Source organism: Acanthopagrus latus, chromosome 11 (genome assembly GCF_904848185.1).
Source record: "Acanthopagrus latus isolate v.2019 chromosome 11, fAcaLat1.1, whole genome shotgun sequence".
Lineage (NCBI taxonomy): Eukaryota > Metazoa > Chordata > Actinopteri > Spariformes > Sparidae > Acanthopagrus > Acanthopagrus latus.
In genome coordinates this window covers 17428200-17496504 of record NC_051049.1, presented here as the reverse complement: position 1 = coordinate 17496504, position 68305 = coordinate 17428200, and the positions used below count along the sequence as shown (strand labels likewise).

Below are 68305 nucleotides of genomic sequence, written 5' to 3'. Positions count from 1 at the left end.
CGACAGTTCCTATGTCGGTCCTCACCACCCACAGTGACGCAGAGGTTTGCCTCGAGCAAAAGTGCATATACTGTCTTTGTTTGGCGAGATTTCAGAATGAGATAACCAGTAAAGGTATTTAACTCCTGCCATGCTGCAGGGTTTATGTGCTACATTTAGTAAAATATTCACCTCGTACATTAAAGGTGAAATACAGTATAGCTGTGACCTCTGAGTGACTGTGAATGATGATTCTATGTAGTCCCTGAATGGCAGAGACAGGTTTATGATGCAGCACACAGGCCTAAAACAACACCTCCCCTCCTCTTGGTGTTACGAGCTTAACTCCTTCCGATAACCTTTGACCTGACCACCCATATTATCCCCCACTGTTTATAATAGCAGGTGTGCTGCCATCTTTTAATCTTCTCATTGTATTCCAAATCCTGAGCGACTTATTTTCTTAATTGCCAGGCTTGAAGGGGATTATGGTGTCTTGATGGAGTCTGAGAGGCCAGCAGGGCCATCGGGAGGCTTAGTGTGGGGTTAGAGGTGGGTGCAGGTGTCAAAGTTGTCTGGCCAACAGTGAACATGAACTGAAGCTGCAGGTCCATATGGTCAGTGGAGGGATGCTCTGTGCTGCAAGCTGGGTTTGGTCCGAGAGACGTTCATGTAACTCATGTGACCTGCAGCAGTTTTTCTTCTGTTGCCAGGAGCAAAGACCACTGACGGCAGTTTAGGCCTCTAGTGTCTTGGTCACCACGGAAACAACTGTGGGTGAAACTTCCTGCGCTCATCAGAACTTGCAGAAGTGACTAAGGTATCATGATAACTGATGCACCAGTGGCACTTCTAGGGCTTTAAAAGTGTACGCTAAGTGGGCTACACAATATATAACCAATATTGAATTGCTGAACCACATATGAGAACTAAATGTTCATCTTTCACTGGTGATATTTTGTTTCTTCCTGACATGAAACACTATGCTGCTAATTTTACAGCTAAACTCGTCTATAGACCTGATCACAGGGTTTCATTACTATAACCTCCAGGTAGAAAACCCCTGCATCACGCACCGGCTCAATTTATGTTTTTTTTTTTTTTTCAGAGGTGCTTTTACTAAACACTTCAAAAGCGATCCTCAGCCATTTTTTTGGACCTTTTGGGGGATGTTTTTATCTCACTGCACAGCTGTGCCACAGCAAAAGATAGAATCTACTGTTCTACAGAATACAAATCAGCATATCTCAACCGCTGCTGCTTTCATTTACATTTTTTTCTTTTCCTGTTTCTTTGGAGTTCAGCCGCCGTGTGTGCCACAACAAATCAGTCAAGCGATGTTTTTAAGGAGAAATTTGCGTCTGTAATGTCCAATATCTAACCAAAACCGAATTAAAATCACACAGTCTAATTTACCTCCAACCACAAAACCTAAGTCTTGATTTTTTTATTCAGTCGGTCAAAATATTGCTCCTTCTGTGAGATGTGAGAGGATCAAGTGGGGCTTTTAAAAATCATGTGATCATTTCAGAGAATCTTGAGTTGTCAGCACATTTAATCTTTTTAGCTCTTTCTATAAACAGCCCTTCAAAAACAGCAGAAAGCTGCTTGTTGGAAGCGGAACAAAGCTGGGAGGTTAGGTGTCCTCTGCTTCAAATAAAAGAGATTTGCACAAACAGTTCGGCTTCTGAGGACAATCTGTAAATGCCCCTGCAAATGGAAACATTTGACTGATGTAAGCAGCACATCAAAATCATCTGTCTTACTGTGGGAGAAGCTAGAAACAGCTGAAAGAGAAGCACCGTCTTACCATTAGTTGGTGATATTATGCAACATTGATACACCTTTAAATATATGTTGTTGTTGTTGTTTTCATTCGGCTATTTCAGTATCATATTTCTGTTTATTCCTGAGAAATGAACAACTTCTAACTTGTTTTGGTAGCTTTAGTTTTCAGTTTATAAAGAAAAAAAAATTCCTAATCTCCCTTAATAGACTTTGGATGCCTGTATTGAAACCTGAGCAGTAATCTCATATGAAACAAAGGCTTCCAACATTGTGACAGCTGCCAGTGTTATTCCACTGTGCTCTTGGCCCTTAGCGCTGAGTGTCAAATGATGACGCTTATCAGTTTTAATGCAGTCAGAAGTCTTAAAAGGTCTGGAAAACTGGGTTTGTCTTGTTTATGGGAATTTGCCAGAGACAAGAGTTATTCTGGAGAATGTAACGTGATACTCTTAGTAAAAACTGCAGGCATGCACCAATTTAGCCAATAAAACCATTTTTTTCTCTTCTTCTTCTGAACAGTAAAGTGCACTTTAACTGAAAACTTGTAATGTCAGGCTTGGTGTTGATCATAAAGGCGAATTCCTCTACAGAGTTACAACACGCTGCATGTTCGTATGTGCAGATCAAGTCAATTCAATTGACTTTAGATGTACAGGTACCTAATAGGCAAGCGAGGGAGAATTGGTAGCGTGTGTGTGACTTGTTTTGTGACAAACCCAACAGTTCTCTGGAAATATTGACAGGGTTTTAAATCTACTACCCACTAACGTTTACACCCTGATTACCAATGATTATGATGCTAATTTTTTATTATGAGGATAATTTTTGGTTATGATGAGCATTTTGCACCAACCAGAATCTTGCGTTGAGGCTTCTTGCCTGAGGATTTCTTTTCTTTTTGTTTCAGGGATGGCCTGCCAACTCTTTCCTAACCAGTGGCTCTAATGCACCATCTGTGTCACACTGTGCTCGTGACTCCAGTCAGTTCATCTCCAACATTTAAATCAAAGCTGTAGTAAACAGCTGCTGCCACAAGGTGTTGTCACTGAGCAATGAAACAACACAGCAGGTGCTGTGCACTCAGAAACTGCCTGTCTTTGTCACAAATAGCTGAACAAAGTAATGATTTTATCCAATTGCTTTTTGTTCTCGTACTTGAATGTATGTCTACTATTGTGTGGAAATTTGTCTTTTGTCACTTTTATTTTATTGCTGTCTTTCACCATCCCGCCCACATTGCTTTCTTTCTTTCTAAATGCATTAATGTGCATCACATTTTATCATTGCTCGTGTGTACGTTAAAGGTGCTATTTGTAAGAAAAAAAATGATGTCTCATTCCTAACTCGTCAAAAACTGTTGCTTTGATGACAAAACTACAATCAGTAAAATGATACAGTATGTTAGTTGTGGTAGCAGAATTGACAGTTTACAGAGTTTACAGAGTTTTTAGAGCGTAAAATGAATGTAGAGTAAAGAGGTTTGGTTGGCAGTAATATGTGAATTAAGCTGTCATAGGCCAAATACTTAACTGACTGCATTGTGAAGACAGACATATTTTCCTTTTCCACCACCTGTAAAGTGCAGTGTGCCTTGTTTCCCAGGTAGTTTCAACTTAAATGAGAGCATGGTGACAAAAACCTTTGTTGTAATGACCCTCCCATGAGCTGTGCAGCCTGCCTGGGAACCCATTTGGATGAAATATGTAAATATTTTCCAAATACTGCCCGAAGACAAGGTATCATAAAAAGTCCCCTTTGTTAGCTTTTCACTGCCTGTAATGTGTAACATGAACACCTACAGGAAGATACAGACAATTTCAATAGAGAATGAAATAGTGACCATCACATAAATTGTACAGGATCAACTCAGGTTTATTACACTTAAAGTACCTGGCTGTGTTGTAGAAACTGGCCGTTGGATGTTGACGAGCTGACTCTCAAAATATGAGACGGCGCAACTTGGTATTATTTGCTAACAGCCTATCTAGTATCAACAGCCTATCTAGTATCATTCATGGTAATTCTAGTTATGTCTTAGGATTTTCTTCATATTACTATCAAATTATCAGCCCATAATTTTAGGAATGTTGGCAGAATTCAAAGGTCACTGTCACCAGATTGACCTGAAACTGCTGCTCTTTGCTACCTAGCTTTAGCTTTAATTAGCTTTAATTTAGCTTTAATTCAGAAGGTTTACAGGGGAAAATAGGAGTAAGAGTAGATTTATTTATTTATTTTTTTACATTTTGAGCATTTATTGTGTTAATTAACTATGCTAACAGCTGGCATATATCTGCTAGCTGCAACTACCGAGGCTAGAAAACTATTGTCTGTTGTCCCTACAAAACTGTTTTACAGATGGGTCGAGCTGCTGCTAGCGAGTTAGCATGCTGACTTCAGTAGACATCTACGCAACCGACTGCATATAGATGCCTTTGACATGACATCAGCACTGTTGTTTCCTCACTCCGTTGTGAGTTTTTCGTTCACCTTTTTGAATGTTTTATGCTAAGATTCTGGCCAGATCTTCCACAACCTAAAGAGCTACTGGGAGACAGAAAAGAGATGCACTGTCACATGATAACACATTACCCGGTTCATGTTGGCATCATTACACCATCTTGACGAAGTGCCATTAAAACTCAGCAGAAAATCTCTGTCAGACTTCAAACTGCTTGACCAATACAAACACACACACATACACAAAGTGCTGTACATTGCAGTGGCGCTTCCCTTTTTATTAATTATTTGACTTGCAAATGACTGCTGCTCTTTTCAGGAAACTTTTCTGGTGTGTGTGTGTGTGTGTGGTGATGGTTTTAGAATTGGGTGTGTATGTGTGCATGTTTAACTGTGGGTGTTTCATATAGAGTGTGACCTGCGAACACGTGTACATATCAGTAGGTGTGGTGGTCAAAGGACAAACCAGGTGCAAGACTGTTGGCTGCTGGAGGGAGTTCATCGTTGAGGCGTGGAAAAAATAACCGCAGTGTATCGCGCCGCTGGGCCCTCACAAGTGGTCGCCTTCAGAGTCACGAACACCTGACTGGAAGCATTCGGACGTATGTTTACTGCTGGCGTAATCAAATGAGCAGTAAAATAAACAAAGCAAACACACTGCAAAGGAGACTCTCAGTTTAGTTCCCAGGATTCCTTTTTCCCCATAAATGAACCTTTTCCAGAAAAAGCCACTCAAGAGCTGCTCTGAAGTTCACCAACTGAAATGAAAAGTTCACCTTTCATTGGACTTGATGAGTTTGACATTAAGTGCTTGAGTGGATATAATGGAGGCTTTAATCCAACTGCAACACCATGACAGCAGTTTCAGCTGCGCTCCTTTAAAGAAGTGTAACCTGTCAGTTTCAACGGCTGTGCATTCAAGGCACAGAAACAGCAGTGATAAAGGTTTGTCAAATAGCTGTTTAGCATCATTGGTAGCTTTAACAAATGTAACACAGCAAATGGGACAGACCTCTTAACTAGCAAACCGACACGTGACTCAAGTCATCTGATTCATGTCTTTAGCATGTCCCAAGTCGGAGTCACAAGTCAAGTCACAGGTTGTGTCAATTCAAGTCAGTCCTTACCACCCACCCACCGAAAGACACTGCAGTATTAACTGCAGGATCTCGTCTTAACAACATGAAAAATCATGTGCCATGATGCTTAGGAAACTTAGGAAAAGATGATGAATGTTGAAAATTTGATTATCAATAACACTGTTTTACCTCGAAAATTGGATGATGTCCCTCCAGATTTTTGCTGCACATTGTGTTTTCAGTTGCTGATCAATCAGGAAGTGGTGAAATGATAATTTCCCAGATTTCTTATGTCTGCAGGACTTACAACCGGGAGTAAAAATATTCCATATTTGAACTTACCACCCTGATGGAGATGTCAGAGGAAAATGGCTGCTGTAATATTAATTAATATAAATTGTATAATAATTGTAGATATTCAGAGACATGAATGTAAAATAACTGTAATCGTTTTTTATTTTAAGTTCCGACTTCACAGTGACCTCAGATGTGACCTGGGTGAAGTTTTTATGTGCAGTCGAACACTTAGTACTTTAGTACATATTTAAAAATTGTAGATGAAATAGAATCTAATAATAATAATGAAAAACAATAAAATGCTGACTGGTAATAAAAACTTTTTTTTCATGTGTACTTTTATTTAACAAATATCTACATCTACAAAATAACATTTATCTGACAAACAAAGGCTCATTTCACTTTTGTTGAGCACCGGGAACAGTAAATCTCTCCTGCAAACAGTCCTGTGGTCGACAGAAGTGATGTGGTCTGAATTCTGAATAAATGTTAGAGGACGCAGGCGGTGGGCATGAGAGTCATCGGAGCAGAAAATGTTCGCCGACAGATTTGAAATGACCGCATGCGTGTCACGGTGCATTACAAGGTTAAACAGTGTGTTTACATTACAGTAATTCTGCTGGCATGAGTCTGTACAAATCAGGGAAAGCCACGCTGGACGAAAGGATGAATGTGCTTTCGCTTTGCTTTGGTGTAACGATGTGGAAAACACAATCATCATCATAAGGTGGATTTAAAGGGGACCTCATTTCACACTTCAGGCCAGACCATCCGTCCTTAATTATTTAAAACCACTTATGGCTCACTTCCCTCTTTGTGACCTAAACTGGCTAAGACGACTAAAAGAGTTTTAATTTATCTCAGTTAATAAGAGTTGAAAGCGTGATAGCAAGAATCACAGAGCAGCAAAAAGTTTAGAGAGACTTTACATGGTCGGATCAGTGAAACTGATCCGACCATGAAGATGCCCGTCCAGAGTGAGACTCAGTTCATCCTCCTCTATGAATCATGACTATTCATCTGTGCAGAACAGTGGGGCTTTATATCCCGCCTGTACATTATCAGACCACACTACCAGGGTTAGGAGGACTGGATGTACACTGACTTGTTGCACTGCAAAACAGCAACTCTAACCTTCATAAAAGACTAAACATTTGATAGTGTGTTCCTGTTTAAACTATTAATAACATGCCTAATGTTAGGTGCTCCTTGAAGTGCTCTTGAGAATTCAAGGGCATAAACAGATGGAACTGGTGGGATTCTCTTGTCATTTTACTGTTACTGACCTTCTTTAAGAAAAACAAAATGTGGGCGTCCACATTCCTCAAGCATTTTTATGGAGCGAGCGAGAGAAAAGGAGGTTTACAAACCAAAAGGAGAAACAGGAAACGGTAAGGCCGGCAGGGTTTTCATACCAAAGCAGCTGAGCCATTCAGGAAGCATTTCTTATGCACATTTTGATGGATTTATTTCTGAGATTTATTAAAGGTGCAGTAACGCTTTATGTCAAGGACCTTGTAACAGGCGTTATTCAAGTTTCTTAAAATTGTTCAGAGGTTGCGAACGTACACAATTTCTTTACTCCAGTAAAAGCAGAGGTACTGATTCAACTTCTTGACTCCAGAAAAAAAAAAAAAAAAAAGCAAAGCTAGCTGAACCTCACGTCACATTGATGTCATGCAAAGACTGTTAGTCTTAAAGGTACAATCAGTAGGATTTGTCTGAGACACTCCAAAACATAGTTGATTGGGTAAGTCTCATTACCAGGATGTCAAATATTGACATTTTGGGCAGTCAAATCATCTCCAGCATAGAAAAAATACTTAGTGAATATGAAGCTCCAGGCAGAGAGCTGCAGGGTGTCTGCAGATATGAGACACAAACACGCCTTTTCTCCCCATTCGAGCCTCCCCCTCTGTTTGTTTCAGTCTTGCTGCGTCTGCTGCGCGTGATACGCACTGATGGGATGGAATCAGTCTTGTTAAGTTTGGAAGGCGGCATGCAGTGACGCAAAATAAAAGCAATCACTAATTCCACTCAAGTGCATTAAAAACAGGTCTTTCTTAAGGCTGTCTTCCTTCTAGGCGAGGCAGTCTGGCCGCATCATCGCTATTCAAATCCATACTAACCCACTGCCCTCAGCATGTTACAGGTTTACATAACCTCACATTGTTTGTTTGCGGTTGCTTAACACCGTGTGCAAACGCATATCCACATTTTACATGAGCACATGTGTGCATGTGCTTTTTTTTTTTTTTTAGTTAATTTGCATGAGTGTGTGACATCCACGCGTTGCAGTCATGATCAATGGTGGTGTTGATCCATTCCACAGATGGGGGGGTGGGGTGGGGGGGGGGACATTGCAGGCCTCTGAAAAGACTGCCTCATTGTATGTCCTGCTGAGTCTAACACATGCAGACTGACTCAGCTGGCCCTGCAGATGGACCACCTTTGACATCCCACGTTGACCTCTCTCAGGGGGGAAAGGTTACTGGACCAAGGCAGCTGAATGTCACATGTTTTATCCCAAGTTACATGAGATATGTTATTGAATAATAATGGTGTTTTTGCAGCTCTGCTCCAGACCCTGTTGAGCGAATGTCCTTTGTACACATTCTTGAAGGGACACTCATCACATGGAACCACTTCTGACAGCTCATCTGTCAAAGCTTATGTTTTCCACTGTATTTCTCAAATGGTCAGGACGTGTGCGATGCATCCTCTGTTGCCCCCTTCTCCTTGCCTACTATTGATTTCCTTTGTGTGTGACAGGCCCCGGACCTGGTGAGCAGAGAGGAGACATTTTCTAGGACCAGAGCAGCTCCAATGCTCCATCTTCCCTACCTGCAGCTGCTCAATATTTAATGCACTGCACCCGAGCCGCTCTTGGAAGGAAAGACAATGGAGGACTTGGTTACTTTTAAATCACGTTCGTTACGTTGAGATTTGTTACAGGACGCTCACGCTCATGCTGATGAAGCGCTGCCACCCTGTGAGGAAAATTACATGACAGATTAAGATAAAGATTAAGATCAAGATTAAGATTGGCTTTATTCATCCATCACAACGGGGAAATTCACTTGTTGCAACAGCTCGAGATGCAACAGTACAGGAAAAAGAATCAGAAAAATATGCATGAAGAACAAAAACAAAACATTTGACAGACGCATCACGGAGTGGAATCATTATTTATTTAATGATACGTCTTATTAGAAATACACCAAAGGATATCGACTTTGGGAGTGTTCATCTATGTGAGCTAAAAATAGTTTTTCTACTGCTACGCAAGACAAAAAGTGAACGAGGGTCATGAATAAATGATTTTGTCCAATTGAGGTGAAGAATGGCGGATCATGTTCAGACTATAGGAGACAAAGCTGAGCCTCCTGCAGAGTCGTAGTTACACTCAGGACTGATAACTTCAGGGTTTACTCCACACCGTGTCAGGCAGCTGTGGCACCGACCTTTGACCTCTCTCCTTCTGGTTGCTTGTAATATTGATCACCTAAGGAAAAAAAGCTTATTCTTGCTCTCATTTTAGTATTTACTTATTGATTAACATGTGTTAGGAGAGTTGATCAACACCTGTGTTGCAATCAGACCAAAGATGAGGGTTTTTTATGGCCGTACGGAAATGTGACACTCTGCCTCTAAGAAGGAAATAGATGAAAAATTCAAAATGTATGACAAAGACCTCAAAAACGTCCCTTAAGCAGACACTGCTGATAAGAAATCAATGAATTCCACAAACATCTTTTTTTTTCTTTTTTTTTTACTAAAATTGAGATATTTGTGTTTGTGTATTTTTAAGTGTCAGTGCCTCAATCAGACCAAATCAGACCAAATCAACAACAAAGGCATTATTTCCTCCTGGTTGTGGGACGTTTCCTACGAGCTACTTTCCCCAGTTGTTTCAAATAATCATTTGGCCTTTTGAGAGGAGAATATATTTGTGACCTGTTTTTAAAATAAGAGTTTATCATTAAATTAAATGCTAAATAACATTTTTTAAGTCTCCTAACTTGTGGCTTCCAATTTGGCTTATCGGTTAAACATGTCGGGGTCGTGTTTACGACTCTGCAGCAGCTTGTGACAGGGGATCACAAGTTTTATGGGGTCACAGGCAATAAAGGCACACAATACTGGCTGTCAGCAGCTAGCTAGGTATTTGGTGTTACTGCTGCTTTTTTTAAAAAAAAAAAAAAAAAAACTTCCTAGCAGTCTTTAGGCTGTCTTCTTCATTATGAATATCTGTTCTTAAAGCGAGGGCCAAAAAAAGAAGGATAATGTGTCTCAAGTCAACATGCACTTCAGGCTGTAAATCGGTTGCAGCCACATGGTTTATGCATCCATATGCCTAGCTGACAGGTGTTAAGAATGTGCACCACACTGACCTGTTCTCTTTAACATTGTTTGTATCTGCTCACAGCACCTTTAAATCATACTGTCAAACTTGGAACAAAAGCTGAGATAGCTGAGCAGGAAAACCAGGTGTCTGCCACTTGCTGCGTCAATCTCTGTGTCATCCAGCTGCTGCGACGATAAAACAATATGCTAATGTCCCCGTTTAAACCAAGCCTTTTTTTCTAAAGCAAACAAGTTGGCTCTTTTCTCTATCTCCATGACTCATGTGCAGCCTGAGTGGTTTGGCTGCGAGTGGTACTATTTTGACAGAGCAGAAGTGCAAAACAGAGGTGGCCATGGAAACTGACGGCATCCAATGAGAGCACGGGAGATGGGTGTGGCTGGCTGATGGACAAGTGTTTCTGACCCGCTAACTTCCTTGTGCCTGGTCAATTAATAACTTCTATTGCGCTTGTTCTTCCACAGGGAGGGACGAGTAGGAAGAGTTCACTGGAAGGTTCTAGATAAAGATGAAACGGTCACATGATTCAGACTCAGATGAAGGAAGCTGTGTATGTGGCACACAATCTGTGCAATATAAACCGAGCTCTGTGAAGTTAAGGAATTTCACTTGCATCTGTCGTCCGTTTTTTTTCTTTGAGCACTAGTCTCTGAGCGCAAAGGAGTCTCTTCCTGCTGGTGTTGTAGATTTTGTTTGTTCCCAAAATCTGCAGATTGATTGGAGTTCACTTTTCCAGCACCTAACCTGCCACAACATTGTCCATCTGGGACGCTTTGAATATGTCTGTTTTTCAGGCACGTCATCTCATCGAGTCATTTTAATCAGAGCGGGGGGAAAAGTCAGAGATGAATGCTCTCTGTGCATACTTCAGCTGCAGTTGATTATGTAGTGACAGAAGATATTGATGCGTTTGTACTCCTGCTGAACAGACAGGTTAATGTGGGAACTTTTGCAACAATATAAAGTACACTTCACTTGCTGAAAAAGACTTGAGTTGGATAACAAACTTCCCAATAACAGGATGGAAATCATGTAATGCAGCTTTTCAGACACTTGCGATGAACTGCTGAACATACTAGTGTTCTCTTTCGTTTGCCCAACTGCAGATTATACATTCTGCTTTGGGTTCTGCTCATTTTATAGTTAGTTCACACTGATGAGTGTGGAAGAGGGAGAAAGGATAGCGAGATCATAAAAAGTCATGCGGTGACCCTCTTAATGGTTTCCATGGAGAAAACACAAACACAGACACATAGAGCTCATGGTAGCCCGATATTTTGACGCAGCCCCGTACAAGAGAAGTCACAGGTTAGATCCACCAGCATTCATCAGCTGGTATGTATCTTTCTTGCTTTGTTCAAGCTTTATGTGAGCTAAAAAGAGGAACAGCAACAACAACAACAAAAGCAATAACAATAAAGTACTGCATTTGGAAAAACGTAAACTTCACATGAATCCCCCCTGGTAATGTATACACAAGGATTTTACATTATGATGTATCCTGGACTAAAATGGTAGCAAGGAGAGAGAGAGAAAAAAAGAACCAACCGGACCACATCAGTGCTCCTCAGTCATTCTGGAGTGTAAGCTATGCTGAAAATGTAAACATACGCACATATATGGAAGTGCAGCTTCTCTCTCGGACATAATGACAAGGAATGCAGCCTAATAGATGCTCACACATTAGACCTGTTTAGGAACATACTGATTTATCCCATCTTAAGTGTAAGCCGGGTATCTCCCGTCATCCAAAGATGTCTCAGCCACGTGCATTGGAGCTCCAGAGTGGCTCATTAGCATCGTGAGTGTGTAGCTGTCACTCTGTTTTTACCCTGTAGTGATTTAGTGGCCTTTAGAGGGTGTTTCCCTGTGTCTCAGTGCATGATGAGTGACTCTAATGAATCCTGGCATATTGAAAAGGAGAAGAAAAAAAAAGATTTAGCATTAATAATTTGCATGCATCCACTTCCCCAGTAAAGCAGGATAATGTCATATTAATCTGAAACCAAAGATGGGCTATAACTGTATTATGTCACCAACATTCAGTATTGTGAAACAACAGTGATTTAATGCTCAGCAAAAGAGGAAGTAGTAGCTAATGGGAATTCAGTGATTACTATTAGTAAACAATGTGAATTGTGTGTTAAAAAAACAATTTTACATCCCTTATAATGAATATTTGTAAAGCAAACTGGTGCAATATAAGTCTCAAACATTTACAGAAGTGATTAACATTCTGCTTTGCACATCTGAAGCTGTGCAAATGATTATGTTTTCCATTCTGCCTGGTTTAATCTTCCACAAAATAACAAGAATGGCATGTTGACACAAATCTCTGATGTAGCTGAGAAAATAGGCTGTCTTGCTTGTTGCCACGATGTATTCATCCGCTCCGCAGTATATTATGCAATGAGGTAGCCGGGCGAACAACGACCCAGGCGGAGTGATTTAGCGAGGACTACACCCAAGCGCCTGTCCGATTCCAGCGGCTTCTCTTCATTGCCTAGACCAGAAGAAAGCCGGGACGTGACGGAGCCGGGGGGTTCTGCTTGCTGGAGGCCCGTTAAACCACTGATAAAAACAGCTTCCTCGCAGTTTCTTCGTCGCTCGAGAGACGTTTGTGACTCAACTTGACCCTTCGTCTTTTTTCATCTTAGAACTAATTCCACAAACATGTCCTGGAACAGCTACGTGGACAACCTGATGGCTGATGGCAGCTGCCAGGACTCGGCCATTGTTGGTTACACGGACGCCAAATACGTCTGGGCATCCCATGCCGGCGGTACCTTCGCCGCCATAACGGTGAGTATGGAATTGCGTGTCAGCATCGAGGGTTACAAAGGAGGAAAATGCACATTTTGCTCACCGGTGCTTTTCACTGCATAGCCAGGCCTTGTTGAATGAGGGTAAGGCGAGCAGTGTGTGGTACACATGGTATCCGGTGGTCACACACAAGATGCATTGGCACGTATGCACCGTTGCTTTTTATTTAATATACCAGCAGTCCGTTAAGTTTTATCTATCTACAGTAGATTTAACTTAGCACATGGATTCAATTTCCACATAATTTTCCATGTGGAAGTATGTGCCAAAGCAGCCAGAGGGAACTGACGCCAATGACTTAACGGTGCCGCTAACTCGAGCTAAAAGAGCTAGCTTAGCAACGCTAGCAAGTAAGCTAGCTTCCACTAGCCGTGTTTGCTTGTTGAACCGGTCAGATAAAGATAAGCGAGTCTGACAAAAGCATAGCCAGTTTCTGGATTTTATTGTAAATCAGTTTGCAGTACAATAAATTCCCCCGAGATTTTGTCAGTTATGTTCACTAAAACATGCCGTTTCTTTTGGCGGACAGCATCGTCTACCAGCGGTGTAACGGTATCGATGATTTGGTAAACTATAGCTCAAGGCTAGCTCAAATAAGGCCGGTCATCCCCATTGGAAAATCATTACGAGCTAACGCTAATAGCGCAGAGTTGGCGGTGTTCACATGCGTTCTTGGCGTGCTCGCCCGGCGCTGGTCCCTCTCGTTTTTTCCTACTCGGCTTCTGTGAATCACACTGCGCTACCGCCCCTTATTTTCCAAGATGGCGGATACACTCCCAGTTTCTTATTCATTTTGTTCACGGGGGCTAATCGAGACGTTTGGTCTCGGTTTACGTTTGTAGCAGCGGTTAAATGTGTTCCCCGCGAATTTTTTACGTTTTCAAATATGCGCACGTAGACCTCAGCAGATTGCAGTATTCATGTGAATATAACCTGACTTAAACAATCGCTTCGGCTGCTGCCTTGAGCCTCCATTTTGTCTGTTAAATAAATTATTAGTCAGTCATTTAAATATTTGTGTGCAGGATAACGCACAGTGAGCTCTAGAGCGAAAGTAACGGGCGGATCGTCGTGTTGAAGAGCCTATTAGCCATGAAAGGATGAGCCATGCTCCAGACTAGTGAAGTATGAACGCCTGTGCCGCTGTGACTTGGGAGTGTCCGGCCGGGCCAGGTTAATGTTATCTGCGGAGGACACAAGTGGTCTGAAATTGAAACTCGTGTTTTCTTGTGCGTGTGCAAAGGCCGATGTGAAGCTAAAGGCTAATGGTTCACCGGTCCGTTTCTCCCCCCGCACCCGTGGATGTACATTTGCTATACAAACTCATCTGGACGAGTGCGGAGTAACTAAGCCAGAATGTGTGAAACAGTGGTGCAAGTTACATGCGGGAATCAGAAAGTCCCCTTGAGGAAAAAGACGTGGATGTTTAATTAAAAAAGCTAACCGGGCCCCAACATGTAGCTAGCCGCCATGCTAACGCTGTGTGCGCCAATGGAAATCCTTTGAGTTTCCCGTTTTTTTTTTTGTCCCCCCCCCCTTCCTTGAAGGGTTTCATGTGTGCCATGACTGTGCATTTCTGGAGTTCAGGGGCGACGCCTTTTGTTCTGCAACTGGTACCAAGACTAACCCAAGTTTAATGAACACGATTTATTTACGAAAGTGCGGTGAAATACACATTTTGTACATGTAAGCAGCAGTATTCACAAACTGGAATATTTGCACTAGGGTCAGGATTTTATAAAGCAGATCTCAGCGTAATGTTTCTGTCAGCTGTAGTGGGCCTCTGAGATTTCAGGACTTGCTGGTGATAGTATAATGGAGTCAGCTGTGTCTTTAAACAGACCGTGCACTTTTTTCCATCTGGACATCCTTTCTCAATACTTGAGTACCATCTTCTGTCCCGAGGAGTTTTGTAGAGTTTCAAAATTTGCAACAAATCCTTTGTCAAACACTACAAACAATGGCTTTTCTCTATTGGCAAGACTTGTAGTTAGATCATTATCATTGCAGGCTCATGTTTTTTAGATTTAGTGACAGATGGTCATCTTTAAGACGTTAAATAATGATGCATTTGAGAAGTCTGAATTAATGGAAATTATAATTCACACTACTAAGGAACTGAATTGGGTATTACCCAGTAATGTAAGATCATAAATGATAATCATAAACAGTGCAACCCACTTCTTTGCTGAATTATATCCGTACATAACATCTAGGCCAGTTACAGAAGAAGTCCTTTGCTGTGATTCACATGCAAATATTCTGTCCAACTAAAATGTGCTTATCCTTTGGTAATTTTTTTTGTGTGATAATGGAAGTGAGGTGTTGGTGTTTTTTTGTTGGTCATTTAGATTTGTTTCCAGGTCTGTAATGTAGCATATTTAAACTTTTCACATTCAACTCCTGCACTAATGTGAAGCGTTGTACACAGTTATGGCAAAATGCCACACCACTGACTTAGTGAAATTTTTAAGCAATCTTTAATGCAATGGGTGACAAACTAAAAGCTGCTAATTTTAATTGTCAGTGTTAAAAAACAGCAAAACCATATCCATATGTTTTAACTAAATATTTCACAATTTCAAACTCTGTCAAATTAAAGATGCATCCTAAATGAACAATATTAGAAATACTGTTATTGTTAATCCATTAATTCTTTATCCGTTTAAATAAGTCATTTAGTTTATAAATTGTCAGAATTCTGAAAATGTTGATTTGTGTTTCCCAAAGCCCAAGACAACATTCTCAAATGCCTTTAGTCGTCCACAACCCAAATATATTCAGTTTCCTGGCACAGAGGAGTAAAGAAACCAGAAAGTAGTCTCATGTAAGAAGCTGGAATCAGATAATCAAATATTCAAAACATTTGGATTAGATGAATAGTTTCTGCTCCAGTTTTCCGTACTTTAGGAGCACTGTAATGTATGGCTTGGAGAGGAAAAGGGAATATTAAGAGGAGGAGAGGCAGATAAATTAAATAGTTTGTGTGGCCCTTAATCAGTCTCAGAAGGCTTCACAGCGCCCACACTGTGGAGCAATAGATGAGAATTGTGTTCAATAAGAGCATTCAAAAACTCCCACAAATCTCAAAGGAAAACAGAACATACTCGAGAGTCTCTCCGCAGTGTTGGGCATTTAGCTTAAGACTGGCAGAGATGTACACATTTCTAACTTACTTATTTTGTCCCCTCTTTTAGCCTGAAGAAATCGATGTGTTAACAGGAAAGGACCGCGAAGGATTCTTCACGAATGGGCTGACCTTAGGCAGTAAAAAGTGCTCCGTAATCAGAGACAGCCTCCTTATTGACGGTGACTGGACAATGGACATCCGGACAAAAAGTCAAGGAGGAGAGCCAACATACAACATTACTGTAGGCAGAGCTGGCAAAGGTAAGCCCCATGTTCAGTGTTGATGGCATACCTTTTAGTAGTGCCGCAGTGATCCCGTAGCCTGCTTTAATAAAGTTAGTCATTAGTTAGTAACATTTATAACTTCTGTGTTGTCTGTGCATGTGGAGATTTATCTTGAATGCACCTTTCCTCAATATATGAAACAAACACAGATGTTACGTGTGTAAATTGTAGGATGTTACCATTGAATGTCATATGATAATGTTGGGGAACAAGTGCACCTAAGCTAAATGTAATCTATAGTTTGTTCATTGGGTTAGGGTAAAGAGGAATATCCTTAAATTGTGACTGTCCCCCATGCCCTGTGGTTTTGTTGGTAACAGGTATATTGAAGTTAAATTTGATATAGTCTAGTGTAGTTAGCATTGCTAAGAAATATTAGCCATCTTACAGCTAAAGAAGTCACAAGCCTAAAATGTATTAAATTTTGTGCACTTTCCAGTCTTTGCTATTGATCTTGTTTATCTGTTTTCTAGACAGATTTTATGGTTCCTTGTTCCTTCTGATAGAATTCTGTTCAAATTAAACTTGTCCTGTTTCCTGATTTATTCAAAATTCAGATTTGCACATTAACATAAAATGAGATATATGCTAAATCTTAAAGAATATAATTGCGTTATATTTTCTGAGAAAACAATATAGCATTAAAACCTAATAGTCTGCATTGATGTACATTCCAGTATACTTAATAAGTCTTATTGACGATATAGCAGTTGGCTGTAACTTCTTCAAGCTAGATGCTTTCTAACACAACCGCAACAAATCTGGCACTTGATTTGTCCTCTGCGTAGATTAAACACTTAACCAAAGAGGTCACAACTCACTCACAGATCTGTTTGAAGGCTGATGATTGTTAAATGACGTGCTTCATGCAAATGTGTAAATGGATAGCTATTCTGTATTTGTATGAAATGTAGATTTGACTCATTAATGTTGTGTAATCCTGAGAATTTAAACATCATATACTACAGATCCTTACAAGTAGCTCTAAATAACACTTTGCTGTCAGCTTTTAAATTAACAATGGTAGACATTTGTATCTCACAAATTGGTACCAGTTTAAGTCCTTTTAAGGGACTTGCCTGAGAGTTGTGCCAGCCTTCATGTTGCCTGTATGGGCCCCGATTTCCTGTCCTCCCCACTTGTCCCAGACGCCACAAAAACTTGCAGCTGAGACTGTACCTGGTTTGTATTCTGCACAGACTTGGCTCTCTCTTTGGGCCAGGATTTACTGAAAACTTCCTGAACTGCATGCATCTTCCTCCTTCCTGGTTAACACACCTCCTACCCTCAAAAGTATGAATTTGCCCCCCCTGCTCACATGCTTCCACTGTGTTCTAGTCGAAATACTTACTCAGGCACGTCAGGTCTTTCACATGTATTGAGGAGAGGTACCACAAGCATGTTCCTGTATCTGCATGTGTGCTGCATTAGTTATGGTTGTTAGTATTCAGTAGAAGTTTCACTTTTCTATTCTTTGCTGCTGGCATGGTGTGAATTGATAACAGATGAAATGATAAAGACTTGGCTCTCTAAGTGGAGTGCAGTAAACTCCAGTAGTCTAGAGCAGACTTGGAGATGAACACCACGCTATACTTCTTATGTAGCTCTGCACCAAATCCAAACAATGTCTGGTTGCTTGTTTACTCAAATGCACAAAGAAGCTGATCTGATTCAGAAGCTTAAGTTTATGGAACATTCATGGTGCAAAAAATGTACTTTTTTTTTTTTTAAACAGGCAAATAGTTGAACCTTAACAGCAACCTGTAGATCACACGTGCTTTCTTGGGCTGGTATTACATTTACCAGCAGTTGGCTGATGCCAGTTTTGTGCCCTGTTCCCATTCATGGTGCAAATGAGAGCTGGGGTTTATTGCAAAGATGCAGCAGACTAATACATCAGTATAGAAATATGGTGATTTTATTTAGGTCATTGCTTTTTGTGCTTTCAGAAGAGTTTTTCTCATGATCAATGTGGATTTGATCAATTATTTAGAGGCTTTCATTTTTCTTGTAAGCTGATATTAATGTTTTCACTTTTAACTAACCCATTTGATAAATTGCCCAGCTTTGGTGTTTTTGTTTTTTAATTTACTAAAGGGAAAGAGTGCATTCATTCAGCAGTGCTCCTCAGGTATGATTGCTTGTTGTCAGTTTCAGTCAATAGCAAGTCCGTATCAGGGATGTTTTTTAAAAGTCTTGGGGTGTGATCTTGTCAAACTTTAAATATTTGCTAATTTGACAGGGACACAGCTTCTTTGCTGCACCAAAGTTGGCTATAATCTAGTAGTCCCTGGGCGGACAGAAACAATATCTGTTAAGAACAATAACACTAAAATATTTTTAAAAAAGGAAACCCAGTCAGCAGTGACTTGGTTTAGCCCCAGTCCAGTAGTGATGCTTGCAATGAGAGCTCACTTATGTGGGAAATTGGCTTCTTTTATCAACAGTCATGGAGAATCAACCTAGATATTTAAATGGAGTAAACAGAAGCTACAGCTGTGAGCCTCTGCCAGGATGGTCCTCACAAGTATCCAGACAAACTGCTTTGCATGCGTCCTTTACATGTATTCACCTGCTCTTCTCGCACTCTGTCTTCCCAATTGTGACGTCTTGTTTCACCACCAGCAGCACTGATAAGAAAATGAATGGTTAGGCTCAGTAAAGCCTCCAGACCAAAGCGCCGCTGTGCTTTTTGTGCCATTGTCGTCCTCTGTAGCTGTCTCGTCTGCCTGCCGCTTTGGGCTCTGTACTCATCTCTTTTCACTTGTGTGATCTCTGCACCTTCTCTAAATGTTCCTTCTCTGTCTCTTTTTTTTCAGTCTTGGTCTTGGTAATGGGCAAAGAAGGGGTCCATGGAGGCGGATTGAATAAGAAGGCATACTCGATGGCAAAATACTTGAGGGATTCAGGGTTTTAGTTTAATTTTGACGTAGCTTATGTGGCGTAGTTGAGGGAGAGAAAAACAAACGAAAAGGAAAACAAAAAACACAAAACTTGAAAAAACAGACCAAAAAAATAAAACAAATTACCATCGAGCTCATGTTTCCCGCCCTAACAGTCCCATTTAAACAACGTTTCAGGAGCATTTCTAACAAATGCAGGGCCCAAGCTCTGTTCTCAATGATGTAGCCCCACATTTAGCAAGGTGGCAAAAAGTGTTTTATTTTCCAGCCCTGCTATCACCATGTCTGTTCATTTAATTTATTTTGTTGCTTTTTTCCTTTGTGTACTCCAGCATTGGTTTTTGTCATGGGGAAGGAAGGTGTCCATGGAGGGCAGCTCAACAAGAAAGCATTTCAGATGGCTGAATACCTGAGGAAGTCCGGATACTAAAGCAGCCTGTACCCAGCCACCTAGCAGCTCACCCTTGCCACCCTGTTGCATTTCACACTACTTCCAGTCCTAGTCTGTAGTTACTTTGTTTTTTTTCTTTTTCTCCCCTTTTCCTCCCCATTTGTTATCCCATATTTTGTTGTCATCTACCCCAACCCGTCCTCTTCCCTCAACACACTTGCGCTGTGTCCCCCCCCCCCCTTAAGCACTATAAGTTGATCCATAGCAAAGATGAGCATGTTGCTAAAAGGATGTCATGACAAATCTGTACTAAGACCAGCAAAAAATATATTCTGGCCAAACACCTGCACAGTGAAGGCTATAGCGTCAATTTGAAGTAGATATTTTTTCATTTCTTTCTGTCATGGTGCCCATTACCTAATCCCGATCATACACACTCCCTCCCTGAGCAGCCGATGCCTTTGGAGCACTTGAGCGGTAACAAAGCTCGTCATGTCTTCCTCTTCTATTTCCCAAATCATGTCCGGGAGGACAGACTGTTTGCATATCTTGGTCCACTGTCGTTTCCCCTTTTACACCCACCACTATCCCCCCACCACGCTCCCTCCTGCCAAAGTTTTCAGTTCCTCCCCTTTTCCCGTTTCCCCTTCCTGTTTGCTCAAAGCAGGTGACAACACAAACCTCACAGGAGACTCTCCTCTTCATCAAACACTGCACATCTCCCAACCAGTCCCCTAACCCCCTCTCTTTTCAGATTCACTGTTCTGTCCTGACTACATTTTATACACAAAGGGGGATAGCGTGTGTGTGTGGGCGTGGGATGCTCAGATCAGCTCAGTTAATGATCATGAGCTGGATTTGCAAGCGTTGGTGTTGTCCAGATGCTGGTAGCCTCTCCTCCCGTCATCACAACCTCCCTGACTACATGAAAAACCCATGGACATTCCACAGTAACAATGGCTCAGGCACTTAATACTGTTTTTTGTTTGCCAGCTCCTGTAATATATTTTTTTTTATTTTGTTTTTTCAAAGGCTGCCATTTTTGGACAGTAGAAATCCCAGCATATAACCACCTGGAATGTGTCCAGTTTGAAATTTTTTTTTCTTTTATAGGACCAAGTGTAGTCAAAGCTCGGGTGTTTATACAATTGCTCTAAATCATGTGATGGATGACTGCTAACTTTTTTTCTGATGAAGGAAACACTAACCAGACAGTAATACTTACTACAGTTAAAAAAAAAACAAAAAAATAAGCTTCGGGGGAGGTAAGGGTAGGAGTATCTGAAGGAAATTCTCATTAAATTTTTTTTGTGTGTGTAGAAAACGACTGCATTTGTACAAACCCATGCTGTGTTGACAACTACAAAACTGTGGAATAAATTGCCTTCTACTCTAAAGTCAGCTGAGCTCTGGGGTATCACACGGTCTGTCCGCGCTCAGTACTGCTAACTGTAACGTCCAACTGAGAAAAAAAAAACACTTTCAAAGTAGAAATGACACTCAATGGGAGATGGGATTGGTTGGAACAAAGACGCTTATGGTTGTCTTGTTGAAATGTAACTACAGAACCTGTGTATCCTGTGCCATAATATAGAGAGATCTGTTGCTGTTGTAAGATGGATTTTACCCACTGTCCACCAAGAAGTCATTTCATTGGCACTTTTTTTTTTTTTCTTTTAGCTTCAGCTCCACTGTTTAGGCCTTGTGGGATATGTGTACTCATGAAGGAAAAAAAAAACCTGTTTCAAGTCCTGTTTGCCGATTTATGTTAATTTCCTTTTTCCTCACCACTTTATTTTCTTACATCTGGGATACAGTCTCTTTGATGCATCTGATTTCATATGCATAAAAACCAAGAAATGCCATAAATTGATTTATCACCTTGTTTACAGACAGATCAAATAAATTTATTCCAACCAGATAAATGTTCCATGTCTTTTTTTTTTTTTTTTTCTTCACACTGAACACTGCCTCATGGTAAGGAGTATTTCACCATTATAGGGAATACACTTTCTTCAGTCAGAGTTTAGGTTGAGCCCATCTGACATAATTGTTGCTGGGCTATCAGTGTTATGGGCCCTTATTTTCCTGTGAGAACAGCTTGTTTATTCACTTATTGGGAAATAAAATACAATTCTGTAAATATCAAAATTGTGAGTTTTAGTTTCTTCTTCAAAAATTACATGGTGCACTTTTTGTCTGTTAAAGGTCCTATTTGTAAGGAAAGTTTTATATTTGAGTCTCATTCCCAACGTGATGAAAACTGACATTTTGGCATGGTGGGCCTGAGCCAGCCTGAACTACAAAGTTGGAGGCTCATTTTAGAGCAAGGAAAGCCCCATTTTTGTTTTTGAATTATTTCCTGGGGCATTTTATGCTTAATATATAAAGCAAACAAGAAACGGAGAGATGGGTGATAGCAATCGGACACTTACAAAAAGGTTCATGGTCGATGCTTCAAACTCTTAGGCCACCCCAGAAAACCCTCATCTTGTGAGCTAAAATTGCACTCTTTATCTTCGAAATTAGCGATATTTGACAAGAGAGTAGAGATCCTATAATTTCCACTAGCTAATGAGCCATGCCGGACTTAAACAGGCTGATTTGCATCAGTTAATCAGGTCATTACACTGAACAAGTTCACTGGAGTGATTCTTGTTTAAATGCCAGATAAACAGCTATACAACAAAAATCTGCAGAGCCCTCAAAATGTGCAAACGAACTTGGGCGGGATGGATGACCGTGAACAGTTTTCTTGTCGAGTGTCATTTTATTGAAGTGAATTCAGATTGAGTACATACATGGGCAGGAAAAAACACTAGCAAAGACAAAGTATATAAACTGAAGAAGGCAACAGGATTCATGAACAAAAATCAAGCAATGTTATGAAAAGAGAACAACTTATTCACTATAAAGTGTATTTAAATGAGAAAAGGTCAGTCAAATGTGTATTACAAGGCCTATCAACAAATAACTGCTTGTATTAAATGCAGTGATAGGGCTGGAGCAGCCAAAAGAAGTTTACCACAGGCAGTATGGACGTCTGTCCATACTTTCAACACAACATAATGTGACGTCACACAGAGAAGCACATTCTTCGCTTCGCATGAGTTTATCAAACCGGTTTGGCTTCAGTTTGTCTTACTGTGGATGATTGTAACAGATAAACTGGCACAAAACACAGACAGGAGCTCCTAGGCTCCTTCATACATCAGGCTAGAAATAAATTGGCAAAACCATATTCTGCTGTGGCTTTTAAATGTTTCTATACTTGCTGAATGTTAGTTGAATCTTACAAAAAAAGGATGCTGCATAGCAGTTGGAGGTGTGTCAGTGTAGCATGAACATGTATGTACAGTAATGAAACTCCCCCTGCGTCTGAAACATGTAGGACAGGAGAGAATCAAAAGGTAGAGATTATTGTGATCTATATGTTTTATATACACAGTACTTTTACTTACTTTGTGTCAAGTGTGAACTTGTGTGTTGGAGACTTTTCCACCCATCTCTTATCATCACCTCTTCATGAGTACAGTATTACAGTCTACTGTGCGTCAGTGTCACCAGCCCCTAAGATATGCTCGCCGGCTGACTTCCTGTCACACGCATCTGGAAATCAGCACTTCATTTCATAATCATGTTAAAGTAAAACTTAAGATTTTAACTCATAGGGAGGATACATTACAATGTCTTGTAAGCGGTGAAAGAGGAATTCGGATGATGAATCTGTTTCGTGACCCCCAACAATAGTCTGCAGCTGTGAGGTTGGGGAGGGCGACCGATCGGGCCCGCCGCCTTGACAGTCAAGCTCGGGGCAGATCGTGCTCGTGGGCTTCGGAGCAGGGCTGCTGCATCTGCACCACCACAGTCTCCACGGTGACCTCTTCCTCGCTGTCGCTGCTGTCCAGCTCGTCGTCCTCGTACTCGGAGGACTCCTGGTCTTGCTCGGAGCGCGACGCTCCCGACATGGTGCCGAAGGAGTGGGCGCTGGTGGAGGCCAGAGAGCGCAGCAGCGGGGTGCTCTCCGACACCTCCTCGTTCTCGTCAGGGCCGCTGTCCCCCTCCTCCGAGTCCGAGTCCGAGTCGCCCTGCGAGGGGACCACCTTCTGCTTACACACCGGACACGTCTTCTTAGTTTTGGTCAGCCAGGGGTCCACGCACTTACTGTGGTAGGCTGTGGATGACAAAGTACCCATCAGTGGAGAATCTGGGCTGATTAAGCAACTTGACTTGATTACGGTTCTGGTCTTGTCGTTTTTGTGGACGATAACAAAAAACTGAATACTGTCATTCTTTAAAGTGTCTTAAAATACATCATGTTAGCAGAAATTTAAGGGACAGTTCACCCTAACAGCAGAAATACATATCCATATTCTTTGTTTTGGTGTGAGTTGCCGGGGTTCAGAGCGATCAGCTGTAGAGATGTCTGCCTTCTCTCTCACATAATGGAATATGGAAGAGGATCCAAATTACACCCACTGACTGAATCATAGCATCAGTGCAATGTAAACACTAACGGCCTCCTTTTCTGAGCTTTAAAGTTAGCTAGCTTAATCTGCTTAGTCAGCTAGCCTGTCATCCATGAGTAGATGCTTACTTCTGCACCGCTCAGGGAAAGAAAACAGTCTCTATATGAAACTGCTCACAACGAGGTCTGTGGATTACCATTAGTCACCGAGCCATGATGTCTGGAGAGACAGACTGCTGTTGAGTATTTCCAAGCGCACCTTTTTTGGCACCATAAGCCGAGTTTGATCTAGCTCCATTATATTCGAGAGAAGGCCGACATCTCCAAAACCAAACCAAAACAGTCCTGATGGATAACAGCATGACAGGTTAGAGGAAACATATGTATTATGATACGGCATGCAGGGTGCAGCAGTGTCTCACCGTGAGAACATGGCAGGACTCTGAGTTTGTCACCTTCTTCGTATTCGTCCAGGCAGATGGCGCAGACGTCGTAGTTGTCCCCTGGGTCAAAAAAAACACAAGACGTCATCATCATCTTCTGACTGCTTTTCAACTGAACACATTCAGAAGAAAGTGCCGTACTGAGGTTTGGTCGATTCTTGACCAGTAGAAGTGTATCGTTGTCAGACATCTGCACAGCTCTGACATCACAGACCATTTACAGATATACATTTATACTTAGAACTGAATATCAGCTGTTAAAAGGCTTAATCGTTCCATTTTGGGTGATTTGTGTCAAGTGGCCATTGTCCAAGTGTGATAATCTACTTTGACCCATCCAATTATGAAATAATGCACAAAATAATGGCTAATAATGTGATTATGTCTCAATAACTGCATATCTCGTCTCGGAGTATATTATATTATCCTGTGTCGGTGGAAGTGAAAGAATCTCATGCAGCTGCCTTAAGTTTCTTTTAATTCTTTGTGTCACTTTTCCCAAAATATGTCCCATTCAAGCCTCAGTCGCTCAGGGGAGAATCACCGCCAAACCGTCAGCACTGCATTTTCTGACGTTACAGGAGGTGCAAAGCCTCTCGGTGCACTAAAAGCTCAGGAATTTATCGGCGCACTCCCTTTCAAATTCCACAGTGTTCTTCTGCTTTTCCTTCCCGCTCTCTTCCAGGACGGAGGGACGGAGCAGGGCTGCGGGTCGGTGTGTTTATGTAAGCTCTAAATGAGCATGTTTTCCCCCGACTGGGCTCTCTGTGTCCGTGCCAGGGCTGCATGTGACCGTATAAGGATGGGGAGTCACATCGACCACAGCCCCCCTCCTCCTTCTCCTCCTCCCCTTCCTCCTCCCCTGCTTCCTTTTCTCTCTCTCTCTCTCTCAACGTCAGCAACTTAAACTCACGGCGGTGTTTTTTTTAGTTCCTCTTCACACCGTTTTTCCTCTCCAAAACATCTCCCTCGTCGTCATCCACATCCTCTTTATTTTTACACTTGTCTTGCTTCTATTTGACATGAGTCCAGAGCAGCCTCCATCTTTTCCCCGTCTTTCTCACTCTACCAGGCCGGCGCTGGACGGCGGGGTGAGGGAGAGGGAACGTTTGTCCAGGCATGGATCCAGTACACACTCAGGAAATGCTGAACTGTGGCACTAACTGAGCTATTCTGAGTGAGGCAGAGCGAAAAGGTTCACTGGCTTTCTGAACTCAAAGACTGGCCCGTGGAGATAATGTGAACCGGGCTGGGTATCGTTTGAGATGTGTCAGAACAGATGCCACTGCAACAACTTACAACACGCTGTAGTTAGTGTTGGCGTCTGGGTTGTTATTCCATAAAGTAACAAGAACTTTATACTCAAATTAATTGGAGAGATCTAAAAGCGAAGCAACCTCACAAATAGAAATTAAAACGTAGAATTACCTTCATTCATCAGTAAAGTTGTCTGTCCAGACTTGTATATTTAATGAAAACTTTGAAGTTCTCCACAAAATGGAAGTCATCACTATATATTGACTTGTATGATTCAAGAGAAAACCATATTCTATTTTAGGGCGCACTCACACTTGGCTCAGTTTCTCTGTATCGTGCCAAAGCACGACTGTCCCTGTTCCCCAGTCCCCTGCTGCCCTGCAGCCACGTTGCTCCGGCCACAACCGGGCCTGAGCACGGTTACCTCTTGTCCATATGTCATCAAGTCATCATGCTGGAGAACAACACAGAGAACATGACTGACTTCACCGACTTTTTTGGGGCTTACATCGTGTCACAGACACGCATTCCTGGATCTCTCGATTATGCAAGGCGGCGTATTAATACGCATGATTATACTTCGCGGCCACGTTGTGCAGCCGTGCTTGGACTCATGCATGAGCGACCGTGCTGTGCCATAGCACACCTCTTCCAACATGCCGGGGGGGGGGGCAGGGAAGTGCAGCGTGCTTCAGCAACGGACGGTGCGCTCTGCCTCGTGTGAGCGCGCCCTCAGTGGATTAAACACAAGAGACCGGTTTGGCACACAGTATACTGGAGCAGGTGACTGAAAACAATGCCTCCTTTTTTTTATTTACTGAATGAGGAAACAAATTAAATCGAAATCGAAAACCTCACAACTGTGGTAGCCAATGCCTGGCAAGCAAAGGGAGCAAAATATAGCCTGGTTTTTAGTTAAAGTCTCAACTTTGGCAACGCACATCAACTACAGCCTTCAGGACACAGGCATGACGCAGGTTCATCTGACAACCAAGAAAACTGCTGGCTTGTTTACAACCTGGCTGACAGTCTGACAGCTTTTTTTTTTTGTATAAGTGGACTTTGTTGCAGTGATGGTACAATGCGTCCAGAGCTCTTCAGTTACCTCTGTGAGAACGACGTTATCATTAACTGATAACGAGTGTGTGATCACGGCAAAAGATACAAACAAGGATCACAGTTGTAGTCAGCCTTAGATATGTTAAAACTGTTTTCTAAAGTCCATTAAACAATAATCAAATAAACATGACACTGGTATTTCAGATGATCAGTACGTACGTACGTATTTATTTATTTTTTTTTAAACTAACAAATGTGTCCAGTTGACTGTAAAGCCCAAGAAGGACTTGAACAAGCACAAGGGTTTCTGTCCAGTGTCCAGTAAGTAACCTACAGCTCAGTGTTGAGCAGCAGAACATAATTCAGTCTGCTCCGGTTAGCCCTCGTCACGGAACAAATTACACCACTCCCTCTGATCAAAGAGCCCGCTGTGGACGTCAACCCCCACTCCTCATTTCTACAAGCCCCGACCAGGGAACAGCTTGAGCGGTGCCATTACTGTGACCTTTCAAGAGACTCACAGGTACAAGTGAGTGTGTGTGTGTGTGTCCATAGCAGCGTGTTAAAAATAAAAATTAAGATCATTTCCTACTGTCAGGTGGCTGATTACAATAATAAATAATAAAATACAGACAGAATTTATGAACTTGTATTAATGAGATTCAGGCAAAAAGCCTCGAGTGAAAAAAACAGCTCACTAAAATCTTTTCTGCCACAGTGTTGGCTGAAGAAGAAGAATATATGCCCGATAATGAATATCTGCTTTTTTGTTTTGAGTTGAGCAAGCTTTAAAATAAGTTGTTTTTCAAACAGCGAGTGCATGGTTTGGCACCGTGTCCACTCTGCAGATGCAGGGATTCCCTTACATTTACGTTTCGGGGCCAGTAGCACATCTTAAAAAAGGACTTGCGAGCAAATGCAGCTCTTCTCCTCCCCACTTTCCATTAATCAGCCGGGCCTGCCAGCATTCCTGGCTCTCCGAGGAACCACGCTGTCCCACTGAACTTCAGATGAGCAGTGAATGTGTGTAGCAGAGCGAGAGGGTGACGGAACAAAACTGAGGAAAAAGGGGAAAAAAATAAAAATAAATAAAGCTTCTGCACAGTTTGTCGCTGTTCGAGGGAACCAGACAGGGGGCAACTGGCACTGAGGCCAGTGAACTGAGAGACAGAGAGAGCTCCTCTGTACTGACATCAACATGCCTCACACACCGACGGCTGAGGCACTGCAGCTGCTCTGTTCAGTGTGCGTGTGTGCGCACGCCGCCTCCCAGCTACGGTTGGGGAAGCCGAGGGGAGTGACTCATCATAGCAGGGAGGGATCAGACTGGAGGTCAGGGGTGAGTCCAGACCTCTCTCGGGCAAAATGAAGGCTCGAAAACAATCCTCCCTCGCTTCCTTAGACGGTTCGTAGTTCACTTCGCCGTCTGCTAGCAGTAGTTGCTATCAAAACTCAATGTCAGGCGTCAGCCGTACAGCCTAAGAAGGGATGACGCAAGGCTCTGCAAGAAACCAGAGCGCAAGTCAAGTTAATGGCGGTGACGCCGCACGCTGACAGCCGCGGCAGCTGGTATTACATAATCCTGTACATTGACACAGATCTTATGTTGCCTGCTGCTGTTCAGGCTGGTATTGTACGTCAATTACACGGGTACCGAGGTTTTCATTCAGGCATTGTGCACCAACCATACAGACTCCCTTTGTGTTAGCTTGTATTCATTTCACCCTGTGCACTCCAATGTCCAAACATGCGACACGTCTGACACGATCCAAAGCCTAGCATCTCAAATCTACACCGGCACTGAGAGCAATTATTAAAAAGTATAAATAAGCACATGCTCAACAACAGCAACGGCTTGGAAACATGTGAAAAAAACATCTCATTAGGAGCAAGTCTAAGCAAGTGTTTGCAGAGTTTATAGATAGAGGTCTGATTCTGCCACTCTCAGCTCCTCTGCCAGAGAAGGTGGGCAGATCCACTCATCAGCAGAGAGGCATCCTGCAGGCACAGCAGCAGCCGAGGCTGTGACTGATCAGCTGGTTAACATCTCCCCGAAATGACTTCACGTACCAAGAAAAGACATCACACTATGTGGCATTTATAAACTCTTCTGGACTCACACGCGTGCTGTACAGAGGCATCACACCCACAGAATGTAGAACCATAACAACCATAAATCAATATTGTACATTATAATCAAGAACCTTACATTAATGAAAATTACACACATAGCATCTATAATAACACCGTCTTGACTGAGGATATTACAAACTTGTGATGCCTGAGTGGAAATGAGGAGGGATAATATTCTATGATATATGTACACATAAAAAATAAGCTATTCAGACAATTCCGTCACTGATATCCGTTATATTGACTTTGTATGTCAGGAGAGACGTTTTCCCGGGACTGATGCTAGCGTAAGATGACGGGGAGAGACACCCTACTAGGCACACACTGGGATTGGTTGTTACGTCCTCACTTGGTTAGCTTTAGGAATGAGTTCGCTTGTGAGTTAAAAGTTGATTCTAGATATAAAGGGTGTATTATACATAGCTTATATGTAGTTTTTCATGCCAGCAGATGTTCTAATACATAAGCTTGTGAGCTTTAATTTCCCCCAATAAACACACCGACTTCTTCGGCTGCCGCGGTCTCTCTCAAACGATCTGCTGACGCTCTTCTTGAGATATACTCCGCCGTAGAGAGCGAACAGGGCAGGTTTCCAAGAACAAAGTAACTGTAGTCTTGCATCCAAGTGTGGTGCCACAAAAGCACAGACACAGCCAGGAAGTATCTGATTCACATGAGGGCAGTCAAACCTCAATGCTGAAATCTCTGAGAAACTCCTGAACGCTGCTGATGAGGTAACAACCAATCACCAAACAGCGCACAAAAGAGTGTCCCTGCCCCGTCCCTCAGGCCCATCCATTCTAGCATCAATATTTCTCAGCCACTTCAGCACCTTGTCGGAGACAGGATCTGGTGGCCACTGTAGGAACTGCAGCTTCGGACATTTGCATAATGCTGCCAAGATGCTATAAGCTGCATCAACACGATAATCGAGGCCTAAACATCTGCAGCAGGCTACCTGCACTTTCAACTGCAAAAGGAACAAGAAAAACAAAGTATCACTAACACAGCACCAGTGTTCCCCCTCACTATGGCTGCATCTGCTCAAAGCTCCCAAAGTCCAAGATCAGCATTATCTGTTGCAGCAGAGGCCAAAGGCGCCATTAGGCATCCTTCCCACTTTATGCTGCATGCACACACACACACACACACACACACACACACACACACACACACACACACACACACACACACACACACACACACACACACACACACAAATGCCAATGCTCTGAGCCTTGGGCATGCTGCCCAAAAACCTCGGGATGGGAATTGGAACAGCAGCAGGTCATGAGCGTCACAGGAACTTCTGTGGAACTGAGCTGCCCCAACAAAACTCTGGAGCTGAAAATTCCTTGTGTGTCACAACACAAAAAAACACAATCAGCATGATGTAAACAATGACCGCCGGAGGTCTGATGAGCTACTGTAACAGCAGCTTTGTGATTCTAGCTCATCATTGTTTCTGCGTTAGAGATGCACAGTGAGCTTCTGGTATTTTTTTTGTTTTCCACAAGGCCACAAAGGTCATGTTTCATAGCGCGATTACACATTTCACTACCAGAACAATATCAAACAGGGAGAACTTACTCCATGCATTCTCCTCGTCAAAACCTGGCACCTCAATGACCCGCGGCACAACAGGAACACCAGCGGTTGGGGTGAGACCTGGATGTGTTTTGCTAGTAGTGAAGCCTCGAGCTGCTAGTCTTGTTCAGAGATGAGGAGCGGGCTTCAGAGCTCACTACACAAGCCCTGATTATCATTGTCAAACTTATAGTTGTTTCAGACCCAATAAATTTGTGCAGCTTCCCTGCGAGGCTATAAGGCTTTAAAACTCTGTTCACATATACACTGCTACTCCTCAAGAGACCTTAATGTGTAAAATCAAAGCACTTATCTTCTGTTGTAAACCCGAAAATAATTCAAGCTAAATTATTTTGCGCGTGGCTGATACCTCCTGGCGTTTGACTGTTCCACTGTTGTTCTGTGAAAACGTTATTGGTTAACCTATTTCCAGTTGCTGCTCTCATTTCAGTTAAGCACCAAATGTTCAGAGCAGCAGCTTCTGTTTTTAGCGGTCTTATTTTTACCTGATGTGAACACTGACTAACAATAAATCCCACTAGACAACAGCAGCACTGTCCTGCTGCTGTTACAGCCCTCCAGTGCTCAAACCAGGGCACTCGGGTCCATGCCAGGCTAGCATTGCTCCAGAGCGCAGGGCTTAAAAGGTGATTAGGTGGAGATTTGGTGTCCCCTTCCTGTGTCGCCAAACACTCTGACTCAGCTGACAGGGGCGCAGACGCCGCCTGGGGAGGCCGTTTCCTGGACATCTGAACTCCCTGCAGCGGCCAAGGTCGACTGCGGCAGTGCCTGGTGGAAACCCTGAGTCAGAGTGGCCGCTGCATGCAGACGCAGCAACCAGAGCCTGACGTGACAAAACCAGCGATCTGAGCAACACACAGCGCTTTTGGCTGGTGTGTTGCACGTGCATCTGTTACTGCCAGGCGGGTAGGAGCGGCCTGACTCATAACCCCCTCAATTAGCAGCTTTGCAAGGGGGCTACTTATAATGCACCGCCGGCAGTCTACAGAGCTGCCCGGTGTTCCCCTGCACAGCTGATGGTAGTCAGGGGCTTTCCAGCTGCCAGAGGAAACACAGCCGGCACAGAAACCTCTTAATACACAGACAAAACTTATTTGACCATAGCACAAAGAGGATTTGCATCTCAAAACAATGCTACAGCCTGTCGGACCCTCGTAATGCGACGGGGTGGAGGGGGGAGCTGTGTGCTTACAAACAAGCAGCACATACTGTACATCTGCTCAACAAGTCTGAGAGAGGAAAAAAAAAAAATACACGTAACTTTCAACCCCCATCAGGCCTCCAGCATGACTGAGACGACATTCCAAACCGTCAGTCATGTGTCCAGTCTCAACAGAGAGGAGCTCTAATCTGCCGCGGAGGGTTTTGTGGAAAAATCAAGTCCATATTAATCCGATTAGCTCCAAGGTGCTCCAGGGAGGAATGACGTGTTGTAATGCATTGATGACATCTGTGTTCTGGGGCCAAATCATGTGAGGAAAGAGCAGCCTTGTGGAGGGAGTAAACAGCATCTCCGACACACTCTGAGGTCAAAGGTCAGAGTGAGACTAAAGTAGACAGAGATGATGTTCAATCTGTTGTTTCAGGAAGGCTCAACAACCTCGGTCCAGCACACAAATGAGGCGGACATTGACTATTTTTTTCAATAAGCAGTGTTCACTTACAATCAAATGACTTCAAGATGTAAATGGTACACCCACTGATATTAAAGATGTCTGATTGCCTCCATACCTTTCTTATACTTGTGGATGGGAAGTTTCTTTAGCTGATCTTTGCGCAGGCGGCTCCTCCGAGCGCGGTGTCGATCCTGGACAAACTTGGTGATCTAGGGACAACAGCGAAAAGAAAAAATTAAAAACACGAAACACCTTCATGTTTGGGTGTTGAGTCCAAAAAAATGTAACTGTGATTTCTGTCACTCAAGCAACGACGTTACAGTCAGTTTTGAGCCTAAACTGGATGCTAGACTTAATGGATGTAGTGTTACAGTGGCAGGCTGAGGTCTGGTACCTGACAGACTGGACTCAAAATGTTGTCCTTCCAATTATCAAATTTACAGAACTGAATTAAAGTGAAAGAGGAGTGCTTTGGTAGCTGAGTAGTTGCAGCCTTGTAACCCAACTAACCATAGTATCATCGTTAACAAGTGATTTTGTGCTAAGTTATCCCACCTTTCTTTTAGCTGCATTTCTTGATATCTCAGATGTTGTTTAGATTTTTCTTCCATTCTGTAGATTTCCTATACAATCTGCAGCTAGTTCACTTTACCCCATTTCCTTTTGATTGCTTTTTATACTAGCTATTAACAGTATGTTGACCAGAAACCTATCCCGTATTCATAGCTTCTCTTCAGTGAAGTTACACTTACAAAGACAAAGTACCATTTAGCTCATAGAGATGTCATACACAAGTATCTTTTGGATTAATCTTGTGTACATTTTTTCGAAAACATTAATATCTGGTCTGCATCAGTTACAGTATAAGTCTAAGCATAGACGAATGGCCTGCAAAGTATTATGGTAAGTGCTTCTTTCAGTTAATAACAATGACAAACATGATTTTCATCCCCAACAGGCTACTGTCATCACAAAAAGGAGTAATAATCTTCGCTGTCATGCTGTCTGATAAAGGTGACAAGGTCCCAGAAATCTAAAAAGATTACCATTTGCCTTTAAATCCTTCAGTGAATCTGTTTACTGTGATTAAAAAACGAAGATGTCTTAAACGGAACCTACCATGAAAACAACAATGAGGATGAGGCAGATTCCCACGATGATGAGGAAGGGGATCAGGTAGTACTCCAGCGGCAGGCTGAAGTCTGGCATGAGGACCACATGTCCCCTAAAAACACAGGCACAGTCATTACGAGTTGGCAGGCATCAGCAAACACATTGCATGTGACTTAACAGTGGCAGCGTTTCAGTGTGGCTCTTCATTTTGGTTGCAACATTGAAAAGATTAATTTTGAGTAAAAGAAAACCCATATTATTAATTAATACGCTGTAAAGGGCTCTGCCTATTTAACAGAACCCCCTAAACAGCAGTCCAAATCACATCTGTAACAACCTCTTTGGTCCACACTGACAAAACTCTGCCAATAACCATGTTTGGTGTTCATTCCTCTGCAAAAGACTCGGGAATAAACCTCATGGATTTTGGATGGTATCTGACAAGCAACACACTCACCCACACACACACACACACACACACACACACACACACACACACACACACACACACACACACACACACACAAAGACAGATCCAAATTAAATGGTACTTTAAGGCTGTCTGGGCTCCTCTGACAGGCTGAGACATTTCATTACCACCTCAGCAGCGGTGACAACACGTCACAAGAAAAATCCTCTGGCTCGATATATCACAGTGAGCGCTGCGTGTATTATTATTCTACAACATTAGATTCAACTAACAAAAAAACATTTAAAAAAATGGGCAGGCAGTTTTGAGCAGGAAAAAAGCAGCCAGCATCTCTTCACAACGTTACACTGAGAGAGCCGTGAAACGCTCGGTGTGAGAAGTAAAAACCTGCTCAGTGTTTGTATTGATCAGCAGAAAAATGAGATGAGATGTGGGTTTAGACTTACCCCTTGTCATACGTGTAGTCTTCCTTCAGAGAGTTGGCCGTCTCCTCGCTCACGAACACAGAGGGAATATCTATCTGCTTCATAACATCCACTAAAAATAGAAAAGGAAAAAAAAAAAAGCTACGGTATTAATATGTCGTGACTGCAAATCAATGCTCGACTCTTTTGAACGACCTTGAGACATGACGCTGTGTTTTCAGAGAAGACCTGAAATGAGACTTTGACAGTTTTTAAGTGGTTTGCCGCATGATATTATCTCGATAATACTCTGAGTTGAGACTGTTTTTGTCTAACTACTAAGTCAACAGTTAAGGCGGGGTCACCCTCAAAACAATTCAGATTGTATGTGTTGACCACACTGATCAAATTAAATCAGTCTCTCTTGAAGGAACATATTATGGTACCATTGTTTGTTAGTTAGTAGTTGAGTAGTTGTGCGGAGATTGAAGACCAAGAGCATGATGGACTCAAGTGGCTGTTCATGTGGGACTGTCTGGTTCATAAATTTGTGAATGCGCCACCATCAATTCTGGCTTTGAAAAAGTGTGTGGTGCTGTTTGAGGTGACGCTTGCTGACACTTGCAGTGACCTGAAATTGCTGTGACAAACATCAGCTCGTGAGGTCGACTCTCTTCTTAAAAACACAAACCAGGTCAAGAAGCCTTCTGAATAATCTATGACTGTGCTGCACCCCTTCATGTGAGAGGAGGTGAGGGGGAGCCCAGACACTATCATGTCAGAAAAGTGGGCCAGAGTAAGGACGATGTGGATTCATAGTAAGGGAGTGCCACGATGCTGGAGGGCATCACATCCTTCCTCGAGTATAACCAGAGACTTGAAATGGATGTCTGACTATAAAACTGCTCAGCTTCTCCTCAGGCTCAGGGATTAAAAGAAAAACCTCATCTGTCAACAGAGACACATAACCAAGCAGCTGTAAGATGCTAAATGCTAAGGTGTGTACGTGTAATGAAGAGGTGGCAACTTACAATCATTGGATCCCATGCTGATTAAGTCATCGGAGTCCACATTGTGAACAATGGCTGCCTTGTACCCGGCTTTCTGGGCATTGAGGACCTGCGAGGAAACATTTACAGCCCAGATCATGACGTGGATCAATGCAAACACCTGGTGATTGTAAAACCGGCTAGCATCAACTGCTGCAAGTCTAAAACAACCCAATGCGAAGGTGGAGTTTGTGTGTCAAATTTATTTTGTGTCTGATAATTAGACCAAATCTTATTTCCACTAAGCAACACAGAGGCATCAAACCACATGAGGTACATGTACTGGTACTTCTATTCACCAACATTAGCCTTACAAATGTACCACTTCCATTTTAAAGATGCCCTCGTCCTACCAGGACAATAAAAACATAGAAACAGTTTTCAGTCTTTCTGCATCTGATTAACAGCAGCAGCGTGACGAGGCAGCAGATAGAGGAACACTGTGGCTTCGCAGGAGCATCCAGCAACATGTTTACAGCCCATTTCCCAGGAAGTGTTTATAAGAGACAACATGTTTGCATTTAAAGCCCTGACAGCTCGCTCCTCCCTGACAAACTATTCATCTAAGGCGACTGAGCTCCACACTGGTTTTATCTCATTAAAAAACACATCACATGTTGATGTTGTGACTCCATCTACTGCACTTGTTTCTTTTCATACGTGCTATGATTTATTATTTCATATATCAAAGGTGACAGGTTTTGATCACCACAAATGGCCTGAGCCCTAGAACGAAACATCTGAATCCAAATGCAAAGACACGACCAAAGTTTTTAAATACAAACAAGTATTCCTGTCACTCTAATAAATCTCTAATAAATTTACATTTAAATATTAGTCAGCTGTCAAGCAAACAATCCATGGTTAACCATTCCTCAAAATCTTAATATATTTTAGTTGAACTTGCACTTGGTATTTTGCTTAATTTCTTACAATACTGCCTGTAAATTGTATTTACAGTTGATGTTTAGTATTTTTGGTGTAGCTACGAAGCCTACGCAATCATTAATCCATTGAAAGAAAATACTATTACTACTATTTTGACAGGTGATTAATCATTTCAGTCATTTTTCAAGCAAAACGGTGAACATGTCCTGTTTCCACCTACTTAAATGGGAGCATTTGCTCCTTTTGTTTGTCGTTTATGATTAAATGAAGCGTTACTGGGTTGTGGACATGTGATTGGAGAAAATCAACAAGTTGAAGACATCACTTTGGGCTCAGGTAAATTATAATGAGCATTTTCCATCGTTTTTCAAAATATTTTAGAGACTGAATGATTAATCAGTTTATTGTGAAAACAATCTGCAGATTAATTGATTAATGAAGACAAAAGTTAGTTGCAACCCTGGTTGCCTTTCCAGATTTTAAGTTCAGTTCAATTTGGAGGGGATACTGATTTGGCTCCTTTTTAAATTGAGATTCAAAGTCCCGCCACGTCCAGTGAGACCCCCTGGACGATATTCTGGTCCCGGTCTAGTTGATGACAAGTGACACATACATTTTTTGATGTACGTAATGTACCGATACGTTTTAAAACTTTTCAGTGAACTACATCTTCTCAATCAACACGCATGGCCAGACAGAAAACAGTATGAAGAAAGGGGAAATTCACAACAAGTGTGACCATACACGCAACTGTAGTAATGTGAAAGAGGAGTTAGTCTGTTGTGTAAGCAAGCTTATATAGTCCGGACCTTCAAGGTTACAGTTATGTTTTTCGTTGAGCGTTAAGTGAGGCTACATCACATACGCGACTGGTGTGTGTGTGTGCGTGTGTTGAATGCGTTTGAATAGTTGTATAAACACGGTCAAACACAGCAGCATGTTCATGGTCATTAATCATACCTCTTCAGAAAAAGGTTAAGACTCCCGCTGCTGCAAGAAAACAGCTTTCACCCGAGCGTATCCTGTTTACTGTGGGTGTGTTTGCAGCTGTTATCCTCTAAAAGGCAATTTATTTTTCTTCTCATATCTGTCAACACCTTCACGTTCAAATTCACAAAACCAGCAGGCAGCACCGTTTCAAAGTCTGCGTCGAGGCTCAATTATTATCGTCTAATATGTGGCACAAAGCGTCGACATTTAAAAAAAAAAAAAAGTTCTGGGGTTTCTCTCTGCTGGAAGCTCAGAAACATAGACTGAATGTTACGTCACACAATGGCTTTGAAAATTTAGACGGCTGACTTGTAATATTTGATCGTGGCTACAATAATATAATGACACAGCAAGCTGCACCAGAAATAGACCCGCTGAACAGATTCTGTGGCTTCAAATGTTCATGCAGCTACTGTACACCACTTTATCTTAAAACTTAAATTCCACAGCAGGTTGTGCTTTTGGAAAAGCCTCGTGTTGAAGACACTATAAAAGGATTTCCAGCAGCCCGAGGGCCATGTGTGCTGCATCATGGATGCACGGGAAGCTGATGTAATGAGGATCTTCCACCTGGGAGGCTGTTTTCGTGGCTCTGACACGGTATAGAGGCTACAGCATCCTGTATAACCATTGTTGTGGCCGATGGCTCACAGCAGATGTGGTGGAGGAAATAGGATGTGACGATACAATCCTGGAGTGAATCATTATGTGTTCATGCCGTATGGAGAGAGACTCCAGATAGTGATTGTTTCCTCTGACATTGAGAAGAAAAACAATTTGTATCAGTATGTGGAATGTCACGGAAACTTTGACGTAAAACTAATGGGACTGAAGGCGGTGATCCTCAGTATAATAATAACAATTCCTTTTTTTTTTATTGAAGTAATAGATTCAGTTTGTTGAAGCATCCAAACTAAATGTTGCTACAACACAGTAGGTCTGCATGACGTGAGGAAAATCTGTGCCTATGGGACAACACTGTTCAACACTGCAAACATAACCAGCGCCTGCTTCCTTCCATCCCTCATCATCCATGTGAGGGGGGAAAAACACAAGAACAAACAACACGTGTACACATCATGGGTTTCTGTGGTCGTCTGTCTGTGCTTTCAAAAACATGTAAAATACAAAAGTTACCCGCAATTAAATCAAATGAGGTGTTGTGTAAGTGTTGCAATGCAGTCAAGCAAAAGTTGCCTTATCCGTTTAAAACTAGCTGCCTAGTTTTGTTTTTTTTTGGCTAATATTTAACAAAAGTATGAGACTTTCACGGTGATTTGCCTCTTTTTAAGCCACTGCTACCTGAGGCCACAGAGGGAATGCTAATGTTAATTATTAGTCAGAGCATGTGCCAACCTGCTGTGGTAAATTAACACCCGACCCAAAAGCCAGACAGTGAGAGTGAGACCGTGATGTGTGGCAGCGCAGGAAAAACCTGGGGTCACACTCTGAAAGTCATCTGCTCTGTTAAATAATAGAAGGCCGTCTCTCACACTAACCTGAGCAATCAGTGTGTTTGTGTGTGCATGTGTGTGTGTGTGTGTGGATGAGTGTCGTGTGTTAGTCCAGCAGCTCAGCCAGGCCTCCTCACAACAGCTTACACAGTTACTCTTGGGTGAAGGGAATCCATTTAGACATGTGAGGGGTGAACAGTGTGTTTGTCAGTGTGTGTGTGTGTGTGTGTGTCTGTGTGCATGCATTGTGGCCTGCGTGGATCCTTATGCAGAACAGCACTGTCTTTTGTCTGCTCCTTGTCATTGTAATTTTATGCACGGGCATACGTGAAGCAGTGCGTATGGCAGCCGCGGCATTGTGATCCCCATGTGTTTTCTTGTGAGGGTGTATTGTGTGGAGGTATCAATGGCTACTGTGTGTGTCTAGAAGCAGGAACGTCTGGGGAAGTAATGCACATACACACAATACTGCGTCTGGGTGTGTGTGTGTGTGTGTGTGTCTGATTGAAGGAATAGAGAGTGAGCTAGGTGGAGGAAGATTTCCCTCTGACAAGGGGAAGCTTGTAAGACATCACCGATGAATTTAACACTAAACATTAATCAATCTAAACATTAATCAATTATTATTCATTTGATAATTTGGGGGCAACATGATCTTAATATAATCATAACTAGCTTCAGCCTGGTGTTTTCCTCCTCGCCTCCCTGACCTGATCCTGACTCATGGAGCTCTAACTCTCTATTTGTTTTCCAATTGTGCATCGTGCTGCTCTGATTAATTTCCACGAAGCAAACACACGTTGTACCAATAAATCATAGTTACCTGAGTTGAATCAGACAGACGCTGGCGCTTATCATCTCGTGGTCCATCTAAAAAGGCCCCTACACAGCAAACTGGCATCATAGCCGTGACGAAGGCTGACTGTTGCATCGCTTCACGTCTCCCGTCTCTCCGCCAAAAAGCCGCACTTGGACACACTGCAGAGACTACAGCTGACGGCCACCGAGCAGCACTTCTGACATTATAGCCATTTATAAACAAGAGTGTGTCAGCTAAAAGTTGCAAAAGTCACTGGTAAAAAGTAACTAGAAAATGCACTAAATGGGTGAAATCATAGATAATACAGCGACAGGCTCAACGGTTTTCCTTCCCTTTTTTCTGTTTCTCTTTTCATGCACTGATCCGCTTACCTGTACAGCCAATAAGAGTGATTTTTCTCTCACCGATGACCCGCCAATTCTACAAAAATCCACCAGCTATGGCCGTCCAGTGCCAATGGTGTGGGACACACTGCACTGATTACAGCCACAGGTTTATTAGGGCCTGAGGTAAAACACTTTTTACTTTTGAAATGTCATAAAAACAGAATTGTTATCAGAACTATTTCTACACTGCCAAGGTAGGCATCCACTAATTTTCATTATATTAACCTTTAAACGTTATATCCAAACAACTGCCAACAACCCCAAATGAATATGAAAAGTATGTCTTGCAGAGCGGGTGAGGGCGCGAATCAAGAAATACAATCGAGGAAGTCCAGTTAGAGTAACAGATGAATGTAAACTGAGGGTTATCAGACCAAAAACACTGCAAGTGCAGAAAGTTGCACAAGAGGTTACCATTTTATCTTAAATCACGATGTTCGCAGGATAAACAGCAGAAGCACGGTGCTCGCACCTTGTCCTCATGATGTCACCTTGCAGCAAAAGTCATGACTGGTTCTGCTGTTGAGCCTTCATGCAGTGATTTGTTGGATACGTCAAACACCACTTATCTCGTGTTGCATGATTGATAAGCTGAACAATGCAACTTGGAAGTGATACGTGCTTGTAGTGTAGTTTGCATCACATTACACCTCAACATTTGTCGGAAATCATGTCATGCAAATAGGAAACTACTTTAACAGCTGCCACAAGCCAGATTTTGACCAGTTGTGGCCAATATGGGTCACTGACTCTAACCGACAGGTACAGTTTGGTTCAGTGTCTGTCAGGGAGATTTTACAGTAAGTAAAGAGCCCTTTTGGCTGTAGGCTGTCTAGATGCCAGTGTGTGGTGCAGTCTGTCTGCCTGGGTTCTGCAGAGGAATTCAACCTCTGCTGCTGGCTCACCCTTGTGTTTGCATGGGCAAAGATAAGGACATTCAATGCATTCCTGAGAGCCCGAAGAGAGGGAGAAGAACAAGAGACAGAGAGGCAGAAAAGGGTGAAGGAGAGAGAGAAAATGTGACATGAAACTTCTGGAAATAAGTGAATCAGTAGGGAGCAAGTGTGTCGCTATAAACACACAGACAAGCTCACACCTAATACACTCCTCTGGTACTGTAAAGAGCTGTAGCACCACTGCCCATGTCAATTTAAGAGCCTTAGCTAAACCATTTGATTTCCATCAACACAGTGGGATCATGCATAAACATCCTGCTGTTGTCCTTAAGCCTAAAATATGAAAGCAAAACATCAAAACTAATATTTTCACAGTTTAGTTGAACTTCTTCACCTCTTTATTTCACCAAAGCGATGCCAGAGAAACATTGTACTTCCCTGAACTTTTCTGTTCAAGGTCAATAACCCTGTACAGCTTTAGAGAAACTACACTGGAGAAAGTGCCTTTCTCAAGGGCATCTTGAAATCCTTTGTTGTCATGTGACTAGATGACTACAGCAGAAACCTCTAGTTCTGTTTTCCCCTTTTCTGTCCACATTATTTTGGATTCTTGGATTTAAAAACAAAGTGGAAGCATAAGAAGCATCTGAAATGTGTTTTGTCATCGTGGCCCCCTGTGGTGTGCTGACCAACTTTTGACTTGGCCCGCAGCTCAGACTCTGTAGGTTTTAAGGGTTTAGTGGACCAATTATGGATTTTAAAAAGGCAGACAGGACTCGACTTAACTGGCTGTTGTTTTTTTTTTTTGGAGACAAAACAAGCTTTTTGGAAGGGGGTTAAAAAGACAGTGTGACATGTAAGCTCTAAATAGAGGCCTGAAATTTGCATCAAATGAATATCGGGTCTGATATTATTCTCAAGATAATGATAAAGCAAATGATAACAAAAAAAAGGTTAACTGTATGAAGGTAAAGGATATTACATATATTTAGTAGCCCTTACAATGATATCTGAAGGACTGAAAACAGAAGGATCTATCAATACTTGAAGTACACAGTGTTACCCGTATGTATACCTTACTTTGGAGATCCACCAAGATATATTAACGACCATCCAAGTGTATTTGGCGACCCAATTTAAGATCCGTGATCGATAAACTAGTGGACTATCTGCCCTCGTTTCCGCTCTTGTACTATATATTTTTGGACAACTCCAAATTTGAGGAAATGTTAATATTACGGACTGTGAGGTGTTAGAATAAATTCAAAAATCCAAAAACTATATATTGGTCAGGCTCTTGTTACAATGTTGACAGTGGTTACCACCTTCAGATACCCTGCAGATAACTACCTCTGTTTACATCCTGCCTCCGTGGACACACTATTCATTTCAGGTAAGGTGGGGCACCTTCATTATAAAACACTGCATGAAACCCAGAGCTGGGAAAGGATTTCTCAGATGCTGCGTTAAGCACACTACGGCCTTTAAGAGTTTTCATGCCCTCTAGCAAGGTGGCTGCAGCTGCTTTTAGGCCAACAGTGCTGGACTGTGTGGTTGTGTTGAGCAGCTTCCTGTAAATGTGTGAAGGATGATAAAAACTTGCTTCCCGTCAACTGTGAAATGAAAAAAAAAAAAAAAGAGTATTTGAAAGTAGTTTACACTACAGGTCACTGACCTATTGATATTGTGTGTGTGTTTGTGTGTGTGCATGTGTTTATGTGTGTAAACTGTGCCACCTGGAGCTGCCTCACTCACTGCTGTTGGATTCAACTGTTTGGATCCCAGCAGGAGCAGCAGGGGCTCTACAAAGCTGTCCGTCCTGAGTATATTCAGTTAAAAGCTCATTATACAAAACATGCAATACATAATGGATAAGACATAAATTAATCTAAGGTAAAAATGGCCGTCTGTGACGTTCAATATGCCTGCACACACAGATCATATCTGCCGATCTACCCCTATAGTAGTGTCTGTAAGACTGGTGGTGAAACAGAGACTGCTGATAGCATCACTAATTATTGCTGCATCACCACTGTGTGTGTGTGTCTGTGTGTGTTAATAATCACAGCATCTTCTGTGCTGTGTGTGTCTGCAGCCACTGCGCTGTCTCCTCATGCAGTGCTGCAGCTAAAAACACTGCCACTGTCCTCTCCTCCTCTTCCACCACCACCTTTGTTCTCCACCTCTCTGTCTTCTAGTTTTCATATCCATTCTTCTTCCAAACTGTCGTCCTGTGAGGTGTAGGGAGTACAAACCACCAGCGTGCAGCTTGTTGCCGTCACTGGTCTGCATTTGCATAGAGCAGACTTGACCTCAGCTTTGTGTAAATGAGTCTGAGCAGCACAGCGCACCTTTCTCACACAACGCAAACCACACTGTGTATACACCACAAGTGTATTAGGTTCAAGTCAAGACTCAGCAAGTGTCTTTTTTCTCACCTAATTGATCAAACATCACTATTTATTAAATGTATTGAGAATGTTTATGAACCTCGCAAATGTGAAGCTGTGAGACCACAAAAAGGACCACCAAACTTGAAAAGCATCTATTCAACAGTCCTTGGCAGTAAGGGTTAGAACTCGGTTATTTTCTTAAGGCAGCAGGAACAGCTAAATATCACAGTTTCCATTGAAAATGTATTTAATTTACGACTTTTATATGCAGTATAGCAACGATGCGGCTGTAATGAATAAGACTGACTGACATTTAATGCACACTGACTCATTAAATGTTGTTTCTAGAAGTGTATGATAAAAAGGTGCTGTTGTGTGACAGTGCCAAATTCCAGGTACCTGTATCACCTAGTTTTGTCTCTTATTTGGGAAAATAAATTACACCCACATTACGAGTTAGGGAAGTGACCTCCTGTCCTCCTCTCCAGACATAAACGGACTAACTCACTTCTATTTATAATGCACAAAACAGACGTGAGTTTTCAGGGGAAAAATAAAACAAAACAAGGTGGGCCTGATTTGTTCTCAGCATATAAACAGGCTGTTGGGAGGTCTGTAAAAGTACACATCCCTCCACTGTTTTAAATTACCTTAAACTGTATCAGATACAGCTAAGCCTTGTTCTGCTCCTCTGCTGTTTGGACAGCAGCTCCTAATCAGGCCCTCATTTCCTCCTCCCTAACCATCTCTCCTTCTGTCTCCCATTTCATTTTCTACATCCACTAATTTCTCCTCCCGTTCACCCTCATGCTCTCTTTCCTCTCAACCCCATCTTCTCTCCTCCTCTCCACAAGTGTCCTCCTCCCACCATTCCTCTTTTATTTCTCCTCCCCCCTTTAAAAAAAAACTCCTATTCTTTCTCTTCCTCTTCTCTAAATTTAACCTCCTCCTTCTCTCCTCTCTCTGCCCTCATTACCCTGGTTATATCACCCCGGCTGCCAACTTCTTCAGAAATCTGCCCAACCCCTTCTCCCGCCTTTACCCTCTCCCTCCCTCATCCATTTCCTCCCCCCTTTCTCCTTCATCCCCACCCCTCCCTTCTCTCTCCTTACTGTTTCAGAGGAATGCTGCGCAGAGCCGGGTTTTAGTTTCAAGGTCCAGACAGCTGATTAGATAAAGAGTTCAATAAAACTGCAAACTGCAGGGAGAGGCAGTGTACACTGATAACACAACACAGCTGCAATTCATGAAACCCACTTCACTGTGTGTGAGACAGCCTATATTTGCACTAAAAGGTGTTATAAAGATAACTGTGACACATTTTATGATGCCTCCTGTCCCAATGTGTTGTTATTCTGAAACTATTTTTGATCATCTTTGATTGAAATGACATTTCTAATGCTTTTACAAGTCCCCCTTCACACCTCTGCTGCTAGAAAGCATTGCATAACAAAAACCTTGCTCACATACCTCCATTATAAGTTGCCAAATCAGTGCTGCACATGTGAGGCTGTGTGTTTAAAACAAAAAAAGCCAAAATGTAAGAAAATACTTTGTCCATAAGTATCTGGAATAACATTTTAAAGATACGTGTTGTGTGAGGAAGAGAAATGTACAGGTACACTGACACTGTGATCTGTAATATAAAAGTATATAAAAGTATTTGTACGAGCATATGTCATGTGTGTAGGTTGTGTCTGTGTGTCTGTGTGCACCCTGTCGGCTAAAGGGAGCAGGCTGAGCTGTTTATTGTCACAGCAATTTGCCAGAGACATAACAACAACACAGAAAAACGACACAGCCTCATGAGATATGGCTACTGCCCTCTTTCTCTCTGAACACACACACACACACACACACACGCACACACACACACAGTCACACACACACACACCCACATCTAGTCATACATCCAGTCAGCCATAGTCATACCCTGTCATGAGACTGAGTGAGCATGTGCGGGAGGAAGCTAGATCATTGTTTGAGTAAAGACTGAGGTGTGTGTGTGTGTGTGTGTGTGTGTGTGTGTGTGTGTGTGTGTGTGTGTGTGTGTGTGTATGTGTGTGCGTGCGTGCGTGTGTAAGGCTCGGGGGCTGTGAGGTCACTGTAGCACAAACAGGCCGCTTCACGATGAGATGCACTTACTGTTAGGGGGTAGGAAGCGAGGTTTGTCGGGAAATTACCAGCCAGCAGAAACAAATGCTGACTGACTTAAGCTGCAGACCCACACGAGCTGACTGGACAGATTACTCTCGTCTTGAACAAATCAAGGCCCCTGCGACCACTCCCAACTCATCAAGGATCTATTACGACATGTTGGGTTTGGCGGTAATATACTGAAGGAGATTGAGTTTAGCCACACCTAAGGATAAGCTGAGGGACTTCAACCTCGGTGTGTCCTCAGTGGATTGCTGCAAAAACATTTCAACCGGATGGAGCAGCTGCCATTCATAACCCGTCATGGACGCAGATTACGTCACCACATGCGCAGTCGGCTTTAACTGTGCTGAGTGGTAAATTAGACAGATTAAGCTACTACTCATGGGTAAACTAGTCTGCCTAGCCACTAAAAGAACCTCACTGTCTGGACTCACAAGACTGGTCACAGACCGCCTTCATGCTTGATTATGATTCTTTAACTATTTGAGGTTTTCTCTACCTCCCTCTGTTTAGAATACATCTGCAGACCCCGTTATTTCCCAGCAGCGTCCCATACACATGTATAAAACTCAACATATTCAGTATCCATACAGGGTTGGACGTATGCAGCTGTTAAAAAAAAAAAAAAAGTAATAATAAATATTAAAAAGATTACCAACTACCTTTACACACTTCTTTCCTCCATTGATGCTCAAGTAACTTCAATACAGTTGAACTGAAAGTTTGATAGTTAAATTTGTTTTAAAAGAACTATGACCAAGATATGTTTTACAGTTGAATGATAAACCTTTCAGTGATGGTAGTCTGTTTCTACATGGTCTTAATATCATATCATGTGCAGTTTATTGTTATTTTGGCCCGGCCTAATTATCAGTCTGGCTAGCGTCTCTATCATAACTGTAGAGTTTTTTAATACACTCTTCTGGTAAATATTTGTCAATGAGAGGACTGTTTACAGTACGATGCCTGATCTCTGCCCCGTCACATAAAGTTCACAACTTCCTGGAATACCAGACAGGACGTTTAGTCTGAACTGCCCTCTGCCAGGCAAGTTTCAAAGCATGGCCGAGGTGTCCGATGGGGAATTTTCCACCAGATAAACAGCTGTCACCTCTACCAGCCACTGGTGTTTTAACACAATACTCTGCTCACCGGCAACACACAGACCAGGAGACGACCAATTCTTAGACTGATTTATGCCCTTTTCAAGCTGCTTAATTTTAAAAAAACTAATAATCAAAATGAAAATCTGGAGTGACCTGATTGAGCGAATGAAACAGGCTACAAAGACGTGATTCCTCAAATGATGACGCAGTGTAGGCTACATGGCTACTTAACTCTATATGGGGAGAGACAAAATGGAGAGAGGTCTTAAGGAATTACTTTCAATAGGGCAGGTTTTAATTATTCTTGCATGTCAGCTGGCATTGGTCATGTTGCATGCTGTCCAGAGTCGATGAAGAAATGCAATGATTGTAATGCACGTAGCAAACAGCAGAAACAGCTAATCAGTCAAGTGAGTTGATCGTCCGGTACATCAGAGTTAATTTGGCAAATCCGTTTCCATAAAATATTTTGCACATTAAATCTGATTTGCAAAAGACAAAAAAACACCTCAAGCTAGCATACAAACTTTTTGCTAAGTTTTGCTGTTTCTATAACATTTCTAATACGATATTCTTACAAAATGCACATAAAAATAATGTATGGCTATAAAGATATAGAATCTTAATAGGATAAGATTTTTCTGTTTTATGGTAAATGGTAGCCAGATACTTTGTTTATACTCTTATGTCTAATAAATATGTTTGCATTTGTATGCAAATTGAAAAGGTGAGGTTTATTCTGCAACAAATCTCAGTGTGTTACCATCAACTGTTGACCAGTGGAAAGTTTGAAACCATCGGCAGGACTGTGCGTCTCCCTACCTGTACTTGCATGTGCATGTGTCCTGTAGTTCTACTTGAGCTCCACGGGGAACCTTTAAGGTGGCGAATATGGTTAAAGGCAGATATTGCTTGATACCTAAATGAGTCATTTCTTACGTCTTATGAACCCTCTAATTTCTGCAGCACTATGTTCCACCATTTACTATTACCCAATATTCATCTGCTTTGGCTGCTGTTCAGCAAAACCCACATAGATTCATTTTGAAATAGTACAAAATATCCCAATAAATTCATCCCAACCAGGACCCCGATACTTTCTATTTAAAATCCCTCCTCCTTATGTTAACAGTCACATAATCATAACACAACAGAAAATAAATCAACTGATTGAGTTTTAGAGTTGTTTCAGTATAATCTAGTCCACATGCAGTTTAATTAATGGAATCACTGTAAAGAAAACAAGAGGGGTACAGGCCAAAAAGAAAACTTTGGCAGATAGAGAGCAGCAGAGTGAGACCGAACGAATGAAAGACAGCAAATAAGAGAAAGAGAAGAATAAGGGGGAAAAATGTGGTTCCAGAGCGATCACCAGTACGTATGTTACATAACTAGAACATTATGTCTTGATGTATATGGACCTGCTCTGTGTGTGTGTCTGTGTGTCTGTGTGTCTGTGTGTGTGTGTGTTATTGCAGGGCAGCAGGGGGACGGACAGACAGTCTGCACAGAATTGTGCAAAGAGCGATGGGAGGCACAGGGGTGTTCATGGGAGGGAGAGGGAAGGAAAAGGGTATTGGGTTTCCTGTTCACCCCCCTCCTCTCCCCGAAAGGTCATAAAGGTCACCAATGACCCCCCACCCCCTCAAAGAATCCCAGTATACAGGAAGTGCAAACCCCTGTCTCTCTGGAGATTTAATTTCAAAAAGGAAAAGCCACAGAGGAATGCTTCCCCCCCCCTTTTCGTCTCTCTATCACACACACACACACACACACACACACACACACACACACAGCAAACATACCTATTAACACCCCTTCACTTGATCCCTTCACCCCTCCCCAGCTCGAACACTCTCTGTCGACATTAAACTTCATCTCTGTCATGTCGTATTGCAACACACACACACACGCTATCTCACACTCTCCCTGTCACACACACTCCACGGGTGGAGAACCTAACACTTGACGGAGGGTTAAGTGGGTGAGTGTCCATTTTATTGCCCATTACATCCGCGGATCCATTAAGACCCTGTGCTGCTGCTCAGTGGATGTTAATGGCTGAAGGAGGCTGTGGACGGGCAGAAAGAGATGGGAGGCAATGGAACGAAACAGCGGGGATGTTGGGGGGTGACACCCCTGCACCACACACACACACACACACACACACACACACACACACACACACACACACACACACACACACACACACACGAGTGTCTCGTCTCAGTCAAGATGGAATCTATTATTCCTTTGTTTCCCTGCAGCTTCTGGAGGGAACTGAGCAGGGCTAAGAGGGAGGGAGGGAGGATGCATGAGTGTGTGTGTGTGTGTGTGTGTGTGTTTGTGAGAGAGAGCGAGAGAGAGAGAGATTCAAGGTAGACAGCTGAATGCTAGCGACAAACTACGCGTGTGTGTGTGTGTATGTGTGTGTGTGAAACAGAGGGAGAGAGAAAGACGACAGTACGACAACAGAAAAAAAAAGCAACTGGGAGAGTGATGGAGAGACAAAGCTTGCCAAAGGTGAAGAGAGAGGTAGAGGATGTGTGTGTGTGTGTGTGTGTGTGTGTGTGTGTGTGTGTGTGTGTGTGTGTGTGTGTGTGTGTGTGCACGCGCAAGTGAGAGAGAAAGCAACTGTATATGTACAGTGTGTGTGTGTCCATGTGGTGATGTGTAGATATGAGCAGTCATTAAACCAGAGGAGACAGGAGTCAGACAGCACAGCCAGACCTCACAGCCAGACTGTGACTAGATGTGTGTTCGGCGTGTACAAGTGTGAGTGGTAGTGTGAGTGTGAGTGTGTGTGTGTGTGTGTGTGTGAGAGTAGATATAAGGGAGACCTTCGGGGACAGGGAGTGACGGAGGAGAAGGGGAAGAAAAGAGATTGGAAACAAGATAAAAGAAATTAAGAAGCAAGAAAGACATCCTCCCTCAACCACAAACTCCAGACGGCATCAAAGCCTTTTGTCAAACCAAACCAATAAAAGTGAGTCTGTTTTAACCAGTTTTCATCTTTATGAGTCTTTACAAAAAGTCTAAATATAGGCAGTTCGCACATACTGTGTTAACTGCGAGGGATCTCATAAAAACCTTATCCAAGTCCAAGAATTAATGGTCAACAAAAAATGTCACACACACGATGAACACAAACTCAATATAGTCTCTCATATAAAAGTCCTGAACGCGAGCCATCCATCCAGCATGATGTGCTGTGTTTTCAGTCTTCATCCATCTTTCTACTATATCACCAGACTTCTCAAAGGTTTTCCAGCAGAAATCTCCTTGTAAAACCTCCCGAGCAGTCTGACATGACAGACAGTTACTCTCCATGCACATAGACAGGAGACCAAATACTTAAACTTAAGCGAGACCGGAGTAGTTTTTTGGGCCAATGTCAATATTGATAATAGGGAGTAAAGAATAATGATGCCATTACATCGGGTGATATACATATTTTTTGCAGTGATCCCTCAAACAGACGATGGTCAGTGACATGCAATGGCGGCAAGATATTTCATAAATTAAAAATAAACGTTGTAAACTTGACTAGAAACTTGGTCATTATAAATGACCCCAAGCATCTTTGCAAAACATACAGGCCGACACTGATATAACTGTGATAGGCTAATGTTTGCACTCAGGGCATATGCAAAAACAGTCACACAATCGCCATAGCGTGCATTGCTACATCCTGTAAAAAAAATACCAGGTCCTTAATGAGATCTATATGGAGAGAGCAAGCACACTGAGTCTGCTCTGCTATGTATTCCAGTGGCCAGCTGCAGTACTGCAACACAAAAAACAACTGCAGGCCAAAGACTTTACCCACAGATGGCCTTAAATAGACAAATCAGCTTGAGGGGCATTTCTGCTTTTACTTTGACAGAGATACTGAGATGAAATGCAGAGAAAAAGAAAGAGGTTCGGTATACAACAAAGGTCCCATGTTAAGCATCTTTATTCAACCACTCTACCTACCCGACGATGATTTTTTTAAGCCAATGAGGTTTACCATGTATAAAACTTTCCGGCAGCTCAGAGCAGCTACTTTTTTCTGCAAGAAATAATCCCTTATATAGTCTTTGGGACAAGAGACCAATGACAGACACACAACATGTTTGTGTAGAAGACATGACAGGACAAAGAACATGAGAAATGAGTTTCTGGCACATGATATGGAAGCAATGAGTGCCCTCTAGACAAATCAGTTCTCACAACACACCAGCTGGTACGCACAGTAAAACAATTAGCACATATTCTTACACTACAATTTAAGAGTTTTAAAGTGAGCAGTTATAAAGTGTCGCTTCACAACAACTGACCTTGCAATCCCCTTTCTCACAAGAGCAGATGGTGTGAGGAGCGATTAAAAAAAAAGACATGTCACATTAAAGCCAAAAGCTGACAAACAAACAGAGAGAAGAGGTGAAAGGACAAGTAGCACCATCCTCGCAACAAGGGCTTCAAGGAAATGTAAAATTAATTTTTGCTTTAATTCGAAGGAGCTGTAAAATTTCTGCTATGGATCAATGAGAAACTCTAAAAATAAAAATAAATGTTTAAAGAAAACTTTCAATCTAATGTAAAGTCGAAATAGTAAATATACAGTGTGTGATCTTGTGTAAAATGAAAATATTGTCAATTGTGTTTTTTACCTCTAAATTTGGCAAAGTTTGCTATGTTTACTCAGAAAATTTGGCCTGAATCAGGGCCATCAGTCAAATCAATCTTCACATTGCACATTGCTTTATTGTGTGTTTTGTCTCTGTATTGGCAAGTGGGTAGAGGGAGAGTCTGCGTAACCATCACTGTAAAAGAAAGCAAACAAAAAAACAATAACTCTTATTAATTTCTCAGCTCAAGTGTAGACTGCAACCAGCATTAAGTTTCATTACCTCCACCTATGATGACAACGTGAGAACTGAAAGGAGATGTATTTATTTATTTGACATTATACATCAAGTTTTATTTTTAAACATCAGGGTTATGGTCAACACCCCTAGCCTGAATGTCAGAACTTAGTTTTGAAAGCCAAATAGGTGCCGGTGAGAAAAAGCTGTAAGACTCAAAATGGCACCAGAGCGCAGCAACAAGAAGATCTCAGTGCAGTCAAAGCTGCTCATTGGAGAGCTGCGGTAGGTTAAATGGCAAATCTTACACAGTTCAGATAGACTGGTGTGTGTGTGTGTGTGTGTGTGTGTGTGTGTGTGTGTGTGTGTGTGTGTGTACTGTGTATACAGTGTGTGTCAGTCTGACACATAGCTATGTGGAGTGGAGTCTGGTTACACTCCAGCAAAGTGAACACCTCACTGCCCTGTCTGTCAACATGTGTGTGTGTGTGTGTGTGTGTGTGTGTGTGTGTGTGTGTGTGCGTGTGTGCGTGTGATGCAGTAAGACCTTATAAGGCTGCCTGGCTGGTTCAGAGAACAATACAGTGAAAAAAAAAGAGCGAGAGGAAACAGAAAAAGCACAATATGGCTACTAAAATGGATTGAAAAAGAGGGATCGACAGGAAATGTGGGACGAGAGTGAACAAACTAAGACGGTACAGGGGGAAAAAGGTAAGAATGAAAAGTATGAGGAGGAGACACCGAGACGGAAAGAGGCAGAGGCAGACACAAAGATGCCAAGAGGCTGCGTGCTTTCCTCTCTTTCACGCCATTACTCATCCCTGCTCTCACTCTCTTAGCCCTGGCTCTGTCTCCTCCCCTCATCTCCTCCCCTCTCTTCTCTTCTCTGTAATATACAAGGTTGAATCTACAAGGTTTAAGACGCATTTAGGAATGGAGCTGCCTGGTGGCGTTACATGCGTATCGACAATTCTGTTTCCTTTAGTGAAAAAGTTCAAAAGTGTGGTTACCAAAACAAACACACACAAGGGAAAAATGTCGTGTTGAATCATTTCAATTCTGGCACAAATATTCCTCACTTGCTGCCAGCACTATTGCCAAATGTATCAAGTGTTTAGATCACAACACCTAAGCTTTTCTTCTCACAGGTGATGGGCAACTGTAAATCCACGAGACGTCAACCATTTGGTTTTTAGAGGACCATTTAGAGGCCTAAAGTTAGGTTTTCCAGTTAGTTGCCATCTTGATTTCTGGGAGTCATAAATGACCATATTTGGACAAGAAGGGTAAATCTGGGGGGGTATAATCTGATTGAATCTGATGGATAACTCGAGGACCCACTGTGGTAGCAAGTAGTCAATCACAAGGTAGTCTGGTCCTAAAGTATACCCTGCTTTATCATCTATTCTACTCTTAACAGGACCATCATTTTAGAAATGAACGGTCCCCTTCTGGCCATTAAAGAGAATAAGGTGTAGTTAATAGGCTATGTGTTCACTACTTAAGAATTTGCCAAAAACTCCTGAAAAACATTTATACCCTGCAGGAAAAGATGAAATGATGTGCCAAGAAATGTGTCATCAAAGACTCAAACATCCTTGTCTGTGCTTTGGATTTTGTCGTCATCGTAAGATTTAATTCTTACTGTCATTTATTTGATGAAACTTGCAGAGGCATGAAACTGGAGCAGAAAATTCCACTTCTATGCAAATTAACAGTGGACGTCATGTGTTTTCCTAACCCTAACCCTAACCCTAACCCAACTGCCCCGACCCAGTTCAACTCAAAATCCTGAGATAATCTACAGCCACAGTGAGTGTCTTTGTATCAGTTAGTCAGGCTTTAACTCAGGTTAGACTGCTCTTTTTATTTATTTTATTGTCTCCTTCATCTTGCTGCTATCTTGGATGCCTCACTTGATTGAGGAAGATCATCTCTCTCCTTACAAACGTCTCATTGACGCATTAGGCAGACTGAACTTTTCAACCTCATAAAAATGCTGCAGCAGCAGGAGGAGATGAAAAAGACAGAGGCGGTAGGGCAGAATAGATGGCCATACAGGAAATTATGTTTAGGGAAATGGTCACTTCCTGTTTTCCTGCTTGAACAAGCTGATCTAAGAGCTTCTGTGAAATCAACTTTTAACAAACACCTACTGACATACAGTAAATGCAGTTTGAGGTCTGCACACACACAGCATTATAGTTTTGGCAGCTTGCCCTTGTGAATTAACAGCTGCTGAAATAAATGATGGGTTCAATTACTTCCAGATATTGCTATGCAGTAAAACAGCATTCCCCAAAAAACTACACTTGGAAGCCGATAAGTGAAGTACAAATGAATAAAAACAATGCTGCACATAGTTTTGTTCACAGTCAGTTCTGCTACTGGAATTAGAGTGTGCTTGGATATAAAAGTTAAAACAGTTCTGTTTGGCTCAAAAATGTAGATGTATGTGAAAGGCGTGGCGTGGCTTAGTCAGAAGGAACTTCCATTTCTGACATTTCACACTTGCAACAAGCGCAAACACTTTACCTTGATGTCAAAGTTGCAGTCGAAGCGCTTGATGAGGACGATGAAGGCGCCCGTCAAGTTGTCCCTCGGAGGGGGCTCAATGGGCTCACACGCATTTTCAGGTCGTGCCCCAATCAGGAAGCCCTGCAGGGATGACATCATCAGACATGACACAGTGAGAAAAACATACCGGTAAATGAATTATGTTCAAGTTTAAGCGAATGTCATTCCGTGGGAGTAAAACAGGCATTCCCCAAGATGAGATCTATTTGTTTTTAGAAAGCACTCTCTCATTCTAAAAAGCAAAAATACAACACAATTAAAACTTAACATTAGACATGTATGAACAGTTCTACTTATTATGGCTTATTATGTTTATATTTAGGGGTGTACCAAGTGTGAATGAAAATGTTTTTGAGAGGCTTAATCCTGACCAAAAAAAATGACTGAAGCAGAATACTTCATTAGATAAAACCATGTTGTGAATTTTGGTAATGCTTACATATATCTTTTTCAATCAATTCTAATATTTGGACCTTAAAGAAGTTCTTTAAAATAATACATAATAATAAATGTAGCTTGAACCTTATCTGCCAATATGCAGAAATGACAGGCTTAAACCAAATGATATGACACGCGACAAAAATAAAGCTGTGCAGAGTTCGAATGCTGAATGCTTCGAACTAATCAATACAGCCCTGTTTAAGATGACAGCTGATGGACTGTAGGCGACTAACAATAAATGACAAAAACCTTCTAATAGCCTTTTGTTGGCAGATTGCAGTTATTTTCAGGCTATATTCATATTGTTTTCTTTTCAGATTTTAGAGACCTGCTTAGTTTAGCATTAAACACAACACATGTACATCCCAGGACCCCACTGCCTGCTCCCCGACTCAACATCTGAGCAGCACGATCAGTTTTCAGCCCTCCTGCTGTTCTCAGACAAACAACATCCATCACAACTGCAGATGAAAAACAAGACTACAAAATAAAAAAGATGCTGAGAGAGTGTGTGGGTCTTTCCACAGCCCCAGATGTAACAATGGCAAATAAAACATAAATGTAACATGATAATGCAGGCATAATAAACACAAAACTTTCAACTGGAATAACGAATACTACTGACACACAAAAACGATGCATGCCTTGATCAGATCATGTAAACCTGTGTGTTTTCGCATCTTTCATACGGACGCTGGTGTTCTCAGTTTGCCGTCACAAACTCTCGACCCTGTGTTCCCCTTCTCTCTCTCTCTCTTTCTCCCTCTGAGGCTTCCTGTCCTATTCCCATTTCCAACAAAAGCTTTTGAAGTGATTGATGAGAGGGAGATAGTGAGAAAAGAAAGAGGGAGACAGGGTTAGACAGAGAGTCTGACAGAGTGCTACAGGGAAGGAGAACAAAAGTGAAAAACAAGAAAAGGACACAAATATGGAGGCAAAGGGAAATAAGAGGTCTACTGAAATGCGGACAAAAGGGGAAAACCAGAAAGAAAATGGATGGAGAAGGACAAAAATAGCAAGGTGAAGACAAAAATGAGGCAGACAGATTGTTAGAAAAGAGAAGGAGCAGAGAACCACAGCAGATAAACTGAGTAGAGATGATGAAAGGAGAAAAATACACAAGATATGAGGAGGGAGGGAGCTGATGAGATATACATTTCTAAACCTCTGCTGCTCTTATGCAAGTGTAAGTAATACTGCTGTGTGTGTGTGTGTGTGTGTGTGTGTGTGTGTGTGTGTGTGTGTGTGTGTGAGCGCAGGGAGGGTGGTAGACAGGAAGTATGGACTGCTGTGGGACTCTGGGACTCAGCTCTCTCTCTTAAAGTCAACGCTTTACAAAAACCAGCCTGTATATCAAAGAGAGTCAGCACATTTTCCTCACACACACACACACACACACACACACACACACACACACACACACACACACACACACACACACACACACACACACACACACACACACACACACACACACACACACACACACACTCTCAATGCCAGTGTCTGCTAGCAGCCAACAGATTTGCTGAGAGATTATCTATACCGACTGACAGCAGCTGAGGCACATATGGAAAATGACCACAGTGACACACTGAATTCACAAGAAAAACTGAACTTCACTGCTGGACAGAAGAGACAAAGCTGCTGACTGAATGCGCTGCCCGGTTGCAGCTTAACATTAATAAAACTTGACGTATGAAAGGCCAAAAGAAAGGGGGTCATCCGTGAAATCTCACAACGGGGAGGAGAAGCATGTGAGGAATCACCCACCGCCCTCACAACCACCGTCACCTCTGGGTGCCTCCTCCAGTGCAGCCCTGCCTTGCTGCTAAATGACATCACTGTGCCACTGCCTCACATTCCTCCCAATGACTTTGAAACCAGTGGTGAGGGCGCCCTCTGTTGGATAGAAATAAACCTTTAAAAAATACCTGCCAGAGCTGCAGAATGCAGAGAGCATGGGACGGTGAAAAACAGGAAATAACTGAGGGAGGAGGAGGCGAAATCCTGAAAGGAGATGTAGATAAAAATGCTGTCTGAGCAAAGTCATCACTTTCAAAACCCAAGGACACATCTAATACCAACTTTAACTGATTCTACTGCTCTGTCAGAGTCCAACCTAAGCAAATTTTTTTTTTTCTTTGACCAATGTGTCAACATTTTGGAAAAACTCGACATGAGGGCTCACTATTCATTAAGCACATGATGTTGAAGTAGAGAATTAGCTCACACTCACTCATGACTATTTGCACAATCAAAATAGTGGCAAGTGTCAGGGGGGTTGAAGAGACGGTAGAAACAAGTGTCTCACAATGTTGAACTAAAGTATTATGTTTGTGTACCAGTGTGACAGGTTTAGCTAATTACAGCTGGAGCCTCCATAGGGATACACTGAGGTAGGCAGATACACTGACCAAGACTTTTCCTACCCAGATACCAATTTAGGTACCACAACTTTGAGCATCTATTGGTGCTCGATACAGATCTGTGACTTTACAATATTTACAGCACTGTGTGGAATCATTTCATATTAAAGGAAAAGTGAACCACAACATGAAGATTCTGGCCTATATCTGGTCACGCACAAGTCAGGTTTTGTAGTCCACAAAACATTTCTGAAGCTTCACAAAAGCATGTGACAATGCAAAAGGCTTAAAACTGCGAAAGTAAGAGTTCAAATTGAGATTATTTCAAAATAAATCTAAATATTTTGTGTATACAAAGAAATGTATTTACTGTAAAAATGATGGAGCATTTATAGATCAAACCTTGTTAAGGTTGTTATCTTACTTTCCATTAGAAAGAGTAGCATACATATTCATAGCTAAACAGCATATAATTGATGACATATAGATACACCACACCAATTGTGTTAAGGATTTAGATTTAACAGATGAACGTGTGAGGAGGAGAAGGAGCATTTAAGTTGTCACACTGTGTTTCGTGTCAATGCCTCAATTACATGTTGAGTTCCACACTGTATAAATGTAAGGCTGTATTTCATGGTGTTATAAATTCTGGAAAAAACACTCCCTCACACTGTCCACTTGACTTGCAATTAAGTTTAAGTTCATCTCATCAAATAACCTGATAAAAGTCTGGGTACCAAAACACTGTTGGCTTTAAACTTAAGTGCAAGTGAAGCAGACAGTGTGCTGGAGTTGTTTTCCTGATTTTGGTGGCTATAAGTCTTCTCCTACACACCTGTCTATCTTAAGGTGTGTAAAATCTGTCTTCTGGCTCTAATGGTTCTCCCAGAAGTGCATCCTGAAAAGTTGACTGCAATCTAACAAGTTTGAAAATCTGCTCAAAATTCTGTGTCAAATTCAGTGATGTATTCCTTTCACATTATACTCAGGGGTTTCTGGAGTTCTAGCCTTGGAAATGAAAAAGGTAAATAGAGTTGATTCTTACAATTAATAAATAATAAGTACATTTAAAAAAGGACGTCAGTTATATTTTTGTCTGGTTCTACAAATACTGAAAAAGAATGATTGCCCATTGCAGAATACAAGAGGGAGGAAGCGGAAGGAGGGGGGATTTCTCTGGTGGACTATTTCAAAATGACTGCACAGTTCAGCACACTTTAATCCTGCCACTATAAATCTCACTATAGGGCTTGTTTGCAGATTTGCCCTGGGTTCAGATGGAGAAAAACAGAGGAATTAATAACTTGCTCTAGTCTGACTGTGGCTTCCTGTAAGCAGATTATAGCTTGTGTCACTCCCCACTCAGGTTCAACGATGTTCAGATTCCTGCATAAACCACTTCAAAACCCCCTACCTGCTTCATCTCCACAACAGGAAGCAGGTGTGGCAACAGAGCCCACTTAGAAATAAGTCAAAGAGACAAACTGATACTGAACTTTTCAACATTGCTGTAATCACAATATCTACTACATCGATTACTTGTTGCCGAGGCATTGACCCCTTGACCTTCTTACAGAAACTTATCCCATTACTTGCCCCCTGCCTGAACAGGAATGCCAGAGAAATGGGGTGGCTGTAGTCTAAATGTAAAAAACATGGGTTGTTTTGGGGTCACATTCAAGCCCTGTTTAATGTAGGTGGGGAAAGTGATCAAGATGTGCCTGAATCTATAAAAGCTAGTAAGTCATCAGGACACTAACAGGAATTATCACTGTCTGCAGCTATGATTAGTTCCTAACAACACATTTACCAGAACCGGACGTAAGACACCTGACTCATACAGGTGCATTAAGTCACCACATTAATGCTTCATCTCCATCACAAGCAACTAATGAAAGCGAGACACATCTTACAGTGTCATTTCCCTTCCTCAATGACACAGCAGATGAGAATGTTATAAGAACGTTTCACCCCAAAACGAGAAATGAAAGCCGAAGAAATTTATTTTTTCCTTCTCATGTATATAATGGAACTAGATGGCACTCAGCTTGTGGTGCTCAACGTTTGACTTAAGATTTATTACGTTAATTCACTTGAAATTAGTGAATGCAGTAGGATACACACATGGTGAACACAGACAGACAGACAACCAACGGGCAATTTAGAGGCTTTAGTTCACCAAAATGGCCCGTCTTTAAATGTGGGAGCAAAATGAAGCAACCACAGGAAACACATGCAATGCAGAGGAAACGAGCAGAAAAGTACCCACTCAAAGTAAGCAGCCTGTTCGTGGTACATTGTCACAATATTTCCCTCAAAGTGATATTTAGGGTATTTGTTTCCTCTAGCATTTCTTCCAACAAACAAAACATCTAAAACGGCTTCAATCTGATTCTTGTCTCTAGATTTAAAATGCTGCATTTGTATGTGCAAAAAAAAGGGCATTTGCCAAATGAACCTAACCTCTCACATAGAAACCCGCCTTTAAAAAAGGTACAAATTATATTTTACATATTTGTATTTTTACATATTTTACAGGATAAGAGTGCCCCAGAGACTCAGCCAGTGGTCAAACCCAAGCCTCTTCCACTGCTCTTCCATCCAAACCACAGAGACTTTCCAAAGGAAAACCAAGCATTTCTTCTCAGACCATCTCCACAGATCAGTCTATAATTGTGGAAAAGACAGTGGCTGTAAAAAACGAGTAAAATGGTGTGTAGAGAGTTTTTTGTGAAAAGGGAACACAGTTATTTTAAGATAGGTATCAATTCTTGGCTAGTATGATGCACAATGCAGAACCCTGTCTAAAGAGTTTGTAGCAAAAACCTCTCCCATTACTCTTAGTTTTATCTTAACTTTCCTTTACTGTAATTAAGGCTGCAAATTCGTTAGTTCATATGCAAATCTTTGTCCACACATGGCACGGCTACAGCAACACTGCAGAACTTTAATGTTTTAAAATCAACACTTTTGCACTGCATGGAGAGAATTTTTCTGAGCTCATTTTCAAACTAGCATGTTCCGCTATGTTACATTTTCATTTCCACTTCGGTCTCCAAATCAAACAACTAATATGTTCGTGTCACGAATTAAACAACGCGTAACTGTTGCATACTGCGGGTGCGCACACAGCCTTGCGTTGAGCACCCCGAGGCAACTGTAAACAGCCCCGGTTGCGTAAGTGGAAACAGGGTGGGCACTGTTTGAAGCCTCGCTCCCTGCGGGGAATCCTCCGGAGACAAACAGGCTTGTGCAGTCTTGTGATGCCAGAGGTTTCTCCAGGCATTATACAGCTGCAGCACTGCAAGGCTGCCACATCTGAAGTGGGTTTATCTCGTAATGAAATAAGGGCAACTGATTTTCTTTCAATTTAAAGTGCCAGTACACATATTTCACGGTCAAAAACTACTTCATTAAATGATTTTGTTGGAAAAGATGAAGTCAATCACTTGAATCAAGATGTACTGAGGATTTTGTGAAAGGTGTTCTACGTAGGTGAGGACAGAGTACATTTAGGTTATTTGTAAGTATTGCAATGATTTACAAATCTACCAGGTTTCAGTTTTCATCTGAGCAGCAGGTGCATCTGGTGTTGGTGAATATTTAATGTGATTGTGATGGGGAAAAGGAAAGTGAACCTTTGTTGTATGTGAATCGAAATGGCATCCTGCACTGCCAAATGTCTCCAGAAATGTATGCAGTGAGAGGTCCTTCCTTTGTCTGTCCAATAAGGAAGACAGGAAGCTCTTCTCTACTACTTTATCTGTGATAATGGTGATAATGTAGGTGTATTCTCGCATTCGAATGTTGTTGCTATGTACATCTCGGGCAGAGTAACTTTGAACTGGACAGATTGAGTTTAGCCCTCAGGGACTAGGGCAGCATGTCTGCATGGCACATGGCCGCTCTGCCCAGGCTAGACGGCCGCAGGGCAGCAGAGGTGAAAAATAAGAAGCAGAGATTACATGTGAATTTAAGACAGAGAGAGCAGAGAGACTAAAGCCAGTTCTCAGCTTTCATAACACAGAAACAGATGATAACTAATACTCACACACATAGACACAGCAACGTGACGTAATAGGCACAAAATCCCACTGTCTGTCTGAACCTGGGCGACACACTACTCACAACAGCCTGCCTTTGGCATATCAACAAACATGTATACATATAAATGTACAGTTACACAAGCAGCGATAGACCATTACATGTTAGCCTATGAATAATTCAAAATGAGGGTGTTGGGAAGTTCTTGGGATGTGTTCACTTTGGTGGCGAACATGCAATCCTTGTTTTCTATATGCCAAATTTCCGTACAGTTGGGACACCTGAACGTAGGCATGGCACAAGTGTTTTGCTATACATCAACAACAAAATGTTAAAGTTGCCACTGCAATAGTTAACCAGTAGAAACATTACACTGAAATACGTTTTTTCATTAAAGAGAGAGTAATAAAAGATGCAACAAACGTCCCAAACCTGAGTTGTACCAGAAACATTGCAGTTTTATGGTGTGTAATATGTGTATATATGCAATTCCCCATCATTATGGACAATTATTATTACCAAGCCACAGTTCAAGTACAAAAAGTTGGAAAAGCTGAAGCCAGTGACGCAAAAACTTTGCTAAAAGTCTACAGGGGATTTACTACATCCATTACATCTGGAAAGGGTCATTAATGAAATGTTGGTTTCTGTACAAACAGGTCTCCTTGACTAAATAAGCAAACTTTTTTTTATTTTCTGAAACTTATTCTGAAATGGTTACAAAGTAATATCGCAGAATATTTGTTACTGGTTTGGGTTTTTAGGTGGGAATCTCTTTTATGTCACTCCCTATCATATTCTGTTTAAAGAAGGTTAAAAAAAAAAACATGACATGGTGTGTCACCTTTGGAGTCATCGAACGTCATGGTGTGTGAGGAGGCCAGTGCTAGCAATCATCTTAACCAGACCTTTAGTTCCTCAAATATATCATGCGATCACGACTCATGTGACATTGTCAAAAATATGGTGTGGGACTGCTGCCGTAGTTGTGTAATGGTGCCAAACATAGCATCCTTACAATTTGATAAGTGGCAGTTATTATGAATATTCCCAATAAACAGTGCTTAACCTGCACTTAAGCACATTTGCACAAGTATTTTCCCATCAGCTTGCTTCAGTCTCTCAAAAGCGTTTGAACAAGAACAACAGCAGCAACAGCTGAGCTCTTGACTGTGAGAAACGCCACAATGAGCGGCTTAGACAGCAGACATGAATCATCCCTTCTGTTTGTGAGCTTTGTGCATCAACCAGGGCTGCTGGCTCTGTGTGTGTGTGTGTGTGTGTGTGTGTGTGTGTGTGTGTGTGTGTGTGTGTGTGTGTGTGGGGCGGGTATGCAGAAACCCCACAACAACACACATTTTCACAGTCCTCCACAGTACAGTAATGTTTGGGAGCTGTTACACGTCAATAAAAGTCCAGCCACAATGTAATTTGATTACTTTTTACAGTAGCTCTACAATGTGTGCTCTTTAGAGTCTGGCTGGCTACTGCTACACACAAATATTGACATTAATATTGACTTGAAAACCATTTGGCTTGATTTCTGCTGTGGTCACAAACATTAGTAATGTAAATAAATCTTTACCAGCATCATAAAACATTAGTGACTCTGAAGTTGTTTTACAGTGTCAGTCCATGCATTTAAAAACCTATAAATCAATTTGGGAGTGAAAGCAGGTTCCAGTCCAGTCTTTCTGATCTTAAAAGTATGTTTGTTTTACTGGCTTTGACATTGAAAAAGGAAAAACCCAATTAAAAAAAGGACAACAAACACATTTCGACTTTTATGTTCCACACTGTCCTAATTTTCCACTCATTTTAACTGTGAAAAAGTAATGGTTATTTTGCTCACTTCCTCGCACATGATGAAGTGATCTTTTTATATCACATAACAATACCGAGTCAGGAGTTTCTTCTTCCTCATTAACCGCAGTCACTTCACTTTTAAGTTTTAATGGTTAAACTTTCATTTCAGCGGAGAGGTGAAGTGGAATTATGGAAATATGCCATTAAATATGCCTCTGCACTCACCTTCAGTCCATCGCTCGGTAGCCGATACCCAAACCGTGCAGGCAGGTCATCAAAGTTCTCTGTTTTGTTGTCAAACGAGTACTGGAAGATGGAGAAAGTAAGTTTAATACTGATTCAAGATATCAAACATAGGCTGATACATCATCATACTGGATGGATTAGGTCTGTTTTTAAGGTTTTCTTGACCAATGGGGGCATAAAACCAGGCCAGAAAAAGCAATGAGGTTGCTACTGCTAGCCTGTGTTTCTGCACAGGCTTGCGTGTAACTGCGTTACACGATCACATTAGTGTTGTATGTTTCTATGTATAGTCCTAGAAGTATCAAGAAATACTCACAGCAGCAATGTCGGCCTCCACAGGCAGCAGGTTGAGGAAGGCGAAGAGCTGAACGGTGAAGATGGTGTAAATCTGCGTGGCCGACAGCATCAGCATTCCCAGCGACAGCAGCATCTTGGCATCACGTTACAACCCTCTGCTGCTATGCCACTCACTCGTAAACATACACACACAAATGACCGTCCACACTGGCCTGCAGAGGAACCCCGTACACACACCTGGTGTTGTCACACCTAGAAAACAGACCAACGTTTGTGTAAATGTAAAGCCTTAACCCACAAAAACTGAAAAAAAGTGTTGACTTTACTTGCTTTAATATATGAATTAAAGTTACAATCCTGATTGAGACACACGCACTTCAAAATAGCATATGCTTGTATCAGAACCAAGAACTCAGCAGCTCCTCGCTCTTGTCATACTAACACTCGCATTAATGCATCATTTATTGTAACACTGAAAAAAATGTGACTTCAAAAAGTACATTTAAAAAAAAAACTGAATAAATAGTGCATTTCTTGGTTGTATTAAGACAGACAAATAAAGTCGTATTTTTATTCATTTACTTTCTTTTTAGTGAAAGGGAGCACTAACCAGGAAGATTGTTTAAAGGAAACTTCATGACATCATTATAATCTACTGCAAGCTAGCTCATTGTGCTTGTCCTCAGAGCCAACAGGTACACATATAGTTAATTGGTGTAATTTGAGCTTGTGAAGGGTGGAACTGACATTGACATTTAAGGAAAAATTTGAATTGTCAGCTTCTTTTCAAGGTGAGCTACAACAGAACAACTTTCATATGCAGATGTGATGGCTTCTGTCGTGTCAAGAGAAAATCAATATTTGGCACCTTAAACTAAATATGTCAGACAGATTAGCTGTACTGGGATTCAGCTGTCAACACTGTTGACTGCCTCATACTAATTTTCTTGTGTTTGACTCGCACAGTTGCTCCAGCGGTGCACTGTCCAAGCCTCGACCTGTTCCAATCCTGCATCTGGTCTTTAGATTATCTCACTCCACATGTGTATGCCTTCTGGGAGGTTCATTTGAGGTGGAATTTCAGCTTGCAGAACACATTTGGTGAACACCTGGACAACAGCATACAGCATCAGTGATACCCTTCCCCTGTTGTTGGATCTTTATTATTTTGGAAAAACAATACCCTCCAAAAGCAATGTGCACTCTCTGGAGACCACAGTCGTATCCTTTGAGTACATTTTCATTAAGCTAGTGCCTTGGCTCAGTGTCAGGACCATCTTGCTGCATAGTTGTGTCAGTTGTGTGTCTTATGAATTGTGCTAGCCAGCCAGTTGACTCCTGAGAACTGATGTGAGCTTCAGGCCGAACATCACAGCGTCAGGGGTACGAGCTCACCAAGTGGAGGGCAGCATGTGATCAGGTCTGGAGAAATCAACAGCTAAGAACTTGCCAGGCTTAAGACCACTAAGCTGCGTTGTAGTAGCACATGGGGATTATGGTCGTCGTTTGTTACATTTTGAAAACAATGATAAAGTTTTCTAATTAAATAAATGCATCAAGGGTGTGTGAGTGGGGGGCTGGACCTGGTTGGAATACACCCCCAGATTTCTGTTTTATTGCATTTTTCCATTTCATTGCCGTGCCAACATGTGTTGCGTCTAGTTTATGTCAGAGGAATTTGCCAAATGTACTGTAGCAGTAATGCTTTGAGCAGATGGGGACATCTGCTTTAGTAGCACCTGTCCTCATTTATTCCGAAACATTACACTGTGTCTAAGCATCTGGACTCAATAAACTGCCTCAACTCTGCCATAGAAACACTTAAGATTGATTTTGGTAAAACATTTTTGCTTGTTAAAGCAAGTGAGTCTTTGAAATGAAAACAGTGAGATCCCTACAGACACATAGCAACGTTTCAAAAAATATCTTTGACAAATTCATGCTAGATTTAGGTTTGACATACTGACTTTAAACTAAATGCAAGCAATTCAAGATACGGCCATGAAATCATACCTGCTTTAATCATTCCAATCTACACAATTCACTGTAAAAAAAAAAGTACTGAGGTTCAATTTTAAGCCCTAATCACATCTGTGGAACAGGACTGGGGCTTTGTTATGCAACTTTCCACCTTGACTGTCCTACTAATGCTGCTGATGCCTCTTCCCACATAACAACAAGGTCTTGCCTACTGAGCAGCTACAGTAAAGTATGGTCTCTGTGAAGTCATGGCCCTAATAAAGATAATGAAAAAATAAATAAACTAAAGAGCCAGTCCTAACCAGCCAACTAATCATTGTCATTGTTTGGGGGTTTGGAGAGAAGGTGATAGGAGACCTACATTCCATTCTGTGTACACCAAAGTCAAATTTTAATCCATTTCTTTGGGCCACTTTGGAAGACAGATAATTTTTGTTTTCTTATTCCAAACTTGTCAAATACTGATGCAGCGGGATGGCGGCCGACCTGACATACAACCCCCAAAGCATCAGCATTTGACGAGTTGGGAATGAGACTGAAAACTCAACTTTCTTAAGAAGCGGACCTTTTACAGTGTGCCTTCATTTATTTACCCGTAAAGATATGACATCTAGGAGATGGGTTTTATGGACATACAGAATATTGAGAGGACTTTGATGACCTCATCCATCATTCAGATGATACCAGTGTGTCAAAATACATGAGTGAGAGAGACACACAATAAATGAATCTATATCATGTGTGGGAAATATAATATTGTCTATCAGAGTAAATGTCATTTTATTGTTATTTATTGATATGTCATAAAATGGTGCATTTTCAGTGGGGCTGTACATTTAAACTAAATACAATTGAAATCGCAATACAGCTCAGGGCAAAATCCATCATAATCAGCAAAAATGTTTTAATGAAGGTAAACGTGTGACATAATAACATTGGTGATGCCTAATATGGATGTTTGTGTTACTGTGTCTATTTATTGACTATAATTTCACCAGATAATATAAATTTCCCATTATCCTAGGAAATGTATATATTTTGCATACTTAGTTATATTGAACTGCTGTGGTGTTGCTGCGATGTCATAGTCTACAAATCTATTTCTACATTTATAAAGATAACTGTTTGGTACAGACTACGGCCAACCAATATGACTTTTTCAGGGCTGACAGCAATTATTAGAAGCCAAGGAGACCAATACTGAAATTTGATTGTAACCAGTTACTTTACAGAGCCACATAATTTTTTTGTTTTCTAAGCTATTAAATTGTGATGTGTTGTGGGCAGGACGTTGCGTGAGATAATTGAACGGTGCCGATAATCAGTCTACTCCTAGCACAGACCACAACAAATGTGGCATCCGCATGATTTCGATCTCAAACCTTTTTAGTGATGTAAAAATTATCATTCCCACAAATCATAAATGATATCACAATTAAAATATCTGTCAAAATAATGGCAATGTGAATGCAAGATGAGAAGTCTTCACACATAGAATTCTGTATGGGAGTAAGTCTTTTTTATCAGATTTAAATATTGTGAAATCATGGTACTACCATGGGGTAGACCAATTACTGGCCGTGACCAACTACCCACAAGGTCCCGCCCACAACAATATCTGATGTGTAACATGTCACAATTAATAGCCTGTAAACAAAAGGGTAATAAGACTCTGCAGAGTGCCTAGAAACTAAATGTATCAAATAAAATTACAGGAGAGGAAGTATGAAGTAGCAGAAAGTTAAGTACCAAAAAATTGTACTGAGGAACAGTTCCTGAGGGAATTGTGCAGCTTGTTCAAAATGTTGACACAAAGATCTTCATTTTTAGAGCAAATTCCAAATATCGGTTTTCAGTCTTCTTGATATCCTATAATCGGGATCAGCCTCAAAAAAAGTCATATCTGTCAACTCCTAATAAAACACTGTTAAGTAAATATAGCAATATAACAGTCCTACCACTAATTTGCAAATTGACAGGGAGAACTGTGCCATTATACAGTAGACAAGAATACAGTAGTGTACATCATCTTCTCTCTCGCGCTCACCCTCGTGTTTATTTGCACCAAAATGACACAGAAGAGATGCAGAGAATTACAAACCTGTCTTCAAAGAGTAGTTATGTTTTTTTTTTTGGTTTCTCATGAAATACACACAAAACGTGGCAGAGACATGTCATGTGTTAAACAGACCATATAAAAGGTCTTCTATGTGAGAAAGAACCAAAGGGGAAGTGAAAGCTCGTAATGACTTCAAGCAGAGGATGACTAAACATCAAATGACTGCAATCAAAGTGACCAATATATACACAATGAGGTAACAGTGAGATGGCTACATGTCAAAACTAAGGTGACACCAGATATCAATACATGCTGTTGACAATGACCGAACGAAGGAAATCAGAAAAAAAAAAAAAACTTTCTCAACGCAATCTCAGTGGTTGACGTGTAGCTGCGGTTTTACACACGAAACATTTTTTGACAAATATAGACAGCATCGTTAATGTCAACCAATCGGAGTTAGCTACAGATCTTTGGGGTGCAGTCACACCCATAAATCAATCAGTGGTTTGGTGTGAAGACACCCTAAAACGTGTGCAGCTCGCTACAAAAACAGAGCGTCCTGTTCCCGTGTTAGCATGATGCTAGCATGGCTAGCTAGGAGCCTTGTCGTGGGTGTTTACCTTTATTTCTGCCTGTAGGTTTATCTTCTCCGGGAATTTAGCTACTGGCAGTGACATCGCTCTCCTTTACCATGCGTCGCGTCAAGGACCATGTACGACAGCGAAGCTTTTGGGTGCACTTCATCCCGTTTGGTCCGAGAATATGATCATAAAACGTTACAGTTTAATCCTCTCCGCTAGCAGCTGCCTTCAAGAGAGCGCAAACTTCCGCCACATGCGCCGCTCGACATCCGACCTCTGATTGGACGAATCGTCTGCCAATCAATGCCGTTCCGGAAGTGACCCCAGACGTAAACATATCCACGTGATGGCACACACACACAACCATTTGCTGCCTTTTAGAGTCGCATGAACTCCCTGAACCAAGCAGCTAGCCTCTATTTAGAGCTTTATTGGAGATGCAACAGTGCATTAGGAGATTATGTGGCAGCAGAATGGGATATATAAAGAAAATGTATCTTTGAAGTCTAAAAAGTGTATGCCCCTTTTCATCTGCACAAATGTCGATCTCCCCCTTAAACAGTAAGTATTGAAATAGCGAACACTACTTAACCTCTAGCACCCTCTAGAGTAAATGGTGTGCACTTCTTTTTAGGGGGTCTCACTAACTGTTGCAGTCCATGTTTCTACATATATGAACAAGGTATATCCAATACACAAGACCCAGAACAAACTGGAAACAGAGACTGCAATGACAAAAACATAGATTTTATTGACAGTACATGAAAAAATATTAAACTAAGGAATATGTTTAAATACGGGCCATATAGGAGAGATGGGATGAAAATGTACAAACCAACCAGTAAGAAATCAACAACCAAAATCAATCGTGGAGTC

General features: G+C 41.7%; 2 protein-coding genes across 3 annotated transcripts; one reads left to right on the top strand and one right to left on the bottom strand.

Annotated features, from left to right (window-relative positions):
* Positions 1-12398: 12398 nt before the first annotated feature.
* LOC119028093 (profilin-2-like) lies at positions 12399-21421 on the top strand. Of its 2 annotated transcripts, none has more exons than XM_037113602.1 (3): positions 12399-12771; positions 15990-16182; positions 19026-19410. In XM_037113602.1, exons 1-3 carry the CDS (start codon positions 12643-12645, stop codon positions 19121-19123), a joined length of 420 nt encoding a protein of 139 aa, XP_036969497.1. In that variant the 5' UTR covers positions 12399-12642; the 3' UTR covers positions 19124-19410. The 2 variants fall into 2 exon arrangements, with proteins under 2 accessions (XP_036969497.1, XP_036969496.1); XM_037113601.1 differs by lacking the exon at positions 19026-19410 and adding an exon at positions 19442-21421 and having other exon boundaries at positions 12407-12771.
* Positions 21422-22250: 829 nt separating this feature from the next.
* On the bottom strand, positions 22251-67693 carry rnf13 (ring finger protein 13). Its single transcript, XM_037113600.1, has 10 exons — positions 67469-67693; positions 62826-63058; positions 62489-62569; positions 53559-53681; positions 35063-35150; positions 34074-34164; positions 33204-33309; positions 32200-32293; positions 24391-24471; positions 22251-23674 (listed from the first exon to the last, which is right to left on the bottom strand). Exons 2-10 carry the CDS (start codon positions 62937-62939, stop codon positions 23304-23306), a joined length of 1149 nt encoding a protein of 382 aa, XP_036969495.1. The 5' UTR covers positions 62940-63058; positions 67469-67693; the 3' UTR covers positions 22251-23303.
* Positions 67694-68305: the final 612 nt, after the last annotated feature.

Excerpts from the sequence above, each read along its gene's own strand:
- LOC119028093 (XM_037113601.1), top strand. The coding sequence starts at position 12,643 with ATGTCCTGGAACAGCTACGTGGACAACCTGATGGCTGATGGCAGCTGC. Across the intron at positions 12,772-15,989 it reads GTACCTTCGCCGCCATAACG|CCTGAAGAAATCGATGTGTT; the intron begins GTGAGTATGGAA and ends CCCCTCTTTTAG. Across the intron at positions 16,183-19,441 it reads TGTAGGCAGAGCTGGCAAAG|CATTGGTTTTTGTCATGGGG; the intron begins GTAAGCCCCATG and ends TGTGTACTCCAG.
- rnf13 (XM_037113600.1), bottom strand. The coding sequence starts at position 62,939 with ATGCTGCTGTCGCTGGGAATGCTGATGCTGTCGGCCACGCAGATTTAC. Across the intron at positions 62,570-62,825 it reads TGGAGGCCGACATTGCTGCT|TACTCGTTTGACAACAAAAC; the intron begins GTGAGTATTTCT and ends TCCATCTTCCAG. Across the intron at positions 34,165-35,062 it reads CAGCATGGGATCCAATGATT|TGGATGTTATGAAGCAGATA; the intron begins GTAAGTTGCCAC and ends TTCTATTTTTAG.